We start from the raw sequence: 72,089 nt of genomic DNA, 5'->3' as shown, positions 1-72,089 counted from the left end.
TGTCATTATAACTTCCTAAAGAGCTGAGTTCCCTTGCTTAACATGTAAATTTCACATTAATTCCACTGAATAAAAATTTGTAGTTTCATTTGTTGAGTGATTTTATTTTGATCTCCAGTTATTCTAGAAGCCAAAAGGACATTACAATCAAAACAATATCATGTATTGTTTAGTATCTTAAGGTTTATAAAACATCATAAAAATTAATGTGTTTTTTTCTCCAGAAATCTACACTACTGATTCATAAAACTTCTTGACTTTTTAACACGATTGTAATTTGGTAGATTGACTAAAATTTGTAAGTGTAATTATGGGTGATTTTTTTTTCAGGATGCATACCTACCTGAAATTTTATCTGGTTCTATTTTTAACACACCCAGCTTAACATATGATAATCTTTCCATACAATATGCCAGTAGTTTATACTCATTTTCTTGTACACTTATCTCATCTGTGTGGAGGTAGGTATGTTTTTCTGAACCCTGGACAATTTTATGTTTCTATCAACAAAAACTTAAGAGTTAGGAATAGAAATACTGTAAAGAGAGTATAGAGAATAGAACTTACATGAGAGGAGAGAAAACAGGTGCAGTGTGTGTCAATTTTCTATTTGGGTCTAAATGCTCCCACTATGTCATTTAATGTAAGGCTCACAATAATTCTAAGAGGCAGGTTTGTTGCCCTCATTTTACAGAAGGAAAAATGGGATGTTGGGAGGATTATGCTAGCTTGAGACCAAAACGAGGAAGCGGCAGAACCAGGTCTTGGGCAGTGGCAATCCACATTATGTTGCCACCAAATATAAATAATAATAAGACGAATGTGATTAAGAACCAATCTGCAGAGCTTAGCTTTTTTTCACAATAATGTTTTATTCAAGGTCCTAGGGCTGTATTTTTGCATTGCCCCTATTTATTTTCTTATTCCACATTTAAAAATCTTTATGAAAAAGAGAGATCATTTACCCTGCTTGACAATGCCTTCTCTTTACTTGTTTTCTTCATTTCCTCATTTTCTGATAGTGTTAAAATATAGCTGTTGAACTTCGGCTTTTTAAGTGTCTGAAAAGCAAAGGTCACTCTGTCCTTTAGACTTTCTGGCTTTTTACGTTGGACACACATGCTTCACAAAATTCTGATTTCTTCCATGTGATGACCATTTTCTCAGATTTGGCCCAATCATTAATGCAAGATTTCATAAGAGGCCTAATGAAGTGTGAAAGGAATCTGGGACCTTTGAGACTTATTACTTAACTGACTCTTACTTAACCTTTCAGTGGTGTTGTGTATTTAACCATAAGCCAAACAGAGTTAAACCATTTAAACATTTGCTGTAACAGAAAATCCTACTTCTACACTATACATTCACCCCCTTCCCTTTGGATACAAGGGTCACGTCCTGTTGATGTAATGGGTTTCTCCCCACTTCCCTCTATTTGGGATTTGTTGGGACCTATTATCAGTTACTGACAGGAGAGTAAAGTCACTCCATCTTCTGGAAATTGTTTTTCTTTCCCCCTGTCTGCTTCCAGGCAGTAGACAATGTGGTTAGAAGCATTGACTCTGAAGCCAGACTACCTGCATCCAAATCTGGGCTTTGCCTCTTACAGTTTAAGAGCCCTGTGTCTCCCCTCCCTTACCTGTAAAAACAAGTGCTTGTATCATAGGTTTGTAGAGAGGATGAAATGAGATGACCATGCAAAGCGTGTAGCACAGTTCTTGGCTTATGGAAAAACTGAAGCCGCGATAGATTGGTGTTATCAGCATCCTTAGGTGGGAGCACAAGAGACTTGACTTCCTTCACGCTGAGTGTTAGAGGGTCTCAGTCACCTACCTGTCCTACACTTCCCCCTCGCCCTTAGAATGACCTCGCATAACCCATGCCCTTGGCCTGCGAGTGTGACTGCTTGCCACTGGGCCTGGGCATAGTTCTGGGCGAGGTGTAGATCTAAACCCTTTGACACAGGAGGGATCCTTTGGTGATGTTATTTTGGGACCTGGCAATTACAACTAAATACAATATGACTTGCGACAACACAGGAACATTGAAAAATATCTTTTTGCAATAAGTAATCAGAGTCTTGGCTTTATAATTAGAAATATATTGCTTTTTTTTCACTGTTCAAAAATATGCCTTCAGTTCCTTTTTGCCAGGCATGGTGCTGAACAACCAGGTCAAAGTAGTGAAGAAAGCATAGTTTTCCTGCTGCCGCGGAGCTCACAGTCCAGTGGGGGAAAATGAGTGACCCAAAGGGTACAATTGCTATTGGGTAAAGTAGCAGACAGGACATGCCTGGCGTGTTATGGAGGGTGTGGTGTTGTGGAGGATGTTCTGGAGGCTGCCAGGAGCAGCAAGTCCTGGGATCCTGTTGGACATGCAGAACCTTAACTTCCCCCGCAGGCCTACTGAACTCAGAAGCTGCACTGTAATCAGATCCCGTGATTCATATGCATGCTACAGTTTGAGAAACATTTATGTGGAAGGAAGCTCACTGAACTAAGTGTTCCTACTGTCTGGCTAGTGGACAGATACGTGACCTCTGGGCAAGTTGCTTAACCTCTCTGGGTCTCACACTCCTCCTGCATTAAAATAGAACAGAATGAATAAAAACCAAAAATGGCATTAGCATTACCTCCTTTGCATATTGCATAGAAATGTTGTGAATTTTAAACGAACTGAACCAAAACACATAGAAATGCATAACAGAAAACAGTTATATAAATCTAAGATGTCCTAAACATCAAGAAGACAGGAGTAACTCTGGGAGGTAAGGGACTCGTGACTTCCTTTAGGAGAACTGGAAAAGGATTGTTCTCATAAATGGTAATAATATCCACTGTGTGGATGCATGTCTGCAGCTTGGACTAGGTAACACGTGTTTTCTGTGCAGTTTCATAGAACTTAATGTCCACAAGCACTGTTACAGTCAACCCTCCAGCTGAACTGGATGGTGTTTTTTTCAGCATGCCACTAATACATATGAATTGTCTGGCCATGCCTGAGCTCATGTGTCTACATGCTGTTAATTTCATAATCTCGGTATCAACTCAAGTGGCCTTGCATCCTTCCCAGTTCTGCAGTCCTTGAAGACTTTCAGAAGAGAGGTCAGAAGTTGCCTGCTAGAATCCTCCTAATTCATAAATGGCAACAGCTGAAGCTGGAATGGGCTGTGCTAAATGTTTTGCATACATTATGCAATTTAATCTGTACTAACAGATCTAGGAGATGTTTCCACTTTGCAGATGAAGAGATGCAGGCTCTGAAGGAATTAAGTACAATGCCCAAGTTCATGCAGGATATCCTGACAGCTGAAAGTGAGAGAACCAAGACCCTTGACTCCAAATGATCTGCCTTTAGAACCCTGTTCCTGACTGTTCAGTTATCCTCATGTCAAGCCAGAGAGGTTAATTACCTCACTGGCTCTTCACTCCCAAGGGCAAGGAGTTTGCACTAACTGAAGCAGCCTAATCCTACGCCGAGGGATGCAACGAGTAAAATGCAGGCTGTGGCATATAACCTATTGTGTTGTGAAACCTTGCAATGTGTTGACTGTCCACCTTAGAGGCACCTATCTTTTCTAAGACTTCTGTCTGTAATAAAATGGCATATATAGTCTCCAGTCATTGAGCCCTGTTGTTTCATGTTATCAAATACCAAGTCAGTCTTTATAAAAAGAAGTCTTGGATTATTGTGTTGCATTCAATATACAAAGAAATATAAGTCGTGTCCATAAAATCATTTCATGTCAATTTTTTAATAATTAAAAAAATCTCAAATACCATTTTGAGCAATTTGTTCCCAAAGAACTCACAAGTGACATCTTGGTAAACATGCCAATGGCTTGGGCTTAGTAATAACATCTTTCAAGTGACAAGCATTCTATGGTTGATGCATTACTTCAGTGTTTACTTGAATGAAATGACTTACAAAAAAAATAAACCAGGCAGTCGTTCTGAATTAGAATGGACATGGGACGCCTAGGTGGCTCAGTCGTTAAGTTTCTGCCTTCAGCTCAGGTCATGGTCCCAGGGTCCTGGGATCGAGTCCCACATCGAGCTCCCTGCTCCGCGGGAAGCCTGCTTCTCCCTCTCCCACTCCCCCTGCTTGTGTTCCCTCTCTCGCTGTGTCTCTCTCTGTCAAATAAATAAATAAAATCTTTTAAAAAAATGGACAGTTGCTAACTCTGGGGTAGGACTGGGCTGAACTGCTTCTGTAAAGACTGGGATCGAGGTTTGAGAGAGAATCTTAAATGTGTGGTGTTTGTGTGAGCATGTAGAACAGGTTTTTGTTCTGGGTTGCTCTCTGCACCACGGTTATTTGCTAACCTTGCAGGGAGCCGTCCTACTAACTGAGCGAGAGGAGGGCAAGTTGCCATGTAGGCTAGTCTGGGATCAGCCATGAGCCCAGACTTATTTATAAACCTACAGGAAAGGCCCCTTGAGTGTACTCTGCCTTCTGACTCAGAATGATGGTGAGAGAAGATTAGTGAGAGAGCACGGGAAGTCCTTGAGGGCCAACTGGGTTTCCAGCCTGAACCATCTGCCCTTTCAGCCAGGAGCTGGCTACAGACTGTTTTCTGGATGGTCAGTGTCCCTGGACTGGTGTGATCTCAAGGTACAGAGACTGACCTTTGTGTGTTGTTTACGAAGTTGATTATGACTTGCACTGTGGAGATCGTTTGCTCAATAAATATTTAGCAAGCACTCATTGCCTGTCTGGTAGTGCTGTATGCAGAGGGAAAGATTGTGGGCCCTGTCCTCAGAGAGCTTGCCTTCTGGTAGGGGAGACAGACAACAAACTGATACCCTCATGAGAAATTCAGATAGTTCTAAATGTTGTGAAGAAAGTAAAACAAAGCAACGAGAGAGAGAGTTTATGTGGGGTAAGACTATTTTAGCTAGGGGGATCTAAGAAATGTTTCCTGAGAAAGCAACCTTGGAGTAGAGCCTCGATTGATGAGCAGCCAGCAAAATGGAGACCTCAGGGTAAAGACTTAAGGTACGGAGAACAGTAGGTACAAAGGCCCTGAGGTAGGCCGAGCTCAGCAAAACATTAGGAAGGCCAGTGTGACTACAGCTTAGTGAACAAATAGGGAGTTAGTGTTTCAGCACTGATGAAAATCAGCTTCTATATAACTTCTTTAATATTTGTTGCACAACCTGGGTAGTTACTGAAACTTTCTCATGGCAAACTGTAGGAAGAATGTGAGCATATCTCATGTTCTCTGTCCTTTGTACTGACACATACTACAGACAATGGGCACTCTCTGGGGATTGTGATTTTTCCATGGTTACTCTAGGCTGACCGTATGTGGCCCCTAATTCATCGCAACGTGAGGCAACTTCATCACCCCACTCGTTAATTTTAAAAGCCGTGTTTTTAGGACAGCTTTTTAAAAACCATACGCAGAGCAAAAATTGTATCTGCTGTAGTTTTTTAAATAACAGCTTTATTATTATAATTCATATACCATACAATTTATCAATAAGTGTACAATTCTGTGATTTTTAGTATATTTACTGAGTCATGCAACCATTAGCACAATTAATTTTAGAATGTGTTAACCACCCTAAAGAGAAACCCCATTAGTAGCCATCAGGAGCAATTTTTCCCATCTGCTCCCGATGACCCCTCCCCCAGCAGCCCCAGGCCCACTCTCTGTCTCTATAGATCTCCTATTTGGGGCATTTAATATGAATAGAATCATCCAATATATAATATTTTGTATTTGGCTTCTTTATGGCCAAATAATACTCCATTACATCGATACATCAGGGTTTAGTTATCCACTCATCAGTTGATGGACATTTGGATTGTTTCCACTTTTTGGCAGTGATGAATAGGAACACTTATGTATACATTTTTTGTGAAGGCATATGTTTTCATTTATTTTGGATATTTACCAGTTAGTGGAATTATTGGGTAGTATGATAACTCTACTTTTAAACTTTTTTTTTTTTTTTTTTTACTTTTAAACCTTTGAGGAACTGCCAGGCTATTTTACAAAGCAGCTGCCCCACATCTATAGTTTTTGAAAAGGTTTTCTTTTAATTTCTAGGGGGAAAAAGAACATTTAAAAAATATACATATTTTTTAAAATTTTATTTGAGGGAGAGAGTGTGAGCGGTGGGTGGGTGGGGGGAGGAGCAGAGGGAGAAGGAGGGAATCCATGCAGGGCTCCATCCCATAACTTTGAGATCATGACCAGAACCCAAATCAAGAGTCAGACACTTAACCGACTGAGCCATCCACGTGCCCCTAGAGAATGTTTTTGTCACCTTGATGATCCTCAGGATTTCAAATATTAAATAGGGAGATCATGAAATAAAGGCTAAAGATGAAAGCATCTACCCCTTCCTCTAGATTTGATTTGAGTTTTAAAACGTTTAATTATTTTCTTTAAATCTCTAATTTATGCTATCTAACAAACACAACTTATTATTTTGGGTTCTTTATTACCCATTTCATTTCAAAAAGTTAATTACATAAAAAATTTAAAAATACCTGACATTTCCTTCAAGTACGTTAGGTCCAATAAAAAACATCCAAGCTAACATGAGATACTTTTTCATTGATGGAGTTTAGATTTGTTTGATTACTATGCATTGGATACCTACTCTAAGCCAGGCATGTTCAAGGTGCTGGATATTTTCCTCTCTGCTTTCTACTTCAGACGGTTCACTTTAGTAGTTATGTAGTTGGAGGAATACTGTGTAGTACAAATGATTCTTTTTTTTAAAAAGATTTTATTTATTTATTTGAGAGAGAGAGTGTGCAAGAGAGACATTGAGCATGGCAGGGAGGAAGGGCAGAGGGAGAGGGAGAAACCGACTCCCCACTGAGCAGGGACCCCGAAGCGGGGCTCGATCCCAGGACCCTGGGATCACTACCTGAGTTGAAGGCAGATGCTTAACTGACTGAGCCACCCAGGCACCCCACAAATTATTCTTATAGTGCATTTTCCATAAGCAGACTCTTTTCAGATTGAATTTTTGGCTTTTGGTATTCATTAGCTGCATACTTCCTGTAACATATACTATTCGGGCTGCACATAATGAGTCAAATTTACTGCAGATTATTGTTGTCAGCATGATGAGAGTTCCAGTAGGTGTTTCTTTATCCACCCCACAGCAATATTCATTCCTTGATTCATCTGGTGCTATATTACAACACTATTGGCTAAAGAATCTGTTGGAAAATAATCTTGACCAGCCAAAGAAAAGTTGAACAAACAACCTTTCCAAGAATTACATCTAAGCCAGAATTCAACCCTTGAGTTCATTAAGACCATAGTTGACAGAGAATGGACCCAAGTTGACACCTGAGGAACGACTCGAGTCTTCTTGGTTAAAAGGCTAATTTTCAGACTTTGTTGCTGGACTTTGTTGATTTCTTGGACTGGTTATCATAACTGACTACCACTACAGAAACTCTTTTTAAATGAATTTCAAGAGCTCAGATGCAGGTTTTGATGAAGCATCCTTAAAAGATATTATCCATGACAACCATTCGTAATCATTGTAAATTTGTCAGTGGATAGAAGGTCCCTCTTCTAACTATGTTCAGGGGAGGTAGGATTAGAACCCTAGCTGGGTTTCTTTGGTCTATACATGAGAACAAGAACTCATATAGCAGTTACTATGTGTTAGGCTTATTCTAAGCATTTTATTTGGTTTCATTCACTGAATCTTCACAGCTACCATATGAGATTATTCTCCTCATTTTGCAGATGAGGAACAGGCACAGGAAGGATAAGGAACCTCATCAAGGTTACAAACCTAATAGGGAATCTTGGCTTGCTCCTATTCTCTATTCCCTCTGCCTCTTATTATCCAACCCCTTGGAGCTTCTGTTTCTTCATCTGAATAATTAATAGATTGTTGAGTGTGAAGTTGTACCTGCGAATCTCCAAGGCCCATCCCAGTTCTAAGACTCTGGTTTAGATTTAACAGTCTCAAAAGGAGCACTTACGACCATGGGTGGCTAAGAGAAATAGTCAAGCCACAAAGTATCCTGGGAATGTGATAATACTCTGAAGGAGCCTCTTCAAGCCTCTGAGGATGTTTGGAGGACCTGGTTCAATGGAAGGAAATGCCCATAATTACCATTGTGCATAATGTTGAGAGTTCATTCAGCTTTTCCTTGGTGGGTGCCAAAGTCTGTGTGATCAGTCCAAGTATTTGTATTGTAGGCCATAGCACTCTAGGTTTAGAGATGTAATGGTTTTTCTCTAAGTACAGGGTGCTGGATTTGTGGGTAATAGGGCTGCTGGATGCCTCGGTCTGGGCCAGCCGTACACCCGGGGTTTGACCGATGTGTGCTTATTACTGCCAAAGGATCGGGCCTTCCTCTCAGGTCTCTTTAGCTTAATAATCAACCCTGATTCTTCTTGCTCAAATCAGGCCTATTTCCAGTGAAACTTGAGCATTTTCTCTGCAGGCACCATTACTCACTGTACTGGTTCTGAATAGGCTCCTCGCTTTCTGTCCCTGTTGCATATGTTTACCCATCTATGACCATGTTACCCAAACCAAGAATCAGAAAACTGGAATCTGACAAAAGAATTTTGTACCATTTCAAACTGCAAAATGAATCTCGGAGATATATTTTAGATTTGGAGTTTTTTAGAAATCTTGTGTGTTTTATTGGAATAATGAATATAATATTCGAAATTTGGACTATGGTAGAGGGTCCTGTGATGTGAGGCACACTTCCCTAACTTTCCAACAATTCCCTATAAAGCTCTTAGGGGAAACCTGGTGGCGATCATAAACTTTTTTTTTTTTTTTTACCAATCCTCATATGGTACTTCTTAATCTCTCAAATTGGTCCCCTTATCTGTTCATAATTTCATAGGTTTTACGCTTTCATAAGTTTTTTCCTTGGCTGTTTAATCAGCCTCCTAAATAGTCTCCCTCCCAGTCTATCCTCTGATGTGGTTTCAGAGATTGATCATTTTGAAACACAAATCCAACCGTGTCACCCTGCTGTTTAGAACCTTCAATGCTTCCTCTTTGCTTCCTGGGTAAAGCCCTCATATGGAGACAAGAACTCACATGGTCTAACCCATTGGAGAAGACATTTATTATGTTTTAGCTAGTCAGCAATCCAATTTGCTTTTGGAGAATTACCTCTTCTCCAATGGGTACTCTCAACATGCTTCATGTTGCCCTAATTGAGAGATGGTTATCTTGCCCAAGCCAGGTCAGTAATACCCTTTCCTCTGGGACTCTGAATCTTGAACAAAATATTGCAAGGACAGAGAAAACAGTTAGAGCCCGTTCATTTGCTGATGAGACTATGAGTCCCTGCCAACTAGGTCTCTAAGTGGACTCATGTCCTCTTGGGTTCTCCATTTAAGCAATCCTGCCATGAGATGGGAACCATTGCTTTCAATCAAAAGCTCTATTCCTGTTTACCTTCTACTTCCCACAAACACGTTTATCCCAATCCTTTGTGATTATCCATTGTAGTTCTCAATGTAGTCCCTAACATAAGAGGCTTTCATGCCATTAAGACTTTGCAAATGCTCTTCCCTCTGTCTTGGGCTGCCCCCCTCTCAACCCAAGCTGTGTTTCTCTTTCTGTGTTCCCTTAATGCAGCATGAGTATCTTGACCGAGATACTTACCACATTCTCATAACTATTTACCTGTCAGTATTCCCTCTTAGGTTGTAGGACCCCTTGTTTTCATATAATGCCTGGCACAAAATGAATGATTAAGAATTATTTGATGAATGAGTAAATAAGAATAAATAAGAATTGACAGTATATTTCGTAGTTCATGCATGAGGATTTGTGTTATAGACAACAGATTTCAGAAAATGGGTTGCAAGCTGTAGATCATAGAATCAACATAAATTGCATGAGACTAACCATAAAGAAAATTGCTGATGCGATTAAGGCAAATTTATCTGAATAAGGGTGGTGATGATCACTAAGTCTTGTGACAAATACATAGCATTTGTTTTACTAGCTAATTTTTTTTTTAAACTAGGTAAGTAATTTTAAAACATTATTTTAAATACAGCTTAGTGAAATATTGTAGTAGTTAAGAGCACAGATTCCAGAGTCAGATAGCCTGGGTTTAAACTCTGTATCTCTGTCTTTTCATATGTAAAATGGGGGAAATAGTATTCTTAAGTGCTTAGCACAGAGCCTAGTGGTTCTGGTCATCTCTATTTGCCACTGTCTCCCACTCAGTTCAATTTCTGCCCTTCTTTGTCCTGCTCTGTGCCCAGGAGGCTGACCACTTGTGGGCCTCTCAGTGCCTAGCTTCTGCTTGTCTTTGGCCAATGGTAAGCACCATCAAGAGGTGTGAGAGCAGAGAGAGAGGCAGGGGTATTCTTTCCACACTCATTTTGGCACTTTGTCTCTGACACTCAAACTAGGTCTCTTCCCAATTCCAGCTCCCTCTGGGGCGGGGGGAGGGGGTCCCTCCTTTGCAGGCTCTGTTTTCCTAGGTACTGGTAACACTAGGTCTTCCGTTTGTTAGGTAAGGCCCAGCAGCAGCAATCACATCCCACTGTCTGGTCTCAGGCTTTTAACCATGCCCACAGTGCTAAAATTATTTACCTTAAGATTCCTTCACTTGACTCTCTGGGATGTCTTCTGTTTCCTGCCAGGACCTTGACTAATACACTGTATATACAAATTGCTTAAAAATGTGAGTTATTACTATATTTAATTATTAATATTAAATGTTTAATTATTAAATTTAAAAATGAACATCAAACACCATTAATGGAACATATTTAAATTAAAATAAATAGATCATTGTAAATATTAAATATTGTTATGATATTAAAACATTTATGGCTATTGAGTAGAAAGCAGGATTCACATCCACCTTTAAAGTAAAGCAGAGGACTTCAAGCACATTTCAATTTTACAGCTGGTTGTTTTGCCTGTGGTTTGGAATAACTGCCACGTACTTGGGTGGAAAGTTGAAGAAGCTGTACAGCGTGTGGGTCAGAGCGAGAAGGCCGGGCACACCTTTCCACTGAGCGCACCCGTGGGGGCGGGAGCAACCTGCTCGCACTGTCAGGCTGATTCTGTCTGCACTTTTCCCGCCTGTGTCCATACTCTTACAGAACACGCTTGACTGCACACTTTCGTCCCTCAAGGGTGTACTTTTTTCTTTATAAGTTCTAGTTTCATAGGTAGCTACCATGTTCGAAATCAGGCTCAACAAGCCAAAGGAGCAGCATGTTGCCTCGCTCTCGGGCGTCCATATTTTCAACCTCAAAAAACCCAAATATTTATTTGCTGAAACCATGTGGTAAACTATTTGGATTGTCCACGATTTGGACTGCATAGACCCTGTGCACCTACATCATGTGGTGGAGAAGAGAAGGCTAAAACTTCCCATCTGGAGCTGAGATGTTGTTTGGGGCTGTCCGAAACTTTGTTATGTAGAGCCCATAAGTCAGACGCTCAGGTGGAGGCCCATGAACAAAATTGGCACGGTTTCACAGAAAGGTCCAGTTCAGTGGTCTTATGTTTATTTTAAAACAACATTAATCAATTCCACCTGTATTTTCAGAAAAAGACATTGAATTCATTGGTACATTTGAACCTGACAGCCTGCCTTTGGGATTAAAGCCTTCTCCCATGATCTATTATCCAATATGATTACATCATAGATCATATGAGCTGAATTTGTAACGGACACGATTCCATGAGTGAATTAACATGTGAGAAATGGTCTGAGATGGTCCTGGACACACGAGGGAATTTTCTCCTTCCCTCCTTCAATACACTTCCGGAGACCCTCCTTCACGCAAGCCCTGTACAGAATCCTGAGATACCACTGTGAACAGGGACAAGCAGAGGACAGCCAGCCTCGTCTCACCAGCGTGGCCCCTGCACTCACCTGCCCATCTGCTTCCATCTCTGCAGCTTTGTTGCCCTCTGACTTTGGGCAGCTCCCTGAACCTCCTGGGGCCTTAGTTTCCCATCTGTAAAATGGAAACTTTAATTTGAAAAAAATATACATATCCCTGTGTTCATCACAGTATTATTTACAGTAGCCAAGCTATAGAGGTAACCTAAGTGTCCATCGATAGATGAATGGATCAAGAAGATGAGGTATATATACACAATGGAATACTACCAAGCCATAAAAAAGAATGAGATCTTGCCATTTGTGACCGCATGGAAAAAACCAGAGGGTATTGTGCTAAGTGAAAGAAGTTATACGGAAAAAAACCAAATACCATATGACTTGGCTTATATGTGGACTCTAAAAACAAAACAGACAAAACAAAACAGTAACAGACTCATAGATACAAAGAACAAACTGATGGTTGCCAGAGGGGAGGTGGGTGGTGGACGAAATAGGTGAAGGGGATTCAGAAGTGCAATCTTCCAGTTATAAAATAAATAAGACATGGGGATATAATGTACAGCACATTTGTTACAATATTGTAACATCTTCATATAGTGACAGACAGTAACTAGACTTACTGTGGTGACCCTTTCATAATGCGTATAAATACTGAATCACTAGCCTGAAACTAATACAATATTGCATGTCAACTGTTCTTCAGTTAAAAAAAATAATAGAGCGTGGCAGAGTAAGACCACTGTTGCAGCAAAAGTCACTAACAGTTTGAGCATGCTTTCATGCATTCATTGCTATTTGGCCATTCATTCATTCAACCAAAGTTCATTAAGCAAAGAGCTACCCTATTATTCCTGTCACTGTGCTCTAGGGAGCAGTGATGACCAGGAGACCAGGTACCTGCTTTCAGGATTTTACAGTTTCTCTGTGCAAACAACGAGGACATTATAGATGTTGGGAGTCCTACATGTAGATATATGCTGGGTGCTTTGGAAACTGATACACACAAAAACGTAATTATTTTGATTATGGTCTTGAAACCGTGCAATGCAAGTCAGAAGGATGTGAAGTGGAAAGTGTATATATGTGTACGCACACATGCACACACACACACACACACGCTGAAGGACGCACATTCTATGTAGTTTTGTGTTTCTGGTTTCCACTTTCATGAGGATGTAGAGTAGTGGTTCAGAGCACGATGCCTAGATTAAAACTCCAGCCTACCTGTCATTAACTGTGGACTGGGGGCAAACTGCTTAACTTCTCTCTAGTTCATTTTCATTAGCAGCCAAAGTGGATGATTATAATAGCACCTACTTCTTAGGTTTATGGTGCGTTGTAGTAAGCTTAGTGAGCTGGCAGTCCTCAGTGTTAGCTCTTATCAGCCTTGGATCATTTTCCTAAGGTAGAGTGGGGAGGGCACAGGCTTAGCAACCAGCCAGACCAGAGCCTGAGTCCTACTCCATTACTTATCAACCAAGCAAGTAACTTAACCTCTGAATTCCAGTTTTCTCTTCTGTAAAATGAAGATAACAATACGTAACCCCATGAGATTGCATAGTTCTTGGCAATTACCAGGTACTCAAAGAATAGCATTTATCCCTCTTTTCCCTTCCCCTAAGATTAAAAACCGCTTGAGCCCAATAATGTGATGAAAGTAAAGGCAAGAAAAAGAAGAAATAATATTCTGGAGAATTACAAGTAAAAATACGATGTAGTATGTTTTTAAGGTCATTTTTAACATTTGAAACTTTGTCCTTCTAAACAAATCTCTAAGTATGTGAGAGAATGGCTTATCCACCTCTAGTTTTTTTTTTTTTTTTTTATCTGTTAAAGTGTGAGTGAATGAAATGGAATTCATAGAATGGATCTCTAGATCTGAGCCAACTGCTATAAAAACTCTAAGTTCTATTTTCTTTATTTTTATTTTCAAGTATAGTGTCTATGTAGCTATGCCGTCATTCATAAACAGGGGAAGAGCAGCGTGTACAAAAGAAACATGTCCTGGTGTAGTAAGTCAGGAAGGAAAGTCTGCTCAGCTGGGCAGGCACTGGATGGGTGACTCACGTCTGTGTAAATGTCCCACCCTCCCCTGGCCAACTTTTGCCTTCATCTGCCCTCCATGTTTCTGGTTTCCTGGCTGGCGTGAGGTCTGCCGAGCAATTTCAGGTTAATTTCTCTGTCTTTTCTCTAAAAGATTGAATCAGCAAAGGTCTAAGGGGGCGTGGGCTTTAGCAAATCTCACAAATCACAAACTTCTTAATAAATGCCCCAAACAATAAAAATAATACAAGGCAAAGGACCAACTTCTTCGTCCAGGGCATCACTTCTATACCAATTTTTTTTTAAATGCACATTCAGCGTTCATTCTTCCCAAGGGAGTTTTATTAAATCCAGCTTATTTGATGACCTGTCTTTTTCTCTCACTCTATCTTGCAAGTACATACGCTTTTGGGCCCAAGAGAGGCCCAAAGGGCAAGGGCTGCACAGAGCTGTAAAGCCAGCAATACTGAAACTTATCTGACCCTCACCTCGTTCGCAAATCTTGCATCTTCCAGTCATTGGGGACAAAAATTCCAGATGGTAGGGAGGTGGTTTCGGTCCTGTCTCCGCCAACCTGCTCTCCAGCCCCTCTGCACTGTGGGGGGCAGTGGGAGAGGGTGTCTGATCAGAACATCCCTAGCTTCTCTGGGTCAAATTCCACTCATGGGTAAAGTCTCAGGTTTGGACTAGATTTCTTGAGTTCTCCTGCACGTCTGATTGCTCTGCTGAGGTGTGATTGAACAATGAACCTTCACAGGGGTGGTGCAATTCTCACATTCTAGCAACGGCAGCAATTCCCTAAGGCAGCGGCCACGGCAACCAGAGCCACCTTCCACACTCCGTAAGTCCTCCGGGCTGCCTCTGCCCACTCCATTCATTGCAGTATGAGTCTGGACCCCCAGCCCTTTTGAGTTTTTGACCCCTGGGATCCAGTCTTACGCTAACGTCGGGACCATGCTCCCGTGTGTAAGAATGAGCTCATTTTCAGTTCTTAGTGGATCGGTGCAGACTGGCCTGAGCAGACATGGGAGTGCTGGTCATAAACTCTCTGTAAAAGAAATCTGGGAGGGGCACCTGGGTGGTTAAGCGACCGACTCTTGGTCATGATCTCAGGGTTCTGGGATCGAGCCCTGCTTCAGGCTCCGTGCTCAGCACAGGGTCTGCTTGGAATTCTCTCCCTCTCCCTCTGCCCCTCCTGCTGGTGCTCTCTCTGTAAAAATAAAAAATTAAATCTTTAAAAAAACCTGGGAAAACTTGGTGGAGATGAGAACAGGGACAAGGCACCTTTAGAAACCAATTGGGGAACACAAATATTTTTCAAGCAGGGTTTCCTTGTCCTCAAAATATAATTTTATATACATGGATTTGTTCAACCAACTAACTATCAAGATGACACTTGCTTTGGTGGTTAGAGGGTACTTGAATCAAAGAAAAAACTTTCTAAAATATCTTTTATCAAAATATATGGAGAAAAGTACACACGCTATCAGTGGGCAGGTCAATGCATTCTTATAACGTGAACACATTGAGTAACCACAAACCAGCTCAAAAATAGCACAGAGTGATAAGCCCTTATTCTATGCTCTCTCCTTCTCAGAAATACATTTTTGATGGTGTTGACAGCATCACCTCTCTATGTTCCCTTCCAGAACCATTCCTGGGACCACCTCCCTCTCATTCTCACTGTTACTTCATTCCCCGCCCCCAATCTTTCTCCTTCTCAGGACAAAACAAAATACGAAATATCAACTAGCACTGGCCATTCTTTTCCCCATAACCCGAAAGTCAGTAAATTGGGTGGAAAGGAATGGTGTGGGGCAAAAGGGATGAACCACTGTTTTCATATCTGTATGAAAACTTGATATGTATGGTCAAGGTCCTCAGGATTTTTGGAGCTCTCATTTCAGGTAGACTGCACCATGCAGCCAAGATGAGAAAACAGAGGCTCAGCAAGGTGAGGCAGCTTAATCTGGATTTCAGAAAACGAACCTTTGCCAAGTGTGGTGCCTGTGTCTAGGTCAGAACCAGAGGCTTCAGGCTATAAAGGGAATTCTCAGCCCTGTAATGGGTGGTGGCCCCGGGCCTCTTTGAGAAGCTGGAAGAAGGTATGGTGCCTCTTCCCAGAAATACGCATACACTGAAAATGCATATCACTTTAGGGGGTCCTCTCTCCCAGCACGCTGTGTGCACTGCGGGTCGCCCTCCTTTCCCATGGAGCTGTCACAAAGGACAGCCCTTGGCATCCTCACTCCTCACTGCCCAGGAGCACCGGCCCCACAAAGTTCTGGTGCCCGGTTCTCTGGGATCACTGCCAGCTGGGTATACAGCTCCGGCCAGGAGGGCGCCCGGCGGCCCCAGGAGCCTGGGAGACCCGGGGCCACTCGCCCTCATCCCTAGACCCCGGCTTCCCCCGAATGCACTGGGTCTTTGGCGAGCCGCTGCGGGCACGCGGAGGGCGGCGGGGGCGCAGAGGCGCCGGGGGACGCGCGCGTGTGCGCACCGACAGGGCGCCTGGCCGGCGGTGCCAGGCTCTCCCGAGGCCTTGGTGGCCCCGGGCCGGGCGGGGGCCGCGGTCCCGGCGGTGCCCTCTCTCCGCCTGGCCGGCCCGAGCCGGGCCGGAGCCGAGAGAGCTGGAGCAGCGCCCCTACCGCCCGCTTTTCCGCCTCCATCTCCTCCGCCTCCTCCTCCTTCCCCCAGCCACCCGCGCAGTCACAACCGGTTCAGACTGGCCAGGGTGCCCCGCAAAGGAGAGGGACAGGGGGCAAACAGCGGGGAAGAACTTGCCGGGAAGGAGGAGGCGGAGAAAGAGAAGGTGGAGCCCAGAGGAGGGGGCCGGCTTCCTCTCTCCCTGCACGCGGCCGCCGCCGCCGCCGCCGCAGGGCTCGGCGAGGGCAGAGGGCGGCGGCTCCCGGGGCCGCGCGTAGCGGGACCGATTGCCCAGTACTCCCGCAGGGGCCCGGGCCCCCGGATAAATACCGCCCGGCCGGCCCGGAGCAGCAGGCGAGAGCGGCGGCCGCGGTCCTCACCGCACCACCCGCCCGGCTCGCCCGGGGCTCTGCGCCCCGAGGCCGCTACCCAGGTAAAGGGCCCGAGCTCGCGGGAGGGTGCTCGGCGGCCGCCCGCGCCGCCTCGCCTCCCAGAGGCGAGAAGTAACTCCTCTGGCTCGGGGCAGCAGGCGGCGGCGGCGGCGACGCTGTCACCCGCGGGCAAGCACTTTGGAACAGCTTTCTGGTTTGGGGTGTGTGCCGGGGGCTGAGTGTCCTCGCTGCGCCCGGCCCTTGATACCCGCCCCTGCGGATGGGGTGCTTCTCCGCGGTGGGCAGGTTTCCCCAGCAATCTGAGGGTCGCATTTTGCACGGAGGTGGAAGACAGAGACAGAGATAGAAGGACCGCCAGAAAAGCGTCCTGGAGGAAGGACGGTGCCTACGGACCGGGCTCAGGGCCGCGGTCTGTCCCGGAACTCCCGAGACAGCTGCTGGTGGCAGAGCGGGGGCTGGGGGGAATGCGACCAGGTGGCCCCCTGTTTCTCAGAGGGCAGCGAGGCCTCCAGGTACCCCGCCGGGGCGCTGGTGCACGCCGCCGCCCCCGGGTGCTCCGGGGCTGGGAGGAAGGCGGCGCGCGGGTTGGCGGAGTCCACGCCGCCGCGCCAGGTTCAGCACCACCGGGTCAATCCGGGCGACCGCCGCGGGAGGTACGGGCACCTCGGCCGCCGGGACACCGAGCGGGAACTTGGGAGGACTTGGTGCTTACCGCTCCATCTGTGGCTCGCCCCGGGTAACCTACTCTGGCTTCAGAAGCGCCAGAGGCTTTGGAAAGAGCTGACAACTATTTAAAAACTTGGTCATCAAAACCAAATCAATGCTTCTTCGGTTGCCAGTTCTAATTCAGCACAGGTCAATGCATCCGGGCTGTTTAGGCGGGATTTACACTAAATAATATACTTATACAGTAAGTTATTTAATATAACACTTTTGGGATCAATTTCCTGGGTCACAATTAGTTTGGGTGTATTTTTTTTTTTTTTAATCTCGAATTATCTGTATAGTAGTTCAGATTGCAGATGGATCCTCCCCGCCAGTAGGTTATTTAGTTGTTCCATCAAATTGTGTTAATTTGGTATGTCCTGACAGTTTCTTAGATTCAGGTTTGTTTTAGCTCTGAGAAATGGTTCTGGCTGGTTCAGGCAGAAGACTGAGGAAGCTGGGGAAGATTCCGAAGTGAAAGTATCGATATTCATTACATGATCACACCTTCTTTTAAATAACATGTCACTAGCAGGGTTAGTACTGATATCATTGCTAGAAATGTTTTTTTTTTTTTTTTTTTTTTTAAGGCCCTGGGAAATGGAAATTACATAATAAAATAGTTCAACCTGAACATTTGGGACAATTCATAATTTTAGCTCCATTAAGAACATCCTTCTCTGTTGCTTCCCTTTTGTGTGTAGGCCAGTGGGGGAACAAGGACCCTTCATATTAATCGGATGAATCTAGGGAAGGACAGGTGATAAGGGGAAGGACGCTAGGAATCTCTCCCAACTTCTGGCTGTGACTCTGAAGGGACTGAGGTGAGGGTGTGTGTTGGTTGAGGTCTGAAACTACCAAGACAGACCAGAGCATGGTGCTTCGGATTGGATCTGGTCGTGAAACAGGAGCTAGAGGAGGACAATTAGAAAGATGTGGCCAGATTTTCAAGCTTCATTTCCTCACCCCAATCTTTTGAACCCCCAGTTTTTGTGGTCTTTTACTCAAGTGAGATATCTCTTGACTTTAATTTATAGACAACAGTTGAGTATAGAAAGCCAGTGGGAAGGTGCAAAAAACCACAATGTCTTGCTTGTGTTAAGTATAGCTTTTCAAGAAAGTTTCACCTAATGACTTAAGTTTTAGTTAAAGATTGCAAGAGTGCATATATTTTGAGCTAGTTGGCCTTTTCTTTGGGAGGTTCTTTGCAGATACCAAAGTATTCCCTGTAGATAATGAGATTGAACTAGAACTTAACAACCGAGTTCAAGCAAAGAACACATGGTCCCTGCCTTCAAAGAGTTTAGTCTAGTGGGAAAAATGGGTATGTTTACAAATATCTACAATACAAGGTAGTATAAATGGAGTCATATGGCAGGAACATCATTAGTGTGCTATTGAATGGCAGAGAAAAGGGAAGGTTCATTCAAGGTTAAGAACTAAAAAAAGTTACATAGCAGGTGTAGCATTTGAGCTGGTATTTGAAGAAGGAAGAGGATTTCCTCCATTGAAAGGAGCCTTGCTGGAACAAGCAAATAGCACAGACTTCTGGAAGTCCAGTGTGTCCAAAGGAAGCAGAGTAGTTTGGAGTGATTGGAGCCTGGAATTTAAGATAGATAAGGCTGGGAGGTAGGATGGGGCTAGATTGGGGAGAATATGACAAGCCATGTGAAGAAATTAAAAATCATTGAACATCATCATTATTGTTATTACTATTTATACCAGCAATGTAGTTATACCATCCTTAACTGTAGTTTATACCTTGAAGTTCAGTTTTGTTTATACCCTAAAATAAATAAGTGGATAAAATCTCAATGGTATTTGCTTCCTATTGACATTACTATAAAAGAGTAATGTGTTTCAAATAGCCTCTAATGCTTTATATAATTCCGACAGTTTTTCCCCCAAATCTGCAGTCTTATGGTATACCGACTCTTGGTTTGATGAAAACTCTGGATAGGAAGACACCTCCACTTTCCTGGGCAATATGCAGAGTAGAGCCACTGTCTATTCTCTGTTTCAACTGCCAATAATAATAATTATTATTAATGTTTATTAAACATGATGTGTCATGTGAGTCACATACCTTATTTCATTAAGGAAGAAGGCATAATTTTGATCTTAGGCTGATAATTTTAAAAAGGTCACTCAGCTAAATAGATGATGGGACCAGGATTTGAAGCCAAGAAATGTCTCTCAAAAGCCCATCCTTTGAACTATTGTTGAACTATCAGGTAAGAAGGACATCATACAGGATAGCTTGTTAAAAGAAGTTAGAAACTGAGCCTGCTACCTGTAGAAGTATTTCTCTGTTTTTAAATTTGCATCCTCATTCCCATCATTCTGATTTTATTTTTTAATTGAGTTATAATTGACATACAGCATTGTATTACTTTTACATGTACAGCATAATGATTTGAAATATGTATATATTGTGAAGTGATTACCACAGTAAGTTTAGTTAACATCACCATCACACATACAGTTTTTTTTTGGAGGGGAGGGTTTCTTGTTTTTAAATTTTAAGTTCAATTAATTAACAATATAGTGTATTATCAGTTTTAGAGGTAGAGTTCAGTGATTCATCAGTTGCATACAACACCCAGTGCTCATTCCATCACGTGCCCTCCTTCATGCCCACCACCCAGTCACCCCATCCCCCCCTCCCCTCCCCTCCAGCAAGCCTCAGTTTCTTTCCTATGCTTAAGAAGTCTCTTATGGTTTTTCTCCCTCTCCGGTTTCATCTTGTTTTATTCTTCCCAGGTTTTTTGTTTGTTTGTTTTTTACTAACCAGAATCATGCTGTATGTATTGTCCATGTGCTTTTTGGAGATGTTCTCAGCCTAGCACACTCCTTTTATCCATTTTATATTCCACAGAAATAGATGTTTGGGTTGCTTCATTCTGCTGTTATAATTATTCCCACTTTTGTGCACAAACTTGGGCACAGGGGCTGAAAGTTGAGGGGAACAGTATCAGTTTGAGCCCTTGGCAATCTGAGGTGAAGGCATGTTGACTTGGCATTTAGCAGGTGGCAGGCCGTGCACGCTGACTCGGGCAGGAGGGCGGCTGGACCGTGAATTTGGGACCCACAGGCTGATGGCATCGTGTGTGACAGGGTTGTGGCTGGTTTTGCTTTTAATTTTTGTTTTTCTGGGAAACTTGATCTCTCCCTCTATTCTAAATGAAAGCCTTGCTGGATAGAGTATTCTTGGCTGTAGATTTTTTCCTTTTAGCAGTTGGAATTTATCATGCCACTTTCTTCTGGCCTGCAGAGCTTCTGCTGAAAAACCCACTGATAGCCGTATGGGGTTTCCCTTGTATGTACTTGCTTTCCTTTCTCTTGCTGCTTTTAAAATTCTCTCTTTATCACTACTTTTGGCCATCTTATTTACTTTGTATCTTGGCGCAGACCTCTTTGGGTTGGTTGTGCTGGGGGCTTTCTGTGCCTCCTGGATCTGGATTTCTCTTTCCTTGCCCAGATTCAGGAAGTTTTTAGCTATTATTTCTTCAGACAAATCTTCTGCCCCCTTTCCTCGCTCTTCTCCTTCTGGGATCCCTATCATGCGACTGTTACACCTGACAGTGTTGCTGAGTTCCCTGGGTCTATTTTCATTTTGTGTATTTTTTCCCCCTCTCATCTGCTCGGCTTGATTGCTTTCCATGACTCTGTCCTCCAGGTGGCTGATCCTTTCTTCTACTTCCTCTTGCTTGCTATTTATTCCAGATGGTCTATTTTTATTTCCATTTAGTGAGTCCAATAGCTCTAATTGGTTCTTTTTTATGTCTTCTAGCTCTTGGTAGAGGGTCTCATGGAGGTCCTGCAGTCCTTCCTCAATTCTAGCAAGCATCTTTATGAGTGTTACTTTAAATTCGCTATCAGACATATTACTTATCTCCGTTTCACTTAGGTCTCCTGCTCTGATTTTGTCCTGTTCTTTGATTTGGGACATACTCCTCTGTCTCCTCATTCTGTCTCTTGCGTTGTCTGTTTTTCTGTGTTAGGAAAGTCAGCTACGTCCCCTGCACTTGAAAGTAGTGGCTTTATGAAGAAGAGGTCCTGCAGTGCCGTGTCTGTTCCCCAGAACCTGGTGCTTCAGGGGGTGTCTCCTATGTGTGTTGCTCCAGCGGGGTCCTACCATTGTGGCTGGGATGTGTTTGCCTTCAGTCCTGTTGTCTGCGATGGCTCCCTGCCTGTTGTGGGCAGAGTCTGGTGCCCGTGGTGTTAGTGGGCTGTTCCAGGGCTGCCTTGGGCTTGAGTTGAGTCAGACCAGGTGTTGGCCAGAGATGAAGTAGCACCAGACTGCAGGCACTGTCCCTGGGTCGTTCCCAGAGAAGCTTCTGCTGGTGGGTGGGGCCTGCAGTCAGACCCAGTGCCTGCCCTCAGCCCACTGCTGGGGTCACAGTCAGACAGGTGTGTGGTTATCTTCCCCTCTCCCTGGGGCAGGACTCATTTTGGAGTGGTGCTGACTTGTCTGGGCCACACACACACTGCCAGGCTTGTGGCTCCGCTTTGACGGGATCTTGCCAAGAGCGATCGGAGGGGGTGGATCTGCTTCGCTGTGGCCTCTTGTCTATGCCGGGCTGCGGAGAGTCTGTTCTGCCAGTTTTCGGGCTGCTTTCCGGGTTATTTATGCCGACGTGGGTGCTCTCTAGGCGGCCACACGGCAAAAGGTCAGCCCAGGGACGTCCTACTCCATCATCTTCCCAGCAGCCTCTCCACACATAGTTTTTTTGGTGATGAGAACTTTTAAGGACTACTCTCTCAGCAACTTTCAAATATATGATATAATATGTTACCTATAGTCATCATATTGTACATTACTCATCATTTGATTAATTTTACTTTACAAATTCATGATGAGACATTTAAATGTTTTAACACATCTTCAAACTGTTCTATGATCTTGTGCTTTTATGACGCACTCATAAGAAACTCTTCAGCACTTTGAGAAGAGATAAGATATGGATGAGAAAAACATTAGCGAATGTGACAACCTTAAACACAAAGACCAGATCTGCCAGATTCTCTGGAAGAGTGTCAATTTCAAATATTCTTCTCATTATTCCCAATAACCCTCCCAAATGTACCAGATCTCTTTGTATTTCAACATCCCATATATGTTGCCTTGTGTCTTGAGCTTTTATTCTGAAAGTGATACAGCAAATATACTAATTTGTACGTGACATACTCAAGTGTGCTCAGACAACAGATACAACTCTACATAATCGTGCAAATTATGCAGAACATATACGAAGCAAAAGCACACACGAGTGTAGATATCCTCATCACACAAACCGTATCATGTAGATATCATCATGACACGAACCATATCACTCAAAGTGTGGCCCAAGTAGTAACTACTACTGCAGAGAAAAGCTGAAACAAGAGCCCAGTAGCATAGGGAGCATGATAAGAGTATGGGATGCAGGGAAATGATTATACCAACTGTATATAAGTGTCTGGCTCTCATTTTGCCTGTTCTTAACTCTGTTAAATCTAGATCTTTTCATCTTTTCTCAGGCTCTGAGTGGTTTACAAATTCGGCCATTTTCTCTTCTGAACCTGAGAGCAGGACTGAAAATAGGTGACTGTTCACTGGATTGGTCAGTGAGGGACCATGGTACTGGCCTCTCCTTTAGCCACGCTATCCCTAGATTGGTGGTAGCAAGTTCATAGGGTTCACCCAGGGGAGACAGGCAAAGCAGGTGATGGGTAGAGGGTGGAGAGAACACAGGTGCAACTCTAAATGCAGGTCAGCCTTGGTCCTGCGTCAGGGAGATGTTAGAGAGTGGAAGGAACTGGAGGGAACATGTCCATTCAATGAAGGTGAAAGCTACTCAGTTTCAGCCAGCTGTTATTTAGGAATAAGGGCCCGTGTTGCCAGATCTTCTGATGGATTTTCAAGAGAATCCAAAAATTCAGATTTTTAGGTGAAATCTTACGGTTTTAAAACATTGGCAATTGCCAAAAGTAAAACAAAAATAAAAATAAAATAAATAAAATAAAATAAAATAAAAATTGTGCAGGCCAACAAGATGCCTCTGGAGATCTAGGGATCAGATCTGGCCTGAGGGCGGTCAGTTTGCCAAATGATTCCTAAGGCTCCTTCTGGCTTCAGGCTTCCATGATCCTACACTCAATCCATGTTATCTCTAACCTATTTCTTCCACTTTGCTAAAACAGAGCCCAGTACTCACCATATCTAAGTCATGCTTTGGAGGATAACTTAGCTTTGGAGGAGCTCTTTGCTAAGTGCTGGGCTGTGATTGATTTGTAAGGCCTTAAAGAGTCAAAGGATGTCCTTTTTTGATGGTCATACTGTTTTCATAATTCAGAGGCTCCAGCAGTTAATTACTTGTGTTAATTATCCCTTTTGGGGACGATTAATGTGATTTAATTCCAGGGCCCAGAGCTATTTCTCCTGCTCTTCCTTCTCACTCCAGTGTGAGATAATAACCAGTTGGGAAATTGATCCTGGTTCCCCCTAGGGCAAGTTGTATTTGTAGCCTGGTTTAAGGTGCTTGGACAAAGAAATCTTCATTGTCTTTACCCTGGCAAAATTTCACCATGTAGTCTGCCTCTCTTTTTTAAACTTGGAAGTATTTGGGAATGCTCTTGAATTGCAAACTGAATTAAGGGTTTGGCTTTTGAGTTGTGTTAATACAGCAGTTTAGGTTTTTTTTTTTTTTTTAAAAAAACATATCTATATGGACCGCAAAGTAAAAGTGAAAACAAAAAGTAATGGATTTGTGTATGATTCCAATCCCAAATTATTTTTAATAACTCTGGATCCTCTGCAGTGAAAATTCCTTAATACAATTATTTTAAAGCTCAGTCTTGGATTTGACTGGCTAAGATGTGTTCCTCACTTTATGTCAATGAGCTGTTTTACAAACAAGAGAGTCTGACTCTAACTGAAAAGTTCAGAGCAGATGTTGACAATGAGAAGGAAGCATTTGAGTAAACAAAACAAGAATGACATGTTTAGAGAAACCACATATCTTCTTGAGACGGAGCTGATTTCAAGAGGACGAACTGAAGGCTCTGGATGATAGTTCTGAGCCACAGTTTGTCCTAGTTCTGGCTCCAGAAATGTGTCACCCTTGCCCCCCTCCCCCTTCCCGCCCCCTGGTGCACTTCAGTTTGTCAAGCATGTTCAACATTTAAAACCACATCTGAGAGAATCGGGTAACTGTCTGACTATTAAAGACATACCATTTGATGTTATATTGGTAAAAAAAATTTGAATTAAAAACCTCCCCACAATTTCTTTATATTTACCCACGTATTTAGCTAGTCCTTCAGAATCAATGACGGGAAGCAGCCTCTAAGCTCCATAGAGGCAGGGACCACATGGTCTTGGTTCCACCATGCCTTCTAATTCATTTTCTTCTAAATAAATGCACGATATCTTCTAAATGCACTTAATTCATTTTGTTGAATGAGAGATGTTTGATTAATCATTTTAATATACAGGAGAGTTAGGTAAGTAGGTTTTCTAGCATTCATTAATTTCATAAAGATTTATTGAGCTTTTCCTATGGGCCCAACACAATTCTTAGTGCTTGGGATGTGAGACAGGCTTGTAGGTTATCAAATAGTAACAAATAATAACAATATATTGGGTATATTGGGATGAATGTTATAATAGCAAGATTGTCCAAACTGGTGTGAGATCTTAGAGGAGGAAAGACTGACTGTTGGAGAGTCAGGATGACAACAGTAGGAGGAGACATTTTAGGCTAAGTCTTAAAGGAAAAGCAGGAGTTTGTCGGTAGGCAAGTTGGAGAGAGGCACTCGGGCCCCTCTCTTGAGGAGGGACGGAGCGTGGCCCAAGTGCTGCATTATGACAATGGCTTGGGACCACAGGTTTGTGGGATATCCTAGAGGGGTGTAGTTGGGGGCTGGATTGTTGCAAATCATTAGAGGAAAACAAAAGGAATCTAGTAACTTGCTGGGTATTTAAAGATGTAAATATCTAATGTATGGACAAAACATGGATTTGTAAAACCAATTTTTCATTTTCCTTTATAAGTTTTGAATAATGTTATTCATTGATGGGGCTGTAAGCTCCATGAGGGAAGGAAAAATCTTGGATTTTCTTATGTGCTTATACTCACGAATTAAGCAGAAAACTTGTGCTCTGCTATGGACAGACTGTGGGTGGTGAGGTACCGCTGAGAGATTTGAGAAGTTGGAGGCAGAACTTGAGATGATGAGTGAGAAGCCTGGTTTGGCAGCAGCCTGCCAGATGCACTGCAGTGGGGAGAGGGCAGAAGGGTCCATGAGTAGGTGGCCGTGAGGGGTTTGCAAAGAAGAAGTAGAGGAAGAGTCCGCCTGCAGAGCTCGTGGTCGGCAGGCCGGTCCTGGCTGACATGGGAAACCGGGGAGGAGGGGCGGGGGGGATGAAGACGGGGATTTCTGCTTGGGCAAAGGAAAGCCTGGCCTGTGTTGGTTTTCCAGATGAAATTCAGGAGGAGGAGGAGGAGGAATTATGGCTGTGTTGAATGGGGCCTGAGCACAGCCAGGTGGGATCTTGATGGAGAAAATGGTAAGAAATGGGTTGGACACGTGGGTTTGGAGTTCTGAAGAGAGGGCAGACTTGGGGACGGAGACTTGGGACTCCACCCTTTGCTGACATGCGGTCCCTCGGTGAGGCTAGAGAGCTTGTAGGGTCAGGTGGGTCTGGAAAGCCAGGGGGGCCCTGGTTTGCAGTGAAGAAGAGATGGGGGGCACTGTCAGGAGGGTGGTGGAGTGCAAGCCTGACCTGACCCTGGGCTGAGGCGCTGGGGGCTCCGCAGCCAGAACACTTCTCTTGTGTGGACACGTGGGAACCAGAGAACAGTTGAGGAATCATCAGGAGGTGAGAAAGCAGAGGCAGGGAGCCTGTTCTTTCAAGTTTTTCTAAGAAAACCTGTGAAAAGTGCAACAACAGTAATGAGAACTGTAAGCACTCACTCTCTGCCAAGCCCCGGGCCTCGTGTTTCATAGGGATTCTTTCCTATATTCGTCCTAAAAATCCTAGGAGGATGGAGCTCTTACTATTTCCATTCTATAGATGAAGAAACTGGGAAGGTTGTGAACTCGCTGTGAGTCACGCGGCTAATGGCCGAGTTCAACCACAAACCCCAGAGAAATGACTCCAGGGTCCGTGTTCTAGCGCAGGGACTTGCGGCGGTTTTGACCTTGAACTTCAGTGGAATGTGTCTGTGGGCCCAGCCCTGCACACACTCATGGGCACAAACACTGAGGCACGGTCTCCCAGACTGCCACTGAGCCCTCACCACCATGTAGGGGCTTTCTTACATTTCCGATTCTTACCTATTTTGTTCTATTCTAAATTCCAATTTAAAAAAAATTGTACTCACAATCCACAGTTGATTTCATGACCTGGGATGCGTTGCAGTATGGACAGCACTGCTCCAGCCCACCGCTTGGCATTGCTTCCCAAACTGTAGCTTAATACTCTTTTCTATTACATTCCACAAATATTGATTGAGTGCCTATTTTATGCGTAGATGCAGAAAGAACCTAAAGAATGTAAGATGTGCCCTGAGTGCAGGAATTTTTTGTTAGTGAAGAGAAAGGGAAGAAGGCGAGTAAATGGCTAATTATAATGCACGCCAGAATGAAATAAGAAGAAAAGAGAGGTGTAAGCAACGTAGCATGGGAGTATAGGGTGATTAATGCTGGTTCTAAATGTATATTGATTTGACTAGTAGTGTTTAGTGTTTTTTTTTGTGCTATGAAAGTATTAAAAACTTTTATGAAATTAATAGAAGTGTCTTTGGTAAAGACTTTTAAGAATAAACGCCAAGGGAGATTTGAAGACCATGATATTCTGTGTATTTTTCTCAAAGGTCCTGAAGTAGTCAAAATATTATTATTATTTAGACATCAGTTTGTTCATTGTAAGCCCCTGGATGATGTTAGCAAATTTAGTCATATTAAAGTATATCCATTAAAGGGGTGCCTGGGTGGCTCAGTCAGTTAAACATCCAACTCTTGGTTTCGGCTCAGGTCATGATCTCTGGGTCATGAGACTGAGACCCACATCAGCGTGGAGTCAGCTTGAGATTCTCTCCCTCTGCCTCTGCGCCTCCACCCCTAGCTTGTACGCTCTCTCTCTCTCTCAAAGTAAATAAAATCTTTAAAAAAATAAAGTATATCCATTAAAAAGTTTTAAAATCCAAGAATATCCATTAAAAAAAAGTTTACCATCAACTTCCTGAAGTAAAAGAATGCAACTGTACAGACTACTTTATGAATCTATATTAGGTGATAACTCCCCAGGTTAAATGGAGAGACCTTTAAACAGAATTTGACAAAAAAGCCAAGGGACAGTGGCGTAGAATGAGGATTATTAATACCGACCTAAGTTTTATGTAGAGTTGTACACAGATTAAAAAGACAACTGTTGAGTGGTGCCTAGCTGGCTTAGTCAGTTAAGTGTCTGCCTTCAGATCAGGTCCTGATCCCAAGGTCCTGGGATCAAGACCCCGGTGACGGTGATGGGCTCCCTGCTCAGTGGGAAGTCTACTTTTCCCCCCTGTGCACCTGCCCCCACTTGTGCTCTTGCGCTCATGCTCTCTCTCTCTCTCTCACTCTCCCGCTCTCTCAAATAAATAAATAAAATCTTAAAAAAAAAAAGGATAACATTCGAAAGTCCTTGGCACTGTGTCTGATATACAGAAAATATTAATAGAAAATGGTAATTAGAAGTTATTCCATGATATGACTAAGTAGTAGTACATTTAAACCTTAGAAATTTTTCTTAAGTCCACTGTTTAGGGAATACCTAAGAAAGTTTGGTATCATTTTTGGGATTTAAGGACATTTTGAAATATTTTTCCATAGCCATGATTGAAGTGGGTAAAAAAAAAAAAATCAATTTAAATAACTAAAAGCACCCAAGTCTTTCATTTTATGATTGTACATTAGGATGTGCAATTATTTAAGATGGCTTATACTGCTGTTGCCCCCTTCTTTTCCTCAGCAACCACATGTTAAAATCACCTGGAGCTCTCTAACAACCTGGCTCCCCTCCAGAGATCCTGTTTTCATTGCTGGAGGGTGGGCCCAGGCATGGGTCATTCTTAAGCTCCCAAGGTGATTCTGCTGTGTAGTCAGGTTTGCAGTCCCCTACAGATCTTAATGCTTAGTGTGTAAGTACGTGCTTAGTAAGCGTGCTTAGGATGCTTTGATGATTAGAAACAAGCTCAAGTGGAGATACAACCTTAATATGGGGTTCTTCATTTGCCCCTTTGATGCACAAAGAGTTACCACTTATCTGGAGAACTGGTTTAGAAAGGAAGATCTTAGGAGTCTTTGGAATAAGAAAGTGGTTTTTTGAACTGGGAAGAATAGAAAACTGGGGTATGAAGAATACAAAGAGAAGCTCGAGTTCATGTGGTGCTTTAAGAGGCGAAGGAGCTGATTTTTTTTTTTTTTTTTTTATTCATGAGAGACAGAGCGAGAGAGAAAGGCAGAGGGAGAAGCAGGCTCCCAAGGAGCAGGGAGCCCGATGCGGGACTCGATCCCAGGACCCTGAGATCATGACCTGAGCCGAAGGCAGACGCTTAACCATCTGAGCCACCCAGGCGCCCGAAGGAGCTGATTTTAAAAGTCGCTTGTCAACTCTGCTGAAAGGTGCTCATCTCCACTCTACCCACAAGTACGGCAGCGGCTGGGAAAGTTGCTGGGAAGCTGTGTGGCTTCCTGAGTTGGGAAGGAAAAGAAGGAAGGAAATGAAAAGGGAGAAAGAGAACAAAAGAAAGAAGATGAAAGCAAACCTCGTTTGGACTTCAGCACCTCTTTGTTTTGTCTTTTCTTGGCTGTTGGTGACCTAAGAGCAGAGGGTCCTTGTCCTTGTGTTCTTTCCGCACTGAGACTTCCCTCTTCCCATTTGCTGACTTTTTCTTACTGTCAGGAAATTATCCGAGATGTGGAAAATGTTATTTCCATATCCTTTTTTTTTTTTTTTTCTGGAGGGAGGAATTTGGTAGTGGAGTGAGTGTGAGTGTGTGTGTGTGCGTGCGCGCTGTTGTGACAGGGAAGGGGGAGGGGGCCGTGGTTGTTCTGGCCGGTGGTATTTGTAGTGATAGTACTTTCAGATTTTGAGAGGATCTCTGCCAAGATAAAAAATAATATTTTTATGACAAACAATTATGTTTAAAAGGACAAGAAATAATAATTTACATTGAAAGTACTGTGTACCAGGCACTGTGCTAAGTGCTTTACGTAAACTAACTCATTTCATCATCACAATAGTCTGATGAAGTAAGTACTATCACCCCCCCTCTTAGGGATGGAGAAAGTGAGGCACAGAGATACCACAGTAACTTGCTGAAAGTCACACTCTTGGCTCGTATCAGAGATGGGATATGCACCCAGGTTGTCTAGGACCCAAGCCCACACTCTTATTCCTTATGCTAAATTTTCTAGAATATATATCTTCCTGTATTTATAGATGGAAATATCTGTGTATGTACTTGTATGAAGCTATGGCTACTGACATAACAGAAAAGTGGGAATCCTACTAACCATTCTTGGGACCACATAATACCATTACTAGAAGATCCCAGCTTCCCTCCCACTGCCTTCCTCAAACTGAGAGACTGCTTGGCTAATGTGAACCAATTAATAGATGACTGCATCATTCTGCTGACAGCTTTTTTAGAATTATCACCATCAGCCGCAGCATTATCATCATCATTAGAATCTGCTTAGTTTTACCTGCCAACCGCAGGCCTGCTCTGTTGGGGACGGCAGAGGCTGGGGACTGCAGATGCCCTCTGTTGGGGCATGTGACTTGGACCCAGAGAAGTGGGTCCATTTTTGCACCAACTGCCAGGAGACCTTTGGAGTTGCTTCTTCGCAGGTTTTTCCTGGGCTGCTGTACTGCAGAAGGGTGGCATTATGGGTCATCGAATGGTTCTCTAGAAGTAGTGTGCCCAGGCTTGGCCATTTGGGACAGAGGGAAAGAGACAGGAAGATTTTTCTCTCTTTTGGCTGGCAATGGTGTGTATTTGCTCTCTTTGGAGACACAAGGGTGGACTCTGCTCATTCTCCAGCCTGGAAACCAGCCAACAGATTTTGGGGAGTTGCCACATCAAAGTGTGGGGTTAATATATTGCATTGCCACTACCAGTGGGGACAGAGCCAAATGTCACAAATGAAGAGTGAGCAGGCAACCATCCATTCCTTTGTTCTCCCTCTGTGCACTGGGGTGGCTAGAAAAATAAAAGCCGTGCTCTCCTGGGAAGGTCCAATTATTCTGCTCTCTTGTTTTGTAAAGTTAGGATTCTTTGGAGAGAGATGCTTACTTGTCTATAGCCTTCCAATTCACTAGGGCACATTAACATGTTGGAGGGTTTTTTTTTTTTTAAGATTTTATTTATTTATTTGACAGAGAGAGAGATAGCGAGAGCAGGAACACAAGCAGGGGGAGTGGGAGAGGGACAAGCAGGCTTCCTGCCGAGCAGGGAGCCCGATGTGGGACTCGATCCCAGGACCCTGGGATCGTGACCTGAGCCGAAGGCAGATGCTTAACGACTGAGCCACCCAGGCGCCCCTGGAGGTTGTTTTTTGAGTTGATACACTTTCTGACACTATTTTCTCCTATTTTCATTAAAAAAACCTTTTGCAAATCTTCAGATAAATGGATGTAATCATCTTTTAAAATTTTGTATCATAGACAATGATCCCCTTTTGCATTTTCTCAAATGTTGATAGAAAATCAAGAAAATAACTTCGTCATGGTCCTCACTCCTATAGGAATTTTTGCTTTTGATCAATGGAGATTTGGGGGTAAATAAGCTTTGTCCTTGACCATCTTATAAATGATGAGGTTGAGCTAAAAGAACAGCCAAGTGCTGGCTGCCGCACTGGGGTGGGTGGGCTCAGGTACCAGTTTCCACATGTTCCAGTCTCCCTCTTCATCCCCAGCTCTTAACCTCTTCTCTCTCTCTCTCTCTCTCTCTCTCTCGCTCGCCCGTATCCTTTCTCCACTGGGAAAGAAGATGTGACGTTTGGTCAGAGGTTGTTCTCTCCTATAGGACAGTGATTCTCAACCCTGGCTGCACATTAGACTGACAGAGAGGGTCGGGGCCTACCCCAGATCAGGGCGGGGTGGGCTGTCCATCACAGATATTTTAAGCTCCCCAGATGATTCCCGTCAAGAGCCACTGGGACTGGGCAACCGTTTTCAGAATGCATCTGTGGGTGACCTCCGTCAGAATCACAGAGTGATTTTTAAAAAATGCAATTTCTGAGGTTCTAACACACTAAAAATGCTTAGGACTTGAACCTGCAATAAAAGGAAACAATCTGGTGGTAAATATGATTTTAAAATTATTCCAAGTTGGAATCTGGCAATATCCAGATCTTGGTTTAAATTTTCTAAATATCAAGAGATAACTAGGGTGCCTGGGTGGCTCAGTTGGTTGAGCGACTGCCTTCGGCTCAGGTCATGATCCTGGAGTCCCTGGATCGAGTCCCGCATCGGGCTCCCTGCTCGGCAGGGAGTCTGCTTCTCCCTCTCCCACTCCCCCTGCTTGTGTTCCCTCTCTCACTGTGTCTTTCTCTGTCAAATAAATAAATAAAATCTTTAAAAAAAAAAAAAGAGATAACTAAAGATTAAAAAGTCTTAGAAACCCTAGATTTAAATATGATTCAGTAACTAGTTGCTATAAAACTCTCTCACGTAACTAGTAACTACTCTTTAAGGAGGCTATCAAGTGACCAGGAATTCTTTATGGTTTTTAAAATAATAGCTAACATTTATTAAAACTTTTTACTGTGTGCTAGGCACTGAGCTTTGCTTGAAATTCCCTGTTAATCCCATTTTAAGACTAGAAAAGTATGGCTCAAAGACATTAAGTAATTGGCTCAAAAACATGGTAAGTAGCATAGACTAGATTGCAAGCCAAATATATATATGTAATAACAAAGCTCCTAAAATTCTGGAACCACATACTAGGAAAATTTCCCTCTTCCTCTCTACCCCATCTTTATGGTAAAATTAAGAGGAATAAAGAGAAGCTATTAAGCAATTGAAAATGTTAACACACTTCTTATCATTTTCTTTATGTCTTTCTTGTGTGTCTACATAAAACATCCAAACACCACTGATGTACTTCGGAAACCCTGAACTTATGTTTCATTTTCATTGCTTAGATTCTTCTTTTATGATGTGTGGTCATTCCTGCACCTGAACAGAAAGCAGCTTTGCTTTCTTTTACTCTTTTGTTCGAGGAGCTATGCGTCGAAATAAGATTTTACTCATGAGTTGTGCAAGCTGTACCATAATCTACTTTAAAAACATTTTAAAATAATTTGAAAACATTTTCATTACCCCAAAAAGAAACCATGTGCCCAGGGCAGTGTTTCATCTTGGCCTGTGGTTTAGAGCCTTTCATTTAACAAGAGTAACATCAATGTAACTGAGGAAGGTCACGAAGCCCAGGATGACTTAGACTTTTGACACAGCTGATGGATGACCAGGTCAAGACAAAACCAACCTGGAATCAACCATTTCGCCCACCAAGGACATAGTCACATGATCCTAGGCTCCTAATTCAAAAAAAAAAAAAAAAAAAAAGCTTCAGCACCAGCTAATTTGGCAGTGATTGAGATTAAAAAAAAAAAAAAGTTCTGATTTTACTGCCTATGATTTGAGCAAAAAATGTATCAGGAATCTTTACCGAGATGTAGGTCACAGTAAAAAAGGGGTTATTAGAGAATGATTATTGTGGGGGGTAACAAAGGCCAAGAGGGACCATCAACTCAAAATAAGATCAATTATAAATCACTCCCAATTTGGCAAAAAATGGTATACTATGTATGTATACACTTTAGGAACAGAAAGCTTCTGTGTTAACAGTGAATGTTTATAAATGTCAAATATGTAATTCTGGGATCCTATATGTGGAGAATAAACATTTTCAGCCAGTGTAGGCTTAAGGAAATAACAAAGGATTGGCATTATTTGCACAGAACTAAATGCAATCTAAGGTACTAGAACTTAATCATCATGAGTAAAATGTAGATTTTCATAGATAGTCCCTTTCATTTTCCAAAGAAAGTAGCTTGGAATTTGCCCTCTGACAAAACAAATTCTAGCGTCTTTAAAAAGAGATATACTGTCCTTTATACTATGATAATCTGATTTTCTTGAGTAATAATATCTTGTTATGGTGAGTTTTATTTATGCTGTCCTCTCTCTGCACTCCAAACAAGGTTTATAATATGTAGAACATATTTAATGTTTAAACTAAAAATAAGAAGTACACTTAAATGATAAGTTAATGTTAATTTTGTGATGTTCCCTTAGATCGTAGTGTGACAAAGAATGGTCTTCTCAAAATGGCTTATAATTTTGAGTTTTATAAGGTGTCTTGTCATGCAAAGTCTGGGTCTGTGAACACTCTGATTTAAAAAGATTCTAAATTTTCAAAGAATGTACTAGAATATGCTACAATGTATTGTTTCCTAGAAGCATAATTTCATACAGTTAAATGAGTAAGAGCCCCAAACTTGGAATATACTCATGGAACACTAGTCCAAATAAAACAACACTCTCTGATGTTTACAGATCTTGTTATTTTTTAGGACAAAAAAATCCATCACTTAGATAATATAAGTGGGTTATTAATGCCAGCATATATCATGTAAAGTATGAAAAAAAATCCTATCTTGGGGTTGTAAGTATAGGCTTCCTGATACATGTTCTTCTTAAATTTCAATGGAGGGTGCTACCTTTCTACTCTTGTTTTCCTCCTTGAGCCCTCTAAGACCTGCCTTCTTTACTTTCCACCAAATGTAGCAGGCCTATCCTGATTCCACACCCAAGTTCATGTTGTTTTCTTGCCAGCGCCACGCTTTCCTGAATCTCTCCATTGTTCTTTAGGACCAACCTACTTCATAAGGCCTTCCACTCCCACTTTCATTTCCTTCTGACTCCCAAACGTTTAATAGCTGGCCACCTCTTTGGCACTCAAAGATCACATGCTATCTTACCTTCCTAACTGGGGTGTAAGCTCCTAGAGGGCAAAGGCCATGTCATATTTCTTCTGATTTACCTTGGTATCTAGTGCAATATAATTTAATTTGCAAGTGATCAAAAAACCTGTTGAATAAAGATCACTTTTATAATGCTGTATTTCTGTAGACGTTAGTATAAGTGTGCTTAGTGGAAATTTCAGTTAATTTGAAGTTTTTATTTAAAAAAAAATTCCAGAGGAGAGATTTTTATCACATTGAATCATAAGATATGAATAGGAAGGATAATAAAGAAATTTCAGAAAAAAGTTATGGCATATCTATATTTCCTATATTATGCGGCCATAGACTATATTCCTAAGCTTACCCTTTGGCCCAAATGGAAACAAGTGGGGTATAGAAAGTTAATATAATCCAACTTGAAATCACTGCATACTTAAATTTGTTTATTCTGTTCTAAGTAAAAGAAAAAACACCAGCTAACTTAATAAAATTAATTTATTGGGTTTGCTCATAGAGTGAAATGAAAAGCTGGAGAAGCCAATCTTGGGTATCCCCTAGGTAGTCAAAGTAGTAGGAACTGACAGAGGGTCTCTTCAATGTGCTACCTTTGCAATCAATAAACTTCAAATGTCCATTTTTTTTCCTTATGGCATTTCACCTAAGATTCAGAAACCTGGGAGAGAGGGTCTGCTGCCCTTGCTGGGGTCAGGTGCCATTCTATAGATCAAGATCAAGGAATCTTGATCAACAGTCCTACCAGCTGTCTACCCACAGAGAAGACCTAAGTCCCCCAAAGGAAATTGGGAGCCATTACAAAAGGGGGGAAAATAAAGATTAGTCTATTCGTGAAATCACCTTGCAGAATATATAATTCCTTAGGTGAGAAACACCTAAGGAATAGAGGAAACTATAGGAGAAATGTATTTGTTACCCTGACAGAAAACAAGAAATCATGAAATGGTATTTTTCAGCATGTTCTATAGAGATCACATGTATATCAAACCATGAGACAATTAAAGGTCAGAAGCTGTTGGCCAACTCTTTATAAAAACTTGTCTTTCTAGTCAGAGTTGATATACACGGGAGCTTTATATTTCAAAGGTTGTTCTCCCAAATATTTACGGTGAGAAGAATTCTCTGGCTCTTGTCCTTTGTGTTGAAATGTCACCCAAGGCAAGGCAAAGTAAAGCAAGGCCAAGGTATTTTGTGTATAAAGGCATTTCTGTCTACTTAAGTCTGTACACTGGGGCAAGGGAGATACTCCTCACCCGTTCACTCTTCCCACCCTCCAGAAAATACTAGCTTTCTTCATGATTCTGGTGCTTTGCCTATGTAATTGTGTACTTTTCCTGAAGTGCTGTAACTTTAAGATTTAAATGAAGGACAGTCTCTTATGCATTTGTTCTCATACAGCCCTTTAGTCTCTTTAGAGTTTTGGCTATTGTTATTATATAGTATCTAGTTTAGGGAATCAAGAGTATATTTTCTTTAAAAGGGATTTTGACCAAGAAAAATTGCAAAGTACCAAATTGTCATTAGAAGGACCAGAATTATGTTGTTTGCTTTTACTAGAAAGAGTTAATTTCTGATGAAGGGACATATCTGATTACTTCAAAGGATTTAGATATTTGGAAGTTTGCAGTATTCTGTCCGCTAACACAATCATTTGGTCTGAGAGGCTGGCTTTTGGACTCTACAGTCTTGTGCGCAAATTGTAACATCTTCCAGTTTTCAGTTATGAAATACTGAAAGTTAATTTATACAAAGGCCTGTGGTGGGTGGTGATGTGATTTTTGCCTAGTGTTCTGAATGTCAAAGTGAAGAAATTCACTGAAGCCCAGATAAATTGATGGGTGTAACTATGACTCTCTTAAGGTAGCCAAATGCTCCACCATCTAATTAGGGACATGCATGAATGGATGAATGATATTTTCCACTGTCTTTAGCTATTATCTGATGAAACCACAGCCAAGGGAATGGCTTAGAAAAATCTGTGGTCAAAGAAGACTCTGTTGAAACTGTAAACCTGACATGGTGCAGAGACATAGGAGGTGTAGATTAAGTGGGAAGCCCTGTGGGGGCAGGGAGGTCGAGGCTTGGGCCTCCTAATCCATGCCATGTAAACTGTTTTAGAACTTTGAAAGAAGTAATATTTTCAAATTCTTTTAAAATATCATTTTGAGGGCGCCTGAGTGGCTCAGTCAGTTAAGCGTATGCCTTCGTTCGGCTCAGGTCATGATCCTGGACTCCTGGGATCGAGCCCCACATCAGGCTCCCTGCTCAACGGGGAGGCTGCTTCTCTCTCTGCTTGCTGCTCCCCACTGCTTGTGCTCTCTCTATCTCTCTCTTTCTGACAAATAAATAAATAATCTAAAAAAAAAAAGAAAATACAGATTTTATTACATTAAAAGTTTTATGGAGGAGATCATAAATATCTCCCTGTGCACCAGAAATGCATTTGATAAAACATAGTAAGCATCCTTTATAATAACACTCAAAGATAGAGAAATATAACTGTTTTCTTAATTTGTGAAATAAATTGATTTAAGCCCCAGAGGTAGCCCCTTGGCATTTGGAAGTGTTCCCACTAAGTTAGGAACCAGACAGAGACACATACCCTTATTATTTAACATCATCCTGTATACCCTGTTCGAAGCAAAGGCAAAAGAAGGAAATCTGAAGTATAAAAATTCAAAATAAAAATGTAAAACTATCACTGTTTTTAGTTGATTGTGTAACTTTATTGTATTATATATTGTATATACCCAAGGGAATTGTCCAAAAATCTACTGCAAACAAGAGAATTTGGTAAGGTAGTGAGACACAAAATTAACATATAGACATCAATAACTTTTATACACACAAACAAAAGACAAAGAAATAACCCCAATTATAATATTAGCAAAAAGAATAGAATATTTAAAATAAAAAAATGTTAGGGAAAACTTTAAACATTAAGAACACAATAGGAGACTTGAACAAACACAAAGGCATACCATGTTCTTTGATAGAAAGACTCAACATCATAAAAGGATCAGTTTGCCTTAAATCAATTTACAAATTTACCTTAAACTTTAAACTAATGTGGTAATGGTGAGTGAATAGGCAGACTGATGGAGCAGAATGGAAAATCCAGAAATATACCCATATATACATACCCAAGAATTAGATAGGAATTACAAATGGCTTTTCATCTATGAAATGACATACTATATTCAGGGAATGCTGGAAAATGCAAGTTCAATCTATAACGAAATACTGTTTTACAGTTACCAAATTGGCAAAAATCCAAAAGTTTTATGACACACCACAAATTGCTGGGGATGACATAAGTTGGTTTACTCCCTTGAAGCCAATTTTGTAATTCTAGTTACAATTACAATGTACATACCTTTTGACTCAGCGATTCCTCTTTTGGGTTTTACCTAACATGTGCATATATGGAAAAAGATGTATGTATATGTAAGGTTATTCACTGCAGAGTTGTTTTCATTGTAAATCACAAGGAACTGGTTGAATTAAGAGAAAGCTCTGTACTGAAACACAAGGCAGCACAAAGAAGAGAATAAGGAAGGTCGCTATGTATCGATGGGAAAGATCTTCAGGATGTTTGTCAAGTGAAAAAAAGCAAGACATATACAGATACATATGTATATATCATGCTATTTTTGTGTAAAAAATAGAGGAAATCTATATTTGAGTTAGCAATGTTTGCATAAACAAACTCTAGAAGGATATAAAAGAAACAAGAAGCATTGGTTTCTTGTGGAGGATATGGGAGTTAGGTGGGAAATAGTTAGGTGTGGGCTACATACTTTTGGTCCCTCTTTTTCATTCTTGAACTAGATAATAATCTAGATAATAAACTAGATAACATGTGATAGCAATAGCCAAACATCTAAAGGGACTAAAAGGCTCTTGTAATGTTTTGCCTATTTGGTAAATAAATAAGTGTGCAGTCATATAGTGAGATACTTCATGCTTGTTAAGAAAAAAATGACTAAGGATGCTGTCTATGTACTGATAGGGAAAAATCCTGGGGATGTTAAGGGCATGAGACAAGGTTTGGAATAGAATGTACAATGTGCTGTTTTTTGTCAAAAAAGAGGAAAATTCCTTGTATATTCATGAAGAAATTCTGGGAGGAGACTCGAGTTGGTGGATGTTGTGATGTGCTGCCAATTCCCCTCCAGACTCTCTTTGGGACTGAGAGATTCCTTGCCCTAGCTGCTCACAGTACTGTTGGCAGGGTGCCTTCAGCTGACAGCCCTACTGGAATGACTGCCTCATTTGAAGGGAGACCTATGGTCATGCCCACTCCCTGGACGGCCTGAATCTGGTGAATGATCAACATGGGGGTGTGATGGGCCAACTCTCCGTGCCTAAATCAGAGCAACTCTTTAGAAGTTCCCTTCCTTGACACTGCATGGCAGCTTACCTTTTTCCTCTCCTTCCTGTTACCTTCCATAGGAATAAAACAGTTTCCAAAAACCTTCTTCTTACTAAGAGTCTGCTTCCTGGAGAAGCCAACATGTGACAAAAGACCAAACCTGGTGAATGGGGACAAAGTTTTCACTCTGTGCCTTTTTATAATTAAAAAAATTTTTTTGAACCATGTGGATGTATTCTTTACTCAAATCATCAGTGAAAATTTTAAAGTTGATATGTCAGTGATATTTTATGCTTTTCCATGTGTATTTTTAGAGAAGCTTTTTATGACTTAATTTAGGAGGAGATATTTTTAATCCAAAATACTGTGCCCTACTATACTCTAAATATGCTTTTCTTTCCTTTTTGTTTTTGCTTAGGACCTACAGAGGAACACCTCTTTGATCTGACCTTACGATGGAATTTAAAAAGTCACCTGATGGTGGATGGGGCTGGGTGATTGTGCTTGTCTCCTTTTTCACTCAGTTTTTGTGTTACGGATCTCCATTGGCTGTTGGAGTCTTGTACATAGAATGGCTGGACACCTTTGGTGAAGGGAAAGGAAAAACAGCCTGGGTCGGATCCCTTGCAAGTGGAGTTGGCTTGCTTGCAAGTAAGTGGATAAATTTATGCTTCTCCTCACTCCTTAATCATTTAATTAGTTTTGTTGCATCACTAACACTGTGCAAGGCATAGGAGGATTTTTTTTTAAGTATAACATATTTCCCTGCCTTCATTGAGATTGTAGTACCCTTTCACTATAATAAATCTATGTGAAAATACAGGGTTCCATAAGATCTTCATTCATCTCTTTATCCATTTATTTGCTGTTATGTGCCAGTCAGTGTACTAGATGCTTATAAAAAGATGGATAGTAAACACACTGTTCCTGCCCTTAAGGGACTCACAGTTTAGTGAGAGACACACATACTTCCATGAGTACGAATGACACATGAACATGATGGCATAGATCCAGGCATGTCCAGTGAATGCTGGTGACCAAAGGGCCACATGATGTCAGGCAGTCATAAGCAGTTCCTGTATGATTCAAAATTACTCCTCTGCAATTTAGGTACATTGCAATCAAATTGTATGAACATCATTTGTGTCCCCTTCATAAGAGAAGTGTGACATGGCAAGGGGTAGTCCCATCTCACAATGGCGATTCTATTCAGAATTCTAATGCAGTGTTATGCATGACATAGATGTGATGTATTTTGTCTCCAAGAGAGATGTTCTTCATAAACATTTATATATGATGTAATAATGATTCCTATCATCTTTAGAACAGTAGAAGATTTTCATTTACCTTTAAAGGATGAAAATCATATGGCACTTCAGTTTCTGAAGTAATAGTTTGAACTCTGCAGCAGTATTTAATGATCACATAATTTACTTGGAACTATTTAAGCACAGGTATGCCAGGATGGTTTGGAGTCAGTTGCCCTGGAGTCTCTTCCTGTGTACTATGAAGTTGACATGGTTCATTGAGCAAATCACAATCTCTGTTCTATGGGAATATACAGAGAAAATAAGGACATTGAATGTGGTGATTTGTAAGGTACTTTTCAGCTCTGAAATGATTTCATGAAAACAAAATGCACTAGCCGTACCTTCATTTGAACATAGTGTCTTTCCTGATCACTAAAGGGGACTTCTTAAAACAAAACATAAACATTTGCTTCCAATTAATGTATTACCTTGTTAAATTAAAAGCAAGACTTGAAAAACAATGCTGGATCATCTGGTCATGCCAGATAAGATAACTAAACATAACTAACAAATGAAAATAATACTGTCATTATGAACTCAAGAGAAACAGGAAGAGTTTGCTCAAGATTTGTTTGAGAGAGTTTTTCAAAATGCAGGTTGTTTGCAAAGTACAAATGGATGATAACTGATATGTTAATATAGGGGTTTGCAGGTATTGATTTCTAGAAAATGATCTGGTATGAAGAGGACAGAATTTTTTAATGTTCTCCAATTGGTCACCATTTCTATTAGCAAATACTAAGTTACATTTTTTTATAAGATTTTATTTATTTATTTGACAGAGACACAGCGAGACAGGGAACACAAGCAGGGAGAGTGGGAGAGGGACTCGATCCCAGGACCCTGGGATCATGACCTGAGCCGAAGGCAGACGCTTAACGACTGAGCCACCCCGGCGCCTCGCAAATACTAAGTTAAACAGAAATGTCATTACCTCATCTTCCAGCAAGGGTCAGGGATAATGGAAATGATATCTCAGTTAGCACATACTCAGAGAGCAAGTTTTTTCACTAACTCTGTCCAGGTAGGAGTTGAGGGTTCAGAGAAGCTGAGAGCTCCTTAGGGATGGGTGGGGCCCTGGTGGTCAGAACTCAGGCTGAGACTCTGAAACTGAACTGCAGCTCTGCACTTTCTCCAAGCTCCCTCTGCTTCAAGGGCCATGAGCGGCCCCCTTAACTTGTAGGCAGGACCAGCTATGTAATTTGCAGGCCCCACTGCAAAATAAAAATGCAAGGCCCTTTGTTAAAAATTAAGAATTTCAAGACAGCAACAGCAGAGCAGTAAATCAAGTGCATGACCCTTGTAAGAGCTGAGCTCTGTGCAGCCACAGTGGTCTTAAGGCCACGAAACCAGCCCTGCACGGAGGGGTTACAAAAATAGAGCATACCTCCAAAGGTCAGGGGAGAAAACAAGTACTGGGGGGACCGTTGAATTGAAGCCAAATGCTAGTTCAAGTCCTGGTACTAAGATTATTTAGCTGAGTTACCTTGTATAAGTCCCACTTAACTTCAGGCTCATCAGCTAGATGAGGAGGCACTTGGATCAGCTAATCATACCCTTTGAAGGTGAACATAGAATAAAGAGACCAAAGGGTTTAAGAATGAGGGAGTGGTAGGAAAAAAATGATGGCTGAAGAGCTACTGCTGATAGGTGTGTGTGTGTGCACAGGTGTGAGCACTTTAGTCTGTGTCTGCTGAACATGAAGAGCCTCCCTTGGCTCTTCAGAGCATAAATTAAAGGACAGGTCCTGGAAACCATGATAACGAAGTATTAGCAAGAGGTGTCTAGCAGTGTGTGAACCATGTCAGCCCTTTGTTGACAACTTTGTTCTACAGAGAAATAAACAAATTAATACTACCTTGGAAATGGGAAAAGTATAGCTCGTGTTGGTAACCCAAATGGTTATCAGCAGCACCTCCTCCTGAACCAGGGAGGTAGCTAGAATCATCTATAGAAATGGTTAAGCATGTAAAGGCCACTATTCGACCCTCAGACATTCTAATTCAGTCAGTCTATAATGGGGCCCACATATGTGAATTTTTGTAAGCCCAAAAAGTGATTTTCAGTTGGGAACTACCACTGGCTTAAGCCCTCTTGACTTAGATTTCAACCTTGCACTTTTTGATAATTCTCCAATGTATGATTTGCTTTGACTTTGTAAAGGGAGCTACTGTAGGTTTCTGCTTGGTGGTAGCACTGCTCATGCTATGTAAAAGATGAAAAATAGTGTCCACTGACTCTGATTCTGGTGAAAAAAACACATAAATGGACATCTTTGTGTCTTTTTGATAAAATATAATATATACATATGTGTATATAGATTCATACACTTTTTGATAAAGATGGGCTTTATACATACATATATATGTGTGTGTGTGTGTATTTGCTCTTTTTTTTTTTTAAAGATTTTATTTATTTATTTGACAGAGAGAGCACTAGCAGGGGGAGCAGGGGCAGAGAGAGAGGGAGAAGCAGACTCCCTGCTGAGCAGGGAGCCCGACGCGGGGCTCGATCCCAGGACCCCGGGATCATGACCTGAGCCGAAGGCAGATGCTTAACCAGCTGAGCCACCCAGGTGCCCCTGTATTTGCTCTTAAATTCAGGAGTATGTATGAATTACTCAAGCTTGTCTAAAAAGACAATTGCCTACCGATCAGTGCAGTGGGGTGGGGATGGGGAGCGGTTCTGGGCGTCTTCATTTTAATTAACTCCCCAGATGATTATGATGCAGGCAGACCCTATTATATCTGAGAAACATGAGTTATTGTCTTTACCCAGTTTTGTCCAGAGAAAACATAGTAGGTGTCATCCTCAGTTCTGTGATCCAATGCCTGGAGTTTTATAACTGAGCAAGGCAGAGAAGAATAAGTACATTTGTCAAGCAACATCTATATTCTACCGTTCTTGTGCTTGTCCCTTACGTTCACTAACCGCCCCTTGTATGCCTGTCTCAATACCAGCCACTTTCACTTACTTGATCTTAATTGATCCTCACCACATTGCACTGAGGTAGGCATTATTGTCCTTAAATTTTAGTGCTCAAGATGCCCACATGAAGATGAAGCCCAAGATAAAGCACATTCTCTATGACGAATAGTGGCATCTGTTCAGCCTTTTTCTTCGTCTTTAAATTGGGGACAATAAAAGTACTACCTTATATGATTGTTGTGTAGAATAATTGAGATGGGGTTTGGTATATGGCAGGTGCTCAACATATATTAGCTATTAGAGGACAAGAATCAGCTGCAAATAAAATTACTTTTGCAAGCAGTTCCAACCAAACTGTGGAAGCTGCAAAAGAAAGGGACCCTTCAGAATGAGAGACAAAGATATTTCTGGGGCAATGGGCTGGAGGGAGAACTGGAACTTTGGGAAGATTGTGTCTGAACATCTCAAATTTAAAGGCCTACCCCTTTTCTCTGGCAAACCTAGACTTGGACGGTAGCTCACAGTAGCATATCCGAACAGTGCAAGACATGCACTTCTTTACACTCTTTATCATCTTTTTCATTCCTTCTCTTTGAAACTTGAATAATCGGGGAGAAAATACTTCTTCCTCTCATCTGAATTATTTGCTTGTCCAGATGATCCTTGGGATGAATAAAGCTGGGAATTTGGGTTATACATAGTAAATGAGCTCACCTCCATTACACACATCCATAGAGTCTCCTCCATGCTCAGGATTCCAAGACAGAAGACATCCCCTGTGCTTATAAGGGATTTTAGTTTCAGGGAAGAGAAAGAAAAAAGGCTTACTGACAATTTGAGGCTTCAAAAGTGCAAAAGCAAACCAATGTCTGGAGTTTTATAGAGATGGGTTGTGAGGTGGGCCAGATGGGCGGATGGGCTGTGCATGGTGGGCCATCAGGGAGCAGGCCATCCACACGGAGTCCCTCCGTGCAAAGGCCTGCAGCGTGCACCTCGGGATGCATTCTGGTAGAGTAAATCTGGCTGCAGAAGGAGGCATTGCGTTGGGAGATGTGATGGTCAATGTCCACTTGGTTAGGCTATATTCCCGTTAGTCAAACACCAGTGTAGGTGTTGCTGTAAAGGTATTTTACTTTTTAATTTTTTAAATTAAAAAATTTTTTTTAAAGATTTTATTTATTTTTTTGACAGAGAGAGACACAGTGAGAGAGGGAACACAAGCAGGGGGAGGGGTAGAGGGAGAACAGGCTTCCCGCTGAGCAGGGAGCCCGACGCTCCAGGGGGCTCCATCCCAGGACCCCGGGATCATGACCTGAGCCAAAGGCAGACGCTTAACGACTGAGCCACCCAGGCGCCCCGCTGTAAAGGTATTTTATAGTTGTGCTCAAAGTCCGTCATCAATGGACTTTAAGTAAGGGAGATTATCCTAGATAATTTAGGTGAACTTGATTCACTCCATTTAAAAAGACTTAAGAGCAGAAATGAACTTTCCCAGAAGAAGAAATTCCATCTTTGGACTATAGCTTCAGCCTGTGCCAGAGAGTTTCAAGCTGCCCTTCCTGATGGCCTGCCCTATGGGTTTTGTACTTGCCTAGCTGGGTCTCGCAATTGCATAAGCCAGTTCCTTGCAATAAATCTCTTAACACATATCTTCTGGTTCTGTTTCTCTGGTTGAAACATGCCTGATATAGGAGGGATGGAACTGAACTCAAGGGCTGTTCGTGGCCCTGCATTGTTTTTGGATGAGCTAAAACACTTTTCGGTTAGATGTCATTCTTCAAATTCAAGAAGGGCGGGGCCATTTTTCAGACAACAGAGTTGCTGAAACAGCAGGGAGACCTTTTGTTCCCTATTTTTGTACTCAAAGCAGAGTCAGCAGTCTCTCCCCTCCCTTTTCTCCTTAATTCCTCCAAAGGCCTGCAAACTGATAATGAGTCAATAAATCCGCCCTCAGGTTAATACGGTGAGTCACTACTGCCAGCTGGGCTTGCTAAATGAGTTGTGAGGGCTGGCAGAGTTGCTTTGGAGGCTCTCTGGATGATTTTACTCCCAAGCACTGTTAACTCCTTCCAGTAGGACTGAATTTCTGCCTCTTACAAGGATTCTGTCGCATTGGCCAGTTCCCAGGATGCTAGGCATTTCCAGGATTTGGTGAGAATAACTCCGGGTTTTGCTTCAGCTTTCCGTACTCTCTGTAGATCAGCAAGCCAACCAACCAGTAAGGCAGTCAGTACGCAAGAGATCAAGGGTTAGAGTGGGTTTGGCTCCTTAGTGCCTTTCTCTTCCTTTAGGGAGATGAACTTGAAATTCTGGTCTCAGCAGGAGGAAGGGGTGAGAAACCTATAAGAGTTTGCTGGGCTCCCTGCATTGTGGGTAGAGGGGTAAGACTCTCATGGCCCAGTCATCTGCTCTGTTAGGAAATGCTTGCTGTGCTGCAGGCATACAACCTGGTTACTGTTCTATTCTTTTTTTTTTTTTTTTCTTCTCACTGCACTGTCAGCCTACTTACGGCTTCAGTGCAGTGGGCCTGGCCATCCTACCACTCTTGGGATCCTGAAACTTTTTAGGAGAAATAAGTGCATGGAAGTTGATTTGTTTCCCAAAAGGCATGATTTCTTTCTCAAAGCTATCTTATAATAATGATAAATTGGAAAACCACATTATGTTTCCATTTCCTCCATTTAGAATTTTCATCTCTTTTGTTGATATAATCATACTTTAGGGCCCAGTTCAAGGCTCAGTTGTTTTGGCCCATGGTGCCCTCCTTTTTCTGAAATCCCCAACACATGATTTGAGCTTTTCTTTTGGTGCCTCTTGTCCGTGACCTTGGATTTTAATTGAACTCTTGTGTGTTTATTTTGTCTTCTGGTTTGGCTCTTAGATTGTGTGTCATCCTCTCTGTGTCTTCTACCATGGTATGAGACACCAGTGCCATGCTGTCCAACAAAGCAACCCCCAGCCCCATGTGGCTTTTGAGCACTTGAAATGTGGCTAGTTCAAGTTGAGATGTGCTAGAAGTGTAACAAATTCATACTGGATTTCAAAGCCTTACTACAAAACAAAAGACTATAAAATGTCTCATTAATGATATTGAAATGTTGAAATGATAGTGTTTTAGATGTATTGAGTCAGATAAAATGTATTGCTAAAATTAATTTTACTTCTTTTTGTTTTTCTAATGTGCCTACTTAGGGAGTTTAGAATTCCATATGTGGCTCACACGTGTGACTCCTTGTATTTCTATTGTGCAGTATTGCTCTAGGGGACAAGGGGTAAATAGTGAAGGAACGACAGTGGTCACATATTTAGGTTTTTGTTTGATGAATGCAGACCTAAGTATAATGTTACCAACGTACTTTAAAATTTTAAGAAGTGTATTCTTCCTCCATGCTAATTTGAACAGCCAGCAAAAATTTAGCTCTCTTGTTTCTTCCTAAATCACCCTGAGGGATGAAGGAAACAATTTCATCACCTACTTGTAGATCTTTCTGACTCCTTATAACAACTCATTCTTGTCATTTTCTTAATTCACCCGTGATCATAACAAAACACTTTTTCAGTTAGAACTTTCATTTTCATTTCCCTTTTTATTCCCTTTATTGGCTGAAAATTACCTCAATCGGTCTGATTTGCGGATGGCTATTAACACATTATTTTATATTTTTTGTTTCATTTTGTACTTACGAGGTTGCAGTACTCAAAATCCCATCCTTATCTTCCTTACTTTCTTTGCTCCTTACTTTGGTTTGTAGGGCTATTCACTAATATACAGGTTCTTACATTTTTTTGAGTGAATGTGTTCCCATTGTGCCAAAACTGTGGCTGGGAGAATAGAATATCTTGTAAGAACCCTGAATACCGTACGCTGGGAAGGAGAGAGCTGTTCCCCTCTTGGTGCCCCACCCTGCCATCTACCGTCCTTAGACCATTCTGAGCCAGCTGCCTACTACTGAACATTTAGCCAAGGACTTTCAGCTCAACCAGCTCGTCAACTTTCATCTCCCAGACGGAATGTAGTAATAGTAATAATGGCTCCCAAACACCAACTGACAGACAATTTTAGTTTCAAGAAACATTTTCACTGAAGGCGAAATGAATATAAAGGCACTGATCCTCTGTGTGTGTGTATTAGGTTCCCACTATCTTCTTTCTATCTTACATTTTATTCTCAAATGATGTATCCTTCTCACTATTTCCTTATTAAAAGATTCCTTCTTCCTCCTAAATGAAATGGCAGCGATAATGGATGGTGATTACATTTAAAAAATGACTTGTTAAAATAAAAAGATGATGAAGCTTTCTTCTTCCTTTTTTCTAAAGTTTTACAGCTTTCCATAAGTGGAATCACTGGCTCATATTGAGTTAACTAACTTTTGTTCCAAAGGCCCCTTCTGCAAAGTACAAGACTTGAAACATTGTAAGAAATTTCCCCCAGAGAGTCATCCTTTCATTCAGTTTATCTCTTGAAACTAGTCCAGCACTGAGGAGTACTCTATGGTTTCTCATCTTGGGAAACTTGCCTGCTATTACCAAGAGCTAAGCATGTAAATGTGTCACGTCTTGCAGATGTGACTTAATGGTCAATTCCAGTTATACTTCACCCTGATTGTTATCGATGAAATATGGGGCTACTGTGGTTTAAATCTATGTAAATAGAATCTAGAAATACTCTAGTTTTAAGGATTAGAATAAAATAATTTGCTCTGAACTTTTAAACACCAAAATGACATGAATGTTACATTTTCATCTGCCATCGATTCATAGAACTACTTAAGCTATAAGATATTAACAAAAGTACATTGGTGTTCTTTATTAATATTTTGATTTTTAGGAAAAAATTAAGGTGTCAGTTGAAATACTTCCCAGTTGGGAAGAATGCTAAGCTGACTTTGGCCTTAGCCTTTTCATTGGTTGGCTATGGCTTCTTGGTCAAATTAAGGGATCTTTCTGAGTGCCAGTTTTATCATTTTAAAAATGAGGTGTTTGGACTCTTTCCAAGGCCTCTTTCAGCTCTAAAATTCTGTTTATATCTCTGACATCAAGATATTTTTCTAAGTAAACAGCAGATGGCAGTATGAAAGTAGAGAAATTTTAAAAAAGAGTTTCAGTTTACTGTTTTGTCAGTCAAAGAATTTTTGCTCATTTCTTTCCTGAGCTTAATTTTTTTCAAATAATCATGTATTTGACCAAAATGATTTATGAACTTATCACATAGTTGATAATAATTATGTACTTATTAGCATGTAATAGTTACAGTGTAATTGTACATGCTATGAAAATTATTACCCTTCATCCGCACCCCTAGTTTCCCATACTCTGCATCTCCTTGTGGAGTTATCATGTATTAAGGAGCATAGATTTAAAGTCCTACTTTGAGGATGGAACTTGAAACTTTTCAGGTATGCCAGTAATAATCATCTCTGTGTTTTAATTCCATTCGGCTTGTTAAATTTGTTGACACTGACTCTCAATGTCAATGTCAATGTTTGGTAAACAACACAGAAGGATCATGCTTTTATGATGTCACACACCCATTTATGAAATTTGACCCTTAAAATCATTTCTATTTTTGAAGTGTCTAAGTATTTCTCATTGGGTATACAGACAGCTCAACTACGGATGATAAGTTTGGTCTTTCAAATAGATTTTCCTTTTAATACACAGGCACAGATTATTCCCCTCTGTTTATCATACAAATATATCAGTCTCCTCTTCTGAACTGGCTCACATAGAAGGCCTGAAATGTCAGGGGCCAGTTCATGACCAGGGAGAAATGTGGGAGAGCTGTACGTGTTGAGAGCTATGTGGTATCTCAGTGGTCATATCCTGGTCTTTAGTAGGCACTTGAGAGATTCTCTGGTATTGGCAGGAATGCTGGACTTGGAGTGGCCGGATCCTGGCTCTATCACTTATAAACAGTGTAACTCATTTCTTTGTTTGAGGTTACTGAACGAAAGATACATACAGAAAAGTGTGCATATTCTGAGTACAGCTTGATGAACTTTTCACAAACCAAATTACAGCCATGTAATAATGTGAATATTCACATCAAGAAACAGAACATTGGTAGTACCCTAGAAGTGGGGCCATGCTCCCTTCTGATTATAACTCCCTACCCATTACCAAAGATAACCATTATCCTGACTTCTATCATAGATCAATTTTGCCTGTGTTTGTACTTTCTATAATTGCAATTATGCAACGTATTCTTTCTTGTGTTGAGTGTCTTTCATACCACATATGTTTATGAGATACTTCTGCATGTGTAGCTACAGATCATTCATTCTCGTTGCCATATAATAGTCCATTGTATGACTATACCAGAATTCACTTATGTTTTCTATTGCTGATGAACAATCTGGGTTTCTAGGCTACTATACATAGTTCTGCTGTGAACATTATATACTTTTAGTACAGGTATTTCTATTGAGTGTATACATAGAAGCAGAATTTCTGAGCTATACCATGTGTCATGTTCAGCTTTAGGAGACAAGACCAGCAGTTTATGAGGGTTCTGATTGCTTCCTATCCTTGCTAACACTGTTGTCTATCTTTAGCCATCCTGGTGATTGCACTTTTTAAAAATTGGGAATAATAATTTGTACCTTGAAAGGTTGTTGTCAACTTAATTAAGATGTGTTTCTCTTTGCTTTCAAGTCCTGGGCTCTTTCTTCTGCCATGGGCTTGGACAACCTCTCTGAGCTTCAGTTTCCTTCCATGTAAATAGACTAATGGGCTGAATAATCCTTAATGTCCTTTCATTTCTGATAAGCTTAGCTCTGTCGTTGTAGGGGCTTTCTAGGTACACGGCTAGTGGGAAAGAATTTCACCATCACTTAAATCCCATTACTTATCCATAGTTATCCATGTTGCCCACTTATCCATAGCACAAATCCGGGCAGCGTCACTGTTACCTGTTACTCAACAGTGTACTTCTTCCCACAAATTCCAGGTTACACATAGAATGTAGGACAGTGGTACTGACGGTTTCATACCGGAACAGGTGGGGTGCTTCTCCATTTGGCCTCACCTGCCAGAATATTCTCTAGGAAATGAATAACCACCCCTCCATCCCTCTATATGGTCATATTGATGATCACCCTTGTGCTGGAAAGGAGCGCTGGGTAGGAAAAAAATGCATGGAACATGCAGGAGGCAAAATCCTCAGCATAGTATGATGGTTAAGATGCTGGGCTCAGGACTCAGACTGCCTGGGTTTTTACTTCTTCCTCTGTTACTACTCTGGCGGCGGCTGCCATTGTCATCACTGAAGACCTAGCATTGACTGTGAATTTCCTTGTGTCAGGCCTTGGAATCAGCTTGACTTCTGTGCTCTCATTTGTCTTCACGGCAACCCTATGAGGTGGTACTATTATTATAGTCGTCAGATGAGGAAACTGAGGCACAGAGAGATCAGAAAAGTTGCCTGAGATCAAATTGCCAGCAAGTAGTAGAGCTCCACTTTGAATAAGGTCAGACTCCAGAACGCCATTTCTTAACTAGGTGGCCTTATCATCCGGAAACTTTAATTTCCTTATCAAAAAATGAGGTGAACAATAGTATCTACCTTCCTGGGCTGCAGTGAGATTAAAATGAAATGTGATTGTTTATAGGAAGTATGTCACAGAGTGTCCAGCACATAGTAAATACACAGTAGATGTTTATTGTTAGTGTTGTTATTGTATGATGGAAAGAATCATTTTAAATTTATGATGGGATGGATCCTCTGATTGTGCGAAGGAGGTTACTGTTGAATAAGTGAAGGTTTCATTTATTATTTTAGGTCCTGTCTGCAGCCTCTGTGTCTCCTCTTTTGGAGCAAGACCTGTGACAATCTTCAGTGGCTTCATGGTAGCTGGAGGCCTGATGTTGAGCAGTTTTGCCCCCAATATCTACTTTCTGTTTTTTTCCTATGGCATTGTTGTAGGTAAGAAACCTGGTCACTATAATTTTTCTTTTTCTTTTCTTTTTTTTTTTTTTTTGTGGTTTAGGTTTTATTTCATCATCATAAACTGAACTCTGCAATCCAGCTAGACCTGGGGATAAGGAACCATGGAGCCCGCAGAACTGCAGCGAGAGCACAGAGATTCTGGGGTATTTCGAGCAGGTGGGGGCGGAGGGGTGCTCTCCTGAACTACAGAAGGAACTATAATTTTTCTAAGCTTCAAGAGTTAGACATCATTTTACCAAGTTCAGCTTTATTATTCAGTTAATATACGGCATGAAAATGATCAAAAATAATTTACTTTCAATGACCACTTCACCAAAAATTACTGCCTTAGTAACATGTCCGCCCAATGAATCCAAATATTTGAAAGAATAAACATGTTTTATCAATGCACATTATGTTCTCTTGCAAGGCACAAGAAGGTTTTTCATTTCAGCACTGCACAAAAAAGGCAAAGAGAGAGGGGGGAGCATGAGACTGATAGCACTTCTCACTGACTTAGGAAGTGGTCCCTTTCATATGGCCCGTTAAGCAGGGCTCTGTTGAGTTGTTTGTGTTCTAAACATCCTGCGCTTCCAGGGCCCACATCACAAAGTTACAGCAGAAGTAAAAAGTAGATTTTAAAACACATAATTATTATTATTATTATTTTAAGATAAGGCAAGAGTGAAGAAAAACTGAGTGGTGGGGATAATTGATGATGATATTGATTATAGGAGAGGGAAAGTAGAGGGCTCTTGGCCTGAGAGGACAGTTTTGGGGCAGATGCCTTTGTGATGTATTATACTAATTGTATTCAACGTTCAACATCATCAGACTAGTCCTAGGGGCTGTTGGTAGAGAATTTGAAAAAGATGATTGCAGCTGTCAAAGTTTTTCTTAGTGTCTGAAAGAACCTAATTTTGTTGACTAGTGATATTCCTCTTTTTTACTTGGGACTGTTTCCCGAAGAATACATAATAGAAATAAGAACAGCTAATATGCACTGGGTACTTCCTATGTGCTTGGCTCTGTGCTGAATTCTTTATCTGACCTCAGTGAATCTTCACAAGAACTCACATTACAGAGAGGGAAAGTGAAGCTCAGAGAAGGGAAATTACTAACTGAAGCTATATAAGTAGGAGATTTGGGGTTGAATCCACTCAGTCTGACACCAGGTCCTGACCTCTTTCACATTTTTGTAACTATTTTTGGTGCTTTTCAAACCCTTGAAGTCTATTTTAAATTTAACTACATACTCTAATACTGCTGAGACCTGAATCCCATGTTAGTTCTTTGAGAACATGCAGTACATTTTTGGGATTTTATATTTCCTATAGTGTTTAATACAGTTCTGGAATGTGGGTACAAATACATTAATCTCTTGTGTAAAATTTGAGAGTCTCCACTGAATAATCATTTTGCATTATTGTCTAAAGGCATAAAAATAAAAATGTAGGTATCTGTGTTTATGCATGAATATTGGATTATTCCTTTTAGGACAAATCCCTTTTTACATAGAAAATTGAATCATTATGCCATTGATATGATTTGGGCATTTCCCCCAAACTCTGGACTACACATTTAAAGTTTCATGGGATTTTCCTCTTCCACATGGTTTCAAGGTTAATCGAGGCATACGAAGTTGTTACTGACTTAAAAATTGATGAGCAGTGAGTGATACCATAGCATTTGCATTACCTGTAGATAAAAATAAATTTTTAAGAAGAAAAAATTGGCTTGCAATGTCTAAGAGTAATATACATTTGATTGTGTTGGAAGAATATCTAAGGATGTACAGAAATAAAAAGATAATATTAACTAACTCCCATAACTAAATTTCAATTTCTGCAGCAATGGAGGGAGTTTTATCAAACTGTGAAGTTATTTTTTGATTTGGCTTATGTTGCTGGAACCTTTTGAGAACTAACTGTGCCCCCCCACCCCCCACCTCCATGAATCCATGATTTTCAGTTAAGATAGGACTTGAGATTGGTCTTGGCTGGTGCTGGTGTTATAGGGCTTCCACTTGGCTTTCTCCACTATGATTAACTCTTACCCCATCGGCCAAGGAACAATGTAGAGGGTTACACCCACCACCATGAATGGGTGAGCCATTGAAATATCAGGAATTGGATGGGTCCATGGACTCAGTGGATCCATTGTGAGCCAGACCTGGGGCATGATCCTGTATATTACCTGGCCCCCATATGACCGCATTCTAAGGGAAGGCCACGTAAATGCTTGAGGCCCCTAGTTAACTTGGCAGCTCATGTTCTGTGTCGATCTAGATTCAAAGGGTATCCCACTTTCCCCAGTGCACAAGTACCTATATAAATGGCCATTGTTACCTTTGGGGAAGCATTTAGGGTATTGTTATATACATACTTGTCGTAGAGTTTATTGTAATGTCCTTCCTCCTGGAATCCCGGTCTCTCCTTCACTTAATGATTCTGGGTCAGAAAACAGGCTCAGGTCTGAAGACTCTGATTTGGCAATAGGTTCTGAATCCCTGCAACTAAGAAGCAATTGTCAGCTTGTGGAGAGAGTGCGGGGTTTAAGGTCAGGAGACAGAGATTCTGTGAGCCTGAACAAGCTTGATGACAAATGGCTGTCCCTTATCTGTGAAGGCAGGCTGGGAAACCTACCTCACACAGGTTTTGTGAAGACCAAATAAAGTCAAGTGACATATAAATAAAAATAAAACAAATAAAAGAATTGAGTTGGATTTCAATTAATAAAAAGATCGCTCTCCCTGGTAATTATTGGGGCCTTGTTAACTACTCCTAGCCAGCAGATAATTAATACTTATTACCATGTTTGACGTCTTTGTGTTTCTTTCTTTCTTTTCTTTCATCAGTAGGCTCATACTCCAGGGCTCATTGAATATTTCTAGGATAAATAAATGAGATAATACTGAACAGTGATACTTCCATTCTATCATCATTTAGAATAGCCAGTTGAAAAGGAAGTGACAAGAAATTATTACAGTCTAAACTCATTTTCCTTTCTGTATTGAGTTCCTTAGAAAAAATAAGAAAGATTCACTTTAATGATAATATTAATTGAGCACTAGTTCTGTGCAGAATTGTATACTGAGCATTTTCTTTTGCCTAGGATGAACTAGATGGTCTCTTAAGAGCGACAGTATGTGGAGGGAAGGAGCAAACACCGAGAGGCAGGCTCTGGGGACCAACCATGTGGGTTTACCTTATGTTATTCACTTGCCAGGTCTATTGACTTCAGGCAAGTTACTTAGCTTCTATTTTCTCATTTTTAAAACTGAATGTAATAATGACATCCACCTTCGGGTTTTGTGAATTGAGGAGGTAATGCAATAAACGTTAGTTAGCACAACCGTTAATATTAGTTTTGTGACCTTGGAAAATTATTTAATCTCTCTGAACTTCTCTTTTTCTTTTTATTGAATGACTGCACGAAGCTATTGCGCCTATTTGTGAGAAGCACAAGGAGGTGTTTCATACATCCTTTCCCTTAAATTCCTTTCTGAACACTTAGTTCAAGACCACAGCAGCAGTTTTTTGCTACCGAGGAAGCTTTATTGAATCAGCGATATTTGTATAACAGCTTAAGAAGATAGAAAAAGAAATTAAAGCTTTTTCATATGTGTAATTATAATACACAATATCAAAAAGGATACCAAAGTGTATCAATGGGCATAATTCTGTTTGACCACTTAATTGATGTTTTAAAAGGATCATCTTGAAAATACGATGTTATCTTGTTCAGTTTTTGTAGCTAACATAAAATGGCCGTTTCCCCCTTTTCAAGTGACTGCAAGCCACACTGCCAAACCTGGGGATTCAGGCTTCTATTTTCTCAATTACTTTATTAAGTCAGGAAAAAGAAAGTGGGGTGCAGGGTGGGGGTGGGAAATATGTGCTGAATGAGTTGCTCAAGTGTCTCCCCAATAATTTCTTTTTGCTTTTCTGAAAAGCCACAACTCAAAATCAATGTCTTTTGTCTCTTTCCTTCAGAGTATATTGTTTTTTAGCTACCTAGTTAGTGTTTTCTTACTATTCCTTCTTGGTCTTTGGAAAAATTCAGTTTTCTCTTTCTTCATTTTCATGGTAATATCTGTGTATGTAGTGAATCTGCTCAGCTTATTGAGATCGGGGAGGGAAAAGACCATGTTTGCAGACAGTCTGATTCTCCTGCTCAATTACGGCAAATGAGATCAAGGTCATTTCCTGAAGTTCATTTTAGCAGTTAGAGTTTTATAAGCCTTTTTGTTTTGTTTTGTTTTTAATGGTTATATCATTAAAGATAGTCCTTTTATCTCTCACTGATGCTCAGTTGTAATAAAGAACTATGATTTTCTAATTAGTCTGAGGCTGTTATCGACATAATGCCGTAATACTCAGGTAAAAAGTTGGTTAATGGTTACTTTTTAGTACTTGTTATATTCCAGGCACAGGAAATCTTTTACATTTTTTTTAAAGATTTTATTTATTTATTGCCAGAGAGAGTGAGAGAGCACAAACAGGGGGAACAGCAGAGAGAGAGAGGGAGAAGCAGGCTCCCTGCTAAGCAGGGAGCCCGATGCTGGGCTCGATCCCAGGATCCTGGGATCATGACCTGAGCCGAAGGCAGACGCTCAACCATCTGAGCTACCCAGGCGCCCCAATCTTTTACATTTTTTATGTCTCTTAATCTTTACAGCTATCTCATAAGATTGTTTTAAAGATAAAGGAACTAAGAGAGTTTAAGTAAATTCCCAAGTCCCCCAAGTCGCCCAGCCAGTAAGAGATAGAGCTGGGATTTGAATCCAAGCCTGCCTGATTGCCAAGCCTGTTCTCATAACTAGTCAATGTCATGTTCAGAGTATTCATGCTAAGGTACAAAAGTCAGAGACAGTTTATTAAAAACGCTAGCCAATCGCTTGCACTTTTAAACTCTTCATGCAGATGTTTGAACCTAGCAGCATAAAAGTACCTGCATTTGGATATGCTAAACTTATTTACCTTATTCGGTGCCTTAAGTTACCTTCCCACAGTTTCATTTCTAGAAGTAGGTATTTCTAGAACACTATATGTAATTGCTTATCCTAACCTTTGGTCAGGATAATAAATCGTCTTGGCTCAACTATTCTAAGAGGTGGTTCAAATACTTGCTTTAAAATATACAGAAGGGGAATTCTCCCAAATAACTGAGAGACAGGTCCTCACACTACAGTGGTCACTGTCCTGGTTTGCCCAGGACTAATGGGTTTTCTAGGATATGAGACTTCTAGTAGCCAAACCGGGAATGTCCTGGGCACTGGCCCTTCCCCCGACCCCACACAGTATTTGGATTCTGTAGCCTCACCCATATTGCTTCTTAAGATTGCCACGTTGAAATGTACTGTTACTAAAATGTTTCCTTTTCGTAAAAGTAATACTGCAGGGGGACGTTTTCATATATAAATGCAGGGGCTTGATATATATCTATTCAGTTACATGCAAAAATATGTATATAATGGAAGGATATTTAAAAAAATTCATAGACGTTTTCAAAAATACATACACGATTTCAGATGTTCTATTGCTTGTCTTCCTAAAATAGATCAGACTTCCACTTTGCATGCTTTTATTCACATGCTAGTTCTTTAGAAATGCTTGCTTTATTTATTCTAAATTTGAAGCATTTTATAATATCAGAGTGTTTTACTTCAATTATATTTTCTTCTCTTAACTCTCTTATCAGTTTAATTGATCTAGGTATTTTTTTAATTTATAGGTAAGGATTGAGAAAAATGAGAAAATGAGGAAGTTTAGTGTGATTTGCCCAAAGTGTCATCTTAGAAGGCATAGAAGTAGGATATTAGTTCTATCTTTTTTCAAACCATATAATTCTAATTCCGTCTTTCCACTGATGCTATCCTAATAAATTAATTATTGTGAAAGAAAAAAATATTTAATATTTTTTGAGGTAAGATTTAGTTTCTGACTAAAGTAAAAAGTAAAAAAAAATCAGCATCATTGAAGTGGGGAACAGATATAAAGAAATTATTTAAAAATACATGTACACACACATACATACAGATTGATTGTGTTTGTTATATGTATAGAGACACAGACAGGAAGAGAAAAGATGCAAAAACTCAAATGAGATTTATGGGAAAAGGTAGTAGACTAACTTCTGTGGGGAGTTGATTCAACAGATTTTAGAAACACTCTGTGCCAGGCTCGGACCTGGAACCAGGATACTTGGATGAATAAGGCACAGCCTACCTTCAGATAGCTCATTGCCTAGTTGGGGGAATAAACTTGTAAATTTGCAACTTGTAGCACAGCAAAATAAGTGCAATAATAAAATGAAACCAACATTCCGTGTAGATGTAAATGTACCTGTGGGGGAGGGGGTGCTGAAGCAGGCTTCATGCAGTTCATGCTTGAGCTGAGTCTGGAAGGACAGGTAGGATGTGGTCAGGTAGGCATGGGTTTCGAAGGGGAGTGAGGGGGGTGGAAGGAGGACACTGCAGGAGCTCAAATGCTCAGAGGTGTGATAGACCGTGGATAAAAGTGTTTTTACAAGGGGCGCCTGGGTGGCTCAGTTGGTTAAGCGACTGCCTTCGGCTCAGGTCATGATCCTGGAGTCCCTGGATCGAGTCCCTGGATCGAGTCCCGCATCGGGCTCCCTGCTCGGCGGGGAGTCTGCTTCTCCCTCTGACCCTTCCTCTCTCATGCTCTCTGTCTCCCATTCTCTCTCTCAGATAAATAAATAAAATCTTTAAAAAAAAAAGTGTTTTTACAGATACTTGTTTAAGGACTGCCGAAGTCACGTGGATGGGTGCAAATACCTCAAAGCATGGTGTGCACCGAAGACCGGATGACAAAATGTTTCTATACGGACTTGACTGTTGGAGTGTGACATAATGAGAATTGTATGACAGCAGCTTAGAAGATAGATTGATGGAAAAAGAAAAAAAAAAAAAGGAAGACAGATTGGTGGGAAAAGTACTGGAGGCTTGAGACAGTGATCAGGAAGGCAGAATTCATCTCAGAAAAGATGAGGTGGTGAACAGAGCCAGGCGGGGCAGAGAGAGAGGGAGGTTAATAATTTAGGTAGTGGGTATACTAAAGAGCTTCTGTCTGGTTTGATGGGAAGAGATGAGGGAAAAGAGGCCTCTGAACTCGTGGTCTTGCCCAGAGGTGTGTGAAATGGAACATAAGGTGTGGAAAGGAAATGTCAGAACACGTAAATAAATTTAGCTTTTACCTATTTAAGTAAAGGAAACAATAATATTTTACTAATGTTTTTGCTTTGAATTGCTAGTAATATAGGTATTTAGTTTAAAAATTATACTGCAGGCTGATGTGAATCAGTGAATTTTTTTCACTGATAGGAGTCTGATTAAAAGTGATTGGAGACCAAGGGATGCTTAAAGACAGTGGTTTCCAAACTTTATAGTCTTGGGACTTTTTACATTCTTTTATGTAGGACCCCAAGGAGCTTTTGAATATATGGATTATACTTATAGATATTTATTCTGTTAAAATTAACTGTATTAAAAGCTGAGAAATTTGAAAATATTTGGTTAGTAATGCATTTAAAGATAATAACAAACCCAGTACATGATAACATAAATAATGAACTTATGAAAAATAACTCTATTTTCTTTTTTTTTTAAAGATTTTATTTATTTATTTGAGAGAGAGAGAATGAGAGAGAGCACATGAGAGGGAGGAGGGTCAGAGGGAGAAGCAGACTCCCGACCGAGCAGGGAGCCCGATGCGGGACTCGATCCAGAGACTCCAGGATCATGACCTGAGCCGAAGGCAGTTGCTTAACCAACTGAGCCACCCAGGCGCCCATAACTCTATTTTCTAAAAGAAAAACAGAATTTAGTGAAAAGAGCTGCATTATTTCACAGTTTTGCAAATCTCTTTAATGTTTGGCTTCTTAGAAGACTTCTGGATTCTCATATCGGCTCCGTACGCAGTCTGTTGCGATCTGTTTTTTTGATTGAAGTGTATGAGGTAAATCTTGTCACACACAAAGATGTAGTTGGAAAAGGGAGGAGTTTTTAATAGCCTTTTCATGTAATTGTAGATATTCTTCTTTGATACTACACCAAAACTTGATGAGTGATGATTTTCCACCATTAATTGTAATATGAAACCTGGTACCACATCAATATACTTTTCATACTCTGTTATATTAAACCCAATTATTTATTCTGCACTTTGCTTTTTCTTTTTTTCATTTCTTTTTTTTAATTTATTATAATACCTAACCTTTATTTTTTTCAAATTTTTATTTAAATTCTGGTTAGTGAACATACAGTGCAATATTGGTTTCTGGAGTAGAATTCAGTGATTCATCACTTACATACAACACCCAGTGCTCATCACAAGTGCCCTACCCATCACCCATCTAGCCATCCTCCACCCACCTCCTTCTATCAACCCTTAGTTTGTTCTCTAGAGTTGAGAGTCTCTTATGGCTTGTTTTCCTCTCTCCGTTTTTTCTTTTCCCCCTTCCCATATGTTCATCTGTTTACTTTTTTAAATTCCATATATGAGTGAGATCATATGGTATTTGTCTTTCTCTGACTGATTTATTTCACTTAGCATAATACTCTCTAGCTCCATCTACATCGTTGCAAATGACATATTCTGCACTTTGAATAGATCTTCATTCAAGCCTGATTTTGTAATATCATGAATTGGTTATTTGAAAAATATTGGTTCACTGAGTTATGAAAGAACTTATAAATATTGTTAAATTTCATTATACAACATCAAAAATCACTTTTGTTACTACCACCAGCAGACTCATCAGAAAACCTTTATATGTTAGGAAGCTGTCCAAATTCATGGTCATGGATACAAGTTTTCTAAAATTCTATTTTTTCTGTAATGTTTGGATTTTATCATTGGTAACAATTATTGCCAGTTGTCTCCCTTCTTAGTTTGTTTTCAGAAAGATGTCTGCCTAATACCCAAGTCTGAGTAACTGTAGTTTGTCTGATATTCTTTCAAATACAAACAGGGTTACACAGGAGAAGAGGGGCTATTTGAGCTGGCTACTAAAACAATTGCATAAGGGCTTTTCCTTGTAACAATTGTTGTCATCCAAATGAAGCATTTTTAAAAAATTTTGTTTTTATTGTGAGTAGGTGGTTATGTAGCATAACTTGATACCAAAGTTTGGTACCAATACCTTGATTTGTGCTAAGGCCCTTGTGGTTTTACTCACCATCTCTTTTGCTCCCTCAGTGTAAATGTAAACACAGTGAAAAAAAGCAGAGATCATGTTAGTGTTACAGTAGTCCCCCCTTACCCATGGGAGATACAGTCCAAGTCCAATGAATGTCTGAACATGCATAGTAATGAACCCTATGTTTTCTCCTATATGTACACACCTATGATAAAGTTTAATTTATAAATTAGGCACAGTAAGAGATTAACAACAATAGTTAATAATAAAATAGAACAATTATAACAATATACTGTAATAAAAGTTTAGTGAAGTGGTCTCTCTCTCAGAATACCTTGTTGTACTGTACTCACCCTTCTTGTGATGATGCAAGATGGTAAAATGCCTGAGTGATGAGACAAAGTGAGGTGAACGACGTAGGCGCTGTGACCTAACGTTAGGCTACTACTGACCTTCGGACCATATGTCAGGAGTATCATCTGCTTCTGGACTGCAGTTGACTGCAGGTAACTGAAACGATGGAAAGCAAAACTGCGGATAAGTGGGAGACTAGTTAAGACTATGAGGAAAATAGTTGTGACTTTATGGACTCTAGGAAAGATCTTGGAGATTCTAGGGACCCCTCTGTAATAACTTCCAGTTTAAGGTCAGCCTGATACAGACGTAGGAAGGCATCATGCTAACTTTTTCAAAAATTTAAGGAGAAAGCATTTCAAGTTTCTGTGACATTAAAAAAAAGTGAAATAAACTTAACGGAAACCCATGGCCTTGAAATAATTCTTAAAAATGCCTTTTTTTTGGTCTCAGGCTAAAAGTTTAAAAGTTGTTGTTTCAACTTTTCTGACACTGACATTTAGCAATCCGAAATGTCTTTTTTTTTTCTTGTCTCTAATGCCTAACATTTGACAGAGCCCTGACAACCAAATCACAGAAAAGTAAATTCATTCGTCCTCCAAAGGCTTTCTGATGTATAGTCTCAGCTAAGGGTGGCATTTTTTGGTTTTGAAATTGATTGTTTAAAAACAGTTTTATTTCATATCTTGAAGTGTCCTATATACACATAGTAACTGTATAAATCAATCCAACTCATGTTTTAGTTGATGAGATATTTTTTCCCCTTAAATCATATAAAAAGGGCACTTTATGTTAAAAAGTTTGCTTAAAGCGTAATTGTTTTAGTCTATCTCATTTCTTTAAGAAGACTTTTTATGGAATCACAGATGATCCTCTGGGTCTTAAGTTGTTTAAAATGTTAATTTCCTAAAATAGTTATGCAGTATATTCGTAAAGCCCATGTACTTTCTAATCATAGTTTAGGTACCAATTAAAAGTAATGAAAATGATCTTAACTCATTTAATGGACCATGGTTAAAATCCAGTTTTTAAACTATAGCTATGTGTTTGTTATAGAATGATCCTCAAGAGCAGATAATGTTGCAGAGGAAAGGCAAAAAGCCATGATTTAGAAGCCAGAGGAAAATTTTATGAAAAACAAACTGGGTTTATCAGGTGCTAAATAGGAAAGAAAAGATTTAAGCTAATAAAAGCCTTGGAGAAGATCTGGAGATAAATATTGTCCTTGGGTCTCAAGAAAGGGAAATTTAGTAATGTACCTTTTTTTTAATTATAAGAGAATTTCAAATCTACAGAAAAATAGAGAATCATATAGCAAAAGCTGTATGTTCCACTTAAACTTAACAGTTGTTAATATTTTATTGTATTTGCTTCCTTTTTTGTTTTTGTGTAGATATTTTAAACTAAAGACATTTTACTCCTAAATAGGGTAGTTTGCATCTCTGAAAGAAAAAAACTTACAAATCTATATTTTACTGAGATGGGATGATCTGAGAACCCCAGAGGACTTGTGGGGGGGGTCCTTTGTTTTGTAGACTGGGGTGTGCAAACTATAACCTCTCACAAAATAGCTTGGACCAGTGAAGGGAACTTTCTCAAATTGTTTAGAGCACTTTGAGGAGGAAGGGACAGTGAGTTCAGGGCAAGGACTTGGAATAGAGACAGAAAGGCATGTTTGATTAAATTTTACTGTTTGGTGACTTAACCATTGTCTTTATCTGCCCGCAATGTCTTGATTTAAATTTGCATTATTCATTCATGCTTCAGAAATTGGACTTTTTTTTTTTTAAAGATTTTATTTATTTGACAGAGAGAGACAGCGAGAGCAGGAACACAAGCAGGGGGAGTGGGTGAGGGAGAAGCAGGCTTCCTGCCGAGCAGGGAGCCCGATGTGGGGCTCGATCCCAGGACCCTGGGATCATGACCTGAGCCGAAGGCAGACGCTTAACGACTGAGCCACCCAGGTGCCCTGGACTTTTTTTTTTTGACTTGAGCCCAACCTTAGGATGGGTGTGGAGTGAGAGCTGAGCCTACCCAAATATGTTCATTGGAGCTGCACCACTGACATCTAAAGGATCCAGGAATCCATGCTCTGAAGAGTTTTAGCCAGTCAGAAACAGAACGGCCCACTGGAGATACTTAGTCTTTTTCGTTTTTGCATTGAAGTACTAAGTCTGTCTTATTTATGCAATGTCTTCTTATGTTTAGGACTCGGATGTGGTTTATTATACACGGCAACAGTGACCATTACGTGCCAGTATTTTGACAGCCACCGAGGCCTTGCCCTTGGCCTGATTTCAACAGGTACATTTTCAAAATAAGTATAGCATTGTCACTATCCAGCCTTCTAATCAAAGTCAAAAGTTACCAAACACAGATGTTTAACCAACCACTTCCCAGCTCCCACTTAGGGAGTTTTTACTCGAGTTTTTTACTCTAGCCCCAGAAGGAAGTTTTTACTCTAGCCCGAGAAGGAAATGTTATTTTCCACTGTGAATAAGGGTGTAGCTTCCAGAAAATCCTAGGATACATATACGAAAAATCTGGGGCATTTGATGACCAATATAATAAAGGAAGGAGAAGCTTATGGGCCCAGTCAAGTGAGAGTCACAAGCTGGTGAGAGCTTTACTAAAGAAGCAGAGTGCACTTATGTGAGTCACCTTCTCTCTGGGAGAGGTAGGAAAAATGCCAGGAAAGTGAGGACCCCAGGGCTCCATCAGGAAGCTTGATGCCGACATCTCGCCATCTCCATTTACTGCTGAGTGTACAGTTTTTTCTAAAGTCCTGATTTATGAATGCATCTCCCTGGCCATGTGCATATCCACATGACAGCTGTTGACTCTTGTTCTTCCTTTAATAATCAAGAGATGATCACTGGGGGGAAATGTAAATAAAAAAGCCTTCTGGACTTCCTCTGATGTTTTAACGTGGCCTTGCACTTTTCAGTTGGATTTTTTCCTAAGCTGTTTAGGGAACTTATCAAAATTTTCTGTGGCCAATATTTTATGAGTTTGCTTAGGAGACAGAGATGTCAAGTTGAGTAAAAGTTGTACGTTTACATATGCTACTTACTCGTTAATGAGCACGGGGTCCTGGGAGGTCAGATTTCCAGAGAAACCGAGTAAGTTCAATGATCTTTCTGGCAACAGAATCCAAACTAATGTTTTATTCCTGAGGCCAACCCAGTGGCAACAAAGTGATTCCAGATTGAATTAAATGGAGCGGGATATTTACCAAAGGTGGTTAAAGGAAGCATTGCCAGGTGAGAAATGTGAATTATGGTCTAAGAGGGGACAGGACAGGGCCAGAGTCTGAGGACACGGCTAGGCTGAGGCAGAACTGGGAGAAGAAATAGCAAAAACAGAAGACAGAGAACCCAAAGCAGTTGGAATTTTGTTCAAAGAACCTTACAGGATCTCCTGCAAGTGTGGGAGAAAGCGTGAGGGTGGGCATGAGCTTAAAGGACAATAGGTCTTACGTGCACTCTATTTTGGTAGAGGCATTGTAATGTAGCAACAAACACAGACCCCGGACCCAGAAGACCTGGTTTTGAATCCTACCTGTGTCACTCACTTGCTGTCTGGTGACAGACAAGTTATGTAACCGTTCTGTTCAGTTAACTGTGAGTTAAGCCTCAGTTTTCTAAACTGTAAAATGGTGATAATAGTACTCATCACATCAAGTTATTGGGAATATTAAAGGAACATATGTGTAAGGCACATAGCAAGGACTCTAAAACATGGACTATCGTAATTATGACCTAGGTTTCCCGTAATGTCCAAATTCATGTATGCTGATGCTGCCAGAAATTGTATGCTGTGTGCTTTCACTCAGTCTAGAAAGGAGGGCATGAGGGCCTGGGCCATGGCACACTGAAGTAAAAATGGATCGACTCTGGACAGTTAAGATTTGGCAGAATTAAGGAGTTTTTAGTTTCAACTCACAGGGAGCTCAGTGAGGCAAAATTAGGTAGAAATGGATCTAGTTAGTCCTTTTGGGCTGTGATAACAAAGTACCATAGACTAGGTGGCTTATCTACAACAGAAGTGTATTTCTCTGTTCTGGAGCCTGGGAATCCGACATCAGGATGCCAGCATGGTGGGGTTCTGGTGACAGACCTCTTCCAGGCTGCAGATTGCCATTTTCTTGCTGTTTCCTCACATGGTGGAAGGGAAGGGGGTCTCTCAGGGGTCTCTTTGATATGGGTGCTAGTCCCATTCATGAGTGCTCCATGGGCTCATGACTTCATCACCCCCCAAAGGCCCCACTTCCTAATACCATCATGTTAGAGGTTAGGATTTCAACATATGAATTGGGGTGGGGGCACAGACATTCAGCCCATAGCATCCACATTCAGTGAAAGATGACAAGCAAAACAAAACTCACAGCAGAATTTTTTAAAAATTGAAAAGAAACCAAAAATCAAAATATGTGAAATATGTGACCTCACTGAAAGAAAGGAACATGGGCATGAAACAAAGATTTTAGGGAAGTGATCTTGTTCCCTGGTAAACAGGGGTTGGTAACTAATGTCCACAGGCCAGATCTGGTCTACTGCCTGTTTTTGGAGAGCTCATGAGCTAAGAATGATTTTTACATTTTTGTATAGTCAATACAAAAATCAGAATAAGGATGTTCCAGGGCATATGAAAATTATGTGCAATTAAAAATTCAATGTCCATAGATAAAGGTTTACTGGAATATAATCATGCTCCTTCCTTTACCAATCTTATTTGGCCGATATTAATAATGGTTGTTCTGAGAGTCCCAAATTTATAAGAGATTAAGATTGAACAGCTCTCACTTCCTTTTTAGGTTCAAGTGTTGGACTTTTTATATACGCTGCTCTGCAGAGGTTGCTGATTGAGTTCTATGGGCTGGATGGATGCCTGCTGATTGTGGGTGCCTTAGCTTTAAATATATTAGCCTGTGGCAGCCTGATGAGACCCCTTGAGTCTTCTGATTGCCCTTCGCCTGAAAAAACAGCTCTGGAAAGTGTACCAGATCGATACTCCATTTACAGTGAGAAAGGAAAGGACCTGGAAGAGAACACAAACATTCTTGGAAAGAGCTGTGGTGCTGAGGAAACACGCAAGAGCACCTTGGCCAGTGGTGGCCGCAAACAGGAGAGTCTACTTCATAAAAACCCAGCAACAGTGGCGCACGCAAAAGAGGCTGAAACATACAAAAAGAAAGTCGCAGAACAGACATATTTTTGCAAACAGCTTGCCAAGAGGAAGTGGCAATTATATAAAGACTACTGTGGAGAAACTGTGGCTCTTTTTAAAAACAAAGTATTCTCAGCCCTCTTCATTGCGATCTTCCTTTTTGACATCGGGGGATTTCCACCTTCTTTACTTATGGAAGATGTGGCAAGAAGTTCAAATGTGAAAGAAGAAGAGCTTATTATGCCTCTCATTTCCATTATTGGTATTATGACAGCAGTGGGTAAACTCCTTTTAGGGATACTGGCTGACTTTAAGTGGATTAATACCTTACATCTTTACGTGGCTACCTTAGTAATCATGGGCCTGGCCTTGTGTGCAATTCCATTTGCCAAAAGTTATGTCACATTGGCAATACTTTCTGGGATTCTAGGGTTTCTGACTGGTAATTGGTCCATCTTCCCATATGTGACCACAAAGACTGTGGGAATTGAAAAATTAGCCCATGCCTATGGGATATTAATGTTCTTTGCTGGACTTGGAAATAGCCTTGGACCACCAATTGTTGGTAAGATGTTTCTTAAAGTCAGTCTATTTTACTGTTCTTCTTTGTAACATCCCTGGATATAGAAATCCAGATTGTAATAGTAGCACAGATTAGCACAAAATAAATCTGCATAGATGTCTCCTGGTAATGATTTATTCATAATCACTTTGATATAGTTGAAAAGGCCAGTATACTTGCTCAGGGAGTTGTGTTCATTTTTTATTTGGGAGAAACTCAAAATGCCTGTTTATCCTTGTCCAAATTATTTGGGAAGTTCTTCTCTGCTGACTCCCAGTGGTCTGCTATAGAGTACATGGGGTAATTAATATATATCCCGATCCTTACTGTATCGAAGATTGATGAACTTAATGGAGGATGGGCTTCCCTTTCATACAATTTCTATCAAATTCACTTATTTCTTACTCTCTTTTCAGGTTGGTTTTATGACTGGACCCAGACCTATGACACGGCGTTTTATTTCAGTGGCTTCTGCGTCCTGCTGGGAGGCTTCATCCTGCTGCTGGCCGCCTTGCCCTCCTGGGACACATGCAACAAGCTGCTGCCCAGGCCGGCTCCAACAACCTTTCTGTACAAAGTTACCTCTAATGTTTAGAGGAATATTGGAAGGTGCTACAGACTTTTCTCATAGCAGAATTTCACTGTGGCTGACTCTGAATGAAAATTTTTTTTTTTTTTTAACAAACCCTATTCTCTATGTACTGTATATGTAGCTTCTATCTCCCGTATATATTTTTTCCCTTTTTTTCTTTTTCCAAGAAGTGGGACTCATTACTCATGAGTTCTTGATGATGTAAAAAATTTGGCCTGCCTCGGAAGGCTTTCTCTGCGTAAAGAAATATAATTTCTCTGTAGGCTCCATTAGTTCCACTGCAAGGCACCCGGAGGGGGCTCTTCTATTTTAAACCTGATGCAGGCAGCATGATGAGCTCTATGTGAAGGCCACTAGGGGCTAAATCACTCTCTTCTCTACGTTAGACTGGCTGGTACATGAAAACAGTTACTAAAATGGCCTTAAGAATTGCAGTGGAGCAAGCCGATCTTTTTTTTCTCAAAGCTATTTTGAATTACAGTCACTAGTTTTCACTGTTTGATTTTATTTCCCTTGAGGCAGCACCCCATGTTCGGACCCACTGCGCTTAAATCGTTTCATTTCCTAAGTTGTTTGCTGAGAGGCAGGCAGTCTCCAAACGGGGGCACTCCCCACAGCCTTGCTCATGGTCGGCTGCCATAACCACGCTCACTCTTCTCTGTCAGCATCCAGTCAACTGATGTTTCCCAGGAAGTGCTGATTTTACCTGTTTCCAAATTGGAAATGCGTAAACCATTCCGCTCTGGCAAATGGGCAACATCCATTTGCTTCGGGCACAGTGGGAATGAATTGCAAATCCTTGCATAACTTCTCAATGAACCGTTTATTTGCTACTATCAGATTTTACCACTATCAAATTTTAATTCAAGGGTAGAACTAAAACGTGTGTGTGTGTGTGTGTGTGTGTGTACTCCAAGTCTGTGTGGGACATGGAAAGAGAAAAAGGCAATAAGAAATTCATACCCTGATCCAAGTTTATTCAATCTTATAAAAATTTTTGGAAGAAAATCAATGTTTAATAAATGGACATTTTCCTAAAGAAATATTTTTTGACTTTGCTCTATGATAGAATCCGCTAGATCTTTTAAAAAATATAGTTGCCTGAGCACTACTCTTAGAGATTTTAATTCTGTAGGTGTAGGCTGTGGGCCAAGCCTCAATATTTTTAGTGAGCTCTTCAAGGAATTCTGACAACAGAGCCGTCGAGAATGGCTGTTATAAGACTGGCAATAGAGAAAGAGTCATTCTCTTAAATAAAAAACAAAAAAGCAATAAACCATTGAGGTGAGGTGTTTTTAGAAATAGCCAACTGTGGTTCTTTAAATAGGACGCACTCTTATTGTGCCAAAATTTTCTTTTCATTTCTTTTGAAATATGTAAGATTTTATACTTCTATGTTGCCTTTCTTGGAAGGCGCCTAAAGCACTTTATAAGCATGAAGCCCCACCACACCTCAGTGAAGTAGGTTAAGTACTATTTTTCTATGGAGTAAACCTGGAGTGTGGGGGAATTTCATAACGGAGTTAATCCTACTCAATAATGCAATAATGGGGCTCAAAGTGCCTTGGACTTCTACTCCATACTCAGACTTCTGGAAAGTTTTCTGTACCTCATTCTTTAGTTACTGTCAAGGTTAGTAAATAAAAGAAGTGACATTTTAAAAATTTAAACTAAATGTTTTTGTGTTGAAAGTTCCTTTTTGCCAATATTATATTCAGGAAATCCTATAACCTGAAAAATTTAACTTTACATCCCCACATTCGTCAATGTTGATAATTGTCCAAATGCATCTTCACTCTGTCTACTAATGTCATCCAGTGTGTGCATTTTCCGTTGTCTAGGGAATGAATTTTATGTTACAATAAAATATTTTTTTGGTTTGTTTTGCACTGGTTTGGTTGCTTTTTCTCTTCTTAGCCATCCTCCGCCCCCAAATTGCAGTGACATTTCACTTGAATGTAAAAAAATTTAATTACCACATGTTCACTTCAGACCCCAGAATTTGGTGACTGGACCTCAACATATTCAAGTCAGTCTGCTAAACTATTTTGACCATTGCCTTCCAAAAAGCTAACATGTCAATCCTAGAGAATCCTTTTGAGGAAAAGGGGATAGGTTTCTCTTTGAGATTTTTAATAATGATGTTGGCAGTCATTAATGGAATTCTTAATATGTTCTAGGCACATTATATTATATATCTTTCATTATAGCCCTGTGAGGTGAGGATTATAGTCTTCATTGTATGGTACAAAACATAATTGTCATGATATGGACAACATATATAAGTAGCTTCCCAAAGCAAAATGAAGAAAGTTTCTAGTAAACCCTCTGATTTCTAACATGGCTAGGAAATGGGGCTTGGGTGGGAGGGCTGCTATAAAGCCAATCCTTTAGTGAATAGACAAGGCATGTTTATGTAAATAATTATTCAAGATTTGCCCATTTCCTAAGAATTAACATTTTTTAAAAAAAGTTTATGTATCTGTGTCAGGGGTTGAACTCATGAACCCGGGATCAAGAGTCACCTGCTCTTCCGACTGAGCCTGCCAGGCACCCAAGAATTAACATTTAAAAACACACTTAATGAAATTATAATTGACTAGAACATAATCTTTCTTTTGCGACTCAAATGGTATTTTGTAACCTTCCAAGTGCCTGGGACTTTGTTAGCGCCCCTGCTTCCTCCTTTCAGCCTTCTCCTTCACTCTGTCTCTGATAAGCCTCCCAGGAGCCAGTTGCTGAATTAATTTTCTCTAGGGTGACCATGTCATCAGGAGAGAAGTTTCAGCCACCACCTTTTAAAAGCCCCGTGAGGAACCGTTCCCAGGAACCAGGAGTCGCAGCACTGGGAGGTCATGACCGTGGGGGCTGTCAGTTATGTTGTGCTGGCTGGAAAAGTCCCCTGACCTGAGAGAGCCTCAACTTCTAGCAATCAATCTGGGATTATCTTAACTCGCAACGTTCTGGGAAATAAAGGAGAGCTCTCTTTTGAAGGAAAGAATGCCTCATTTTTTCTCTTACTTAGGAGTATTATTTTAAACACATCAAGTACACAGTTTACATTAGCAGTGCCATACAATTTCTCCCTCATTAATAACGATCCTGGGGGACCTTTTGCTCTGCAGTCAAGAGTGTCTGAAGGATGCCGGTTAATAAAATGCCTCTTTGAGTCAGGAGTCTGACTACAATCGGTTAAAATGATCAGAGATGTATGACTACAGGGACAATATCCAGAGATGCGGTACACATATTTGTTAAGGCTATGGTTTCTGGGTTGAAATCCTAGCCCCCGTCCTGTGCTAGGTGACTGTGAGCGTATCATTTAACCTTTAACCTCGCAAAGCCTTAGGTTTCCTCCCTGCTCAAACATGTCACAGGGCTGTTAGGGGAATTAAATAACATAACCCATATATACATTCCTGGCACCTGTTCAGTAAATACTAGCTGTTATTATTTTTGTTACTCTCATTATTCCTTAGGGTGTGGCCTCAGTCTCTGAGGGAGGTGTCAAGTGTTCCTGGGCACGGGTGTGGGGTAAATGCTTCCAAGGGCCTCATTTAGAGGAAGAAGGGGCCTCCTGTTACCCCTAACTGGTGCTGCTCTCACAGCTATTGCCCTCCCCGACGCATGTTCTTGTCAAAATCTTTCACCCTTAGGGATTCATGACTCAGCACATTTTTTCTGGAATTGCCATTCAGAGGCTCTGACACAAAACAAAACACAAGCTGTTCCTCCACAAATCAAATAGAATTCACTTTGTAAATCGAATTGCTATGGGAATTTGAACTTTTATTTATTTCCTTAAGAACTCATCATCTGAGCTGTTTGGAAGGCGGGCCTGAAATTAGGCAGAAAGCAAAATGCTTGCATTTGTTTATTGAGCACTAATTGGCTTCAGCTCGGGGCTCTTACCTCCCTCTGCCTTCCCCCGGACCTCTTTCAGATTTACTCTTGGGGGAGCATAATTCCTTGCCAGGTCTACCGGGATTCTATTCCTAGCAGGTCCGTCACATTAGTTGCTTCTTACTACATGCATTCCTTGTCCTAAAGAGTCACTTTTATTCTCTCTCCTCGCAAAAATTAAAAATATATATATTTAGAATTTAATAATTTTTTTTCTAAGTGATAGTCCACAAACATTGGTAAACAGCACATTTTCTTTTCTCTTTTTTTTAAGCAGATTTTTTAAGGGGCGGGTAGGGGCAGAGGGAGTGGGAGAGAGAGAATCCCAAGCAGGCTCCACATCCTGACTTATGACCTGAGCTAAAATCTGCGAGTTGGACACTTAACTGACTGAGCCACCCGGGTGCCCCAACAGCATATTTTCTTTTTTTTTTTTTTAAAGATTTTATTTATTTGACAGAGAGACAGCGAGAGAGGGAACACAAGCAGGGGGAGTGGGAGAGGGAGAAGCAGGCTTCCCGCGGAGCAGGGAGCCCGATGCGGGGCTCGATCCCAGGACCCTGGGATCATGACCTGAGCCGAAGGCAGACGCTTAACGACTGAGCCACCCAGGCGCCCGGCAACAGCATATTTTCTATAACAAATAATTAACTGTGGTCCAGGTCCTGTCCTGCTGTAGGTCACCTTAAACTACAAAGCCATGGAGACATGCTTGTTTTTCCTTCCTGGAAAATACCTAATGTGATAAGGCAAGATGTTATTCCTCCAGCTTAGATCTGAAAACCCCTCAATATCCACAGCTTTAATAGGGCATTTCTAAGCGTAGCCCAAATGGCTCTCGGACCATAACAACAAAAGAGAACAGATGGAAATGGCTATATTAACCTTTAAAAGATGAGAGGCCAGGCTCAACAGTCCATTTTCATATAGTCTCTATGGCTGCTGAGAGGGTGCCATTTTGAGAACTCCTGCGCAGGATCCCCTCTTGAAGGAGATTCTCCCTGAAGGTGAAGTGTGAACAAGGGCTGATGGAGGAATCAGTTGAAGCCAATGAGAGTGCCATGCTAAACAGAGTCAGGATGAGCTCGGGTTCCTGGACACAACAGTAGAGTGGCAGTTTGTCTGATAAAATGGGATAATATATGGGAC

At 40.9% G+C, this 72,089-nt stretch overlaps 2 protein-coding genes across 6 annotated transcripts in view; both read left to right on the top strand.

Moving 5' to 3' along the window:
- Positions 1-88, top strand: part of MRLN (myoregulin) — a 15,572-nt gene extending 15,484 nt beyond the window's left edge. The window contains exon 3 of the mRNA XM_045876214.2: positions 1-88. This exon is cut by the window's left edge and continues 142 nt beyond it. Within this exon, the coding sequence (XP_045732170.1) occupies positions 1-19 (19 nt within the window). The 3' untranslated portion in view covers positions 20-88.
- Positions 89-16,543: 16,455 nt separating this feature from the next.
- Positions 16,544-68,926, top strand: SLC16A9 (solute carrier family 16 member 9). Of its 5 annotated transcripts, XM_054508166.2 has the most exons (7): positions 16,544-16,969; positions 29,102-29,285; positions 39,449-39,681; positions 51,052-51,195; positions 62,923-63,018; positions 65,531-66,448; positions 66,862-68,926. In XM_054508166.2, exons 3-7 carry the CDS (start codon positions 39,486-39,488, stop codon positions 67,038-67,040), a joined length of 1,533 nt encoding a protein of 510 aa, XP_054364141.1. In that variant the 5' UTR covers positions 16,544-16,969; positions 29,102-29,285; positions 39,449-39,485; the 3' UTR covers positions 67,041-68,926. The 5 variants fall into 5 exon arrangements, with proteins under 5 accessions (XP_054364141.1, XP_045733845.1, XP_045733842.1 ...); XM_045877889.3 differs by lacking the exon at positions 29,102-29,285 and having other exon boundaries at positions 65,531-66,145; XM_045877886.3 differs by lacking the exon at positions 29,102-29,285.
- The last annotated feature ends 3,163 nt before the right edge of the window (positions 68,927-72,089 follow it).

This window comes from Mirounga angustirostris, unplaced genomic scaffold (genome assembly GCF_029215605.1).
Source record: "Mirounga angustirostris isolate CCGP_5_RB_7025 unplaced genomic scaffold, mMirAng1.0.hap1 SCAF_6, whole genome shotgun sequence".
NCBI lineage: Eukaryota > Metazoa > Chordata > Mammalia > Carnivora > Phocidae > Mirounga > Mirounga angustirostris.
Note: the sequence above shows the minus strand (reverse complement) of the source record. Positions and strands in the feature narration are given on the sequence as shown.

Coding starts and splice junctions, on each gene's coding strand:
- SLC16A9 (XM_045877886.3), top strand. CDS start 39,486: ATGGAATTTAAAAAGTCACCTGATGGTGGATGGGGCTGGGTGATTGTG. Junction 39,682..51,051: donor TGGAGTTGGCTTGCTTGCAA/GTAAGTGGATAA, acceptor TTATTATTTTAG/GTCCTGTCTGCAGCCTCTGT. Junction 63,019..65,530: donor CCTTGGCCTGATTTCAACAG/GTACATTTTCAA, acceptor CTTCCTTTTTAG/GTTCAAGTGTTGGACTTTTT.